This window comes from Leptinotarsa decemlineata, unplaced genomic scaffold (assembly GCF_025532065.1).
Source record: "Leptinotarsa decemlineata unplaced genomic scaffold, Ldec_3_MD MMD2_P_RNA_scaffold_2, whole genome shotgun sequence".
In the NCBI taxonomy this organism is placed as follows: domain Eukaryota; kingdom Metazoa; phylum Arthropoda; class Insecta; order Coleoptera; family Chrysomelidae; genus Leptinotarsa; species Leptinotarsa decemlineata.
The window spans coordinates 19,714,769-19,778,285 of NW_027412529.1; the positions used below are offsets into that span (position 1 = coordinate 19,714,769).

At 34.9% G+C, this 63,517-nt stretch overlaps 2 protein-coding genes across 3 annotated transcripts; one reads left to right on the forward strand and one right to left on the reverse strand.

Moving 5' to 3' along the window:
* Positions 1–303: 303 nt before the first annotated feature.
* On the reverse strand, positions 304–46,841 carry LOC111509615 (trypsin-2). Of its 2 annotated transcripts, XM_074185127.1 has the most exons (7): positions 46,698–46,839; positions 46,552–46,613; positions 18,457–18,548; positions 14,525–14,660; positions 13,994–14,107; positions 5,667–5,828; positions 304–531 (listed from the first exon to the last, which is right to left on the reverse strand). In XM_074185127.1, the coding sequence occupies exons 1-7, from the start codon at positions 46,747–46,749 to the stop codon at positions 490–492; spliced, it is 660 nt and encodes a 219-aa protein (XP_074041228.1). In that variant the 5' UTR covers positions 46,750–46,839; the 3' UTR covers positions 304–489. The 2 variants fall into 2 exon arrangements, with proteins under 2 accessions (XP_074041228.1, XP_074041231.1); XM_074185130.1 differs by lacking the exon at positions 5,667–5,828 and having other exon boundaries at positions 46,698–46,841.
* Positions 30,623–31,801, forward strand: LOC141486683 (uncharacterized). Its single transcript, XM_074185126.1, has 2 exons — positions 30,623–30,877; positions 30,941–31,801. Exons 1-2 carry the CDS (start codon positions 30,726–30,728, stop codon positions 31,650–31,652), a joined length of 864 nt encoding a protein of 287 aa, XP_074041227.1. The 5' UTR covers positions 30,623–30,725; the 3' UTR covers positions 31,653–31,801.
* Positions 46,842–63,517: the final 16,676 nt, after the last annotated feature.

Below are 63,517 nucleotides of genomic sequence, written 5' to 3' on the forward strand. Positions count from 1 at the left end.
AGGCTTTTTATTCCAGTTCGTGCCTGAAAAATACTTTCTCGCATGATCTACACATCTTTGTAGATATTTCTTTTCGAAATCGATTGCTTCCTTCTTTCCTTTGAAAAATTTCCACATTTTGTTTTACAAAGATAGAGAAGTAGATAAGATATAGGCATAACGATGGAAAGATGTTCTGGAACTTGTGCCCATTTTGAACTCAATTTCTTCCTCCATTTTATCGATAGTTTTCCGCATTTGTCATGAACATGAAAAAGTTGAAGGCCAAATGCTTTTCATCTCATTGTTTCACTCATTCGCAAGAATTTTTTAATTTTTTCAATTCAACAATAGTACAGAACTATTATAATCATATATGCAAGTCAAGATTATATCTCTGCCATTCCATTCTCTTTATCTATGTTTTTGGATCCAGTCGAGATATCCTGAAACTTTGGTGAGTACTCCGGGATATCCTTTTTCAGCACATCCTTTGGCATATGATACAATTTATTGAACGCCGTCAATAACGAGGGGTCCTCCTGAATCGCTCTGAAATGAGTACATGTATGAGCGTTATTTTTGAGACTATTACGAAAATTCCAGATATCTTATTGAAAAATATATGATTATGATTATATAATGTGTTGAAAAACCTCTTTACATTTATTGCACCTTGACTTTCAATTTCTATGTTATATGGTGGGTAGATGTTCTCACCAAAATCAGACAATTGGAAATAATGACTTCCAATATTTCGAGTCAGCAGAATTACCTCCGTTTATTATCATTTCAGCTCTAGTTACTGTCATTTCGTCGTTATATTACGTTTTGCATTTTTGTATTATGGAAATAAATTAAGATCTGTAGAATCTGACATTGTTGCTAGAAAAAAACTCTAACTGGGAGCTCAATAACCATTGAGGATTCATCACTAGAGAAAGCAGTGGAAGTGATATTTGTTGAAACCCCTGACTGGACGACTTCGAAAACACAACTAATCGAAATGTAGACTTCACAACTGTATTTTGATAATTGAATCATCCCCAATAATTTTATGATTTATTTGAAGATTACTTCATCAATTGCAGCAAACATATCAATAATCATACAGAGTAATTATTGAAATTATTTTTGATTACTGCTTGATAGTTCATGGTTGGATATTTCGAATCAATCATTATCAGTCATCAAAATATCTCCAAAACGAACCACACTTGGGTACACAAATATGTTCTCACTACAGAAGAGAAACGAGCGCAATCCACTACAATCGAAACAATTGCATTGAACACAGTTTCAATTGGACTCGAACCGCGAATAGATGGAGTATTTCGCGCCTTAATTCTGAAATCCGTATCAGAATTAGAAGGAAGACACAGCTTTCATATTTTAAGCATTAAAAAATGGAAGACCCTCAATAGACAATTAGAAGAAACCATCCGAAACCTCAAAGCTGCGATCTTACGGGTCACATTTCCACAGAAAGTTGATTGAGATATCGAGAAGTTTCAAATAGTCCCTGATATCCCAACTGACTTTTTGTTAGACAAGCAAACCATCAGAAAAACCAGAACATTTCAGAACGAATTTTTCAGTCAAATGTTCATAACAATAGATCCCAGACGAACTGAAATCAAGTTCGACCCTGATTTCAGAATAAGCAAAATCAATTCCAACTATCGGTAATTCCAAAAACTCGAGTTACTCTAACAATTTCAATGAAAATCGATAAGTTGATTTCATGACATATGAAAAGCAAAATTATCATACAGGTGACATTTAGGACCAACGTCACCTGTATGATAGCTCTAACTGTGAAACTGATTACTATACTACCACTATTCAACAACGATAATATGACCAATTCTACCCGTGGGTTGGGCTATCTATCGGGCGCGTATCCAGGTGGCGGCCAGGTGACTGGAGGCCCTGTCCGGGAAGCTAATGTGGCCTTATGGACGGGGTCGCCGGACTCTTGATCAGTGTCAGAAATAAGTAGGGTGTGGGGAACTAAAACTCCCCAAAAACCTTTGCAAAACATGCCTCCGTGGACCAGCCTACCCAAGCTAAGGTGAAAGGAATCGTGCTGACAGTTGAATGGCCGCAGGGTGAAATGCGGTTACGAACGATCCCCTTGGGAAATGGGCGAAACCTCATTGCAGTCAGCCTACCTCTGGCCTACCTCTGTCAGAGGTGATCAACTCTTCCCTTGCTACTCATGGGAACACACATGAATGAAACAAACACAGAAACCACTAAAACCAATCCCGAAGCTGGACAGAAGTGCTCACCTCCATCTAAGGCGGTGGCTGAGGATGAACAGAAATGTCTACCCCAATCTACCGCTTGGAATGAGGCTGGGCATATCAGATCACCTCGTTCTGTAATACAAATGCCAAAGTGTGAGCGCATTTGCGGCGCCGAGGCCAAAAGGAAAAAGAGAGCGAAGAAGACAGTGGCAGCAACTTTAAGTGCACCTTCCTTCTCCCTCACTCCACCTCCAACAGCAAGGGCACTTCCTGCGACGGGCGCCAAGAGCTTCGCCTTGAATAAAGACAAGGGAACGGCTGTTTCTGCAGGGAAATTCTCTCACTTGTGCACCTCCACAGAGGAAACCCCAAGATGATTGAAGAAGCCGCGCAACGACAGTAATGTCGCTGCACCTTCCAAAACCTTCGCGGAGGACACCACCTTCCTGGAAAGGACAGGATGGACGATGACCTAGGAGGACAATTCCTCGGGAGGATGTACAATGGGTCACATGTGGCCTAAGTGCTGTGGGTCTACACTCACCCTCCCTACTCTACAGATACAGATGACCAATTCTATGAATCTCAAATATCGGAATATCCCTAATATATCAGCGTTATTTGTCACTCTCAAATACAAATGACCCACTGATTCAATCTCAGACAGATAAAAACCAATCAATCGATCCTTTATCGAAAATTCAATATCAGATTCAATCCATGAAAGTCCGAGACTTCGTCCCGAACGTGAATATCGCAGAAGATACTTTCGTGTAAGCCCTCAAATAATAATCACTACATCAGAGATTCCAATAATACTTTGGAAATGATCATCGATGCAGGTGACGAAATGTTCACTTACAAACTAAAAACTTGTAAATAATATCCCAACAGATTTCCCGGAAATATAACTATACAAGGCATCACTGACCAGAGATTTGTGGGAACGAATCCACTTCTATGAATTTCAAACAAGTAGATCCACACAAAGTCTTCATCTACAACTCAGATATTGACTTTGCCGATTTAGTCGGTTTAGATTTTCTAGTGCATCATAACTATATGATGAACATGGAAAAATGATCAACTTACAACAAATTTCAAAACAGTTCCTTCAAAATGTCACAAACAACTCCGTTATTACTAAAAAACCAAACCAAATTGAAGTACAACCCCGAACGATGCGATGAAAATATTAAAATTCCATTGTAACTTCTAGATTACTGATGCTACATTGATAGCTGAAGAAAAAGAGAAAATGAGGCTTTCCGGCGTAATAGTTGAATTTGATGAAAATCGCATGTTTTATACTTCCATCATGAACTGAACACAAATGCAATTCCAGTTCGGAAATAAAACTTGAACCCCTTTCATCACAAAAAACAATTTTGAATTTCAATGAAAATCAATCATTTCTGGTACTTTCTGATTGAAAAGCACATTCACATGCCACCAAAATTGCCACTGTGTACTTTTTTTTACAAACGGTTTATAAAATCGAATTACTTCCGCTAATATTGATTTGCCGTCACCAAGAATAAAATGCAGCATGTGAGAAGAACCAGCTGACATTGATTTTAGAGGTCGTTTAATGCAGAATATTTTGTCAGTTTTATTCGACTAGCGTCCCAATAACTTTATACCTAAAAACGTCATGTAATATAGGTCAATGGAAAAAAAATTAAGACGAGGACCCACGTAAACTATTGCTTCAAAGTTTATTAATGATCAAAATCCGTCGATTTGACTGGAGTACCGTGTTCATATACACTCAAATCACTGGCTCAAAACTCCTTCGAAATTCAACCTTTATAATCAATGAAAAAAGTTTCTTAGCCGAAACATCCCCACAGATATCTAAACAATACGTGAGAAATCCTATCTTCACTTTTATAGAAATCTATAGCTTCAAAAGTAATCCGACTCTGCTGCAATACCATCACTCCTAGAACTAAGTGTTTCTGAACAGACATTTTTATAGGGGTAACATAGAAGCAAAAATACGTTAAAACTCTTGCAATTGACACCAAATCATTTTATAGAAGACGCCATTTTGAAACTATAGCAACTCGGAATATTGACATTAAAAGAGTTGAAAATATGAAATACTGCACATATAGTGATATTTACAGAAGAAAAGTACATATATATTATAAGAATATAACATTGAGAACAAACTGAGTTAATTTGCGACCAGAATATTAGTATATCAACAGAGTAAATTACTGTATAATTAATAATTTTTTTTAATTGTTTTCATAAAAGAGTGGTGCGCTTAAATTTTATTAATAATGCGTTATATATTTGTCAATAAAATTTAAAATATCGAAATAGTTGAAATATCGATCTTCGAAACACAAACAATGTCTTTAACAGTGTTATGAATACAAAAGTGAAATTATTTAGAATGCCCCAACCTTTCTATTTGTTAGTTTTTAGTTGGTGACATATCTATTATATTTTCCTAGCGTCCAATACAAAATTACTTATTGTGCCTCAAGGAGAATATTTTGAACTCTTCTTTATTTTATCGAGTTCTAGGTTGCATTATATTTTATAACGCTTACTTGGAATTACTGAAAAACTCTTATAAAATTGTATTTCAATTATTTCACAAGATTCTTTACGAAACTACTTTTTAAGAGAGTTAGAAAAATATTATAGTAACTGTCGAAATATTTATAAAACTGTTTTGTAGTGTTTGTGAAATGCCCCACAAAATATTAATAAAGACTATAAGGTTTTATGAAACGGTGCCAATTTCCTATTTATAGCTCTTTTATAAATACATTGGAAACGTTTCTGGGAGAAATCATTTGTTTCTTCGAAACGTTTTCACAACCATTATGAAATATAAAATTGCTAGTTGCGCTGTTTCAATCCCATTTTGGTCGCAAAGTTACTAATTATCATTTTTGCTAGTCGCCAATCCATACAACGATAATTCGGCAACCAGTTATCCAAATTCTAGCAGTGAAGGTCGTTGTATAGAGAATGAAACATTTTCCGAGCGGAGATACACAAGACGACCCGCTTTCTATTTGGAAAAACAGTTGATAGCGGCCTTTTTACTATGAGTGATAACACACCGTTGGCTTTTTTATGTATTCAAAGTATTCATAATGGTTTCTTTTCTTACAAATTTTGTCCGAATTTGATATCTTGTCCCATTCAGTATGTGTCTGCATAAAGCACAATACTTTCATATGAAAAAAAAAAATTAAACGCGGCCTCTTTGCTACAAGTGATAACACACCGTTGGGTTTTTCACGTGAAAGTACCTCTAGTGATACCTTTTCATATAAATTTTGTCCGACATTGATACCTTGCCCCATTCAGTATATACCTGCATGAATAAAATCTTATTTTTTGTATATGAATGATAAACGGTCAAACTCGTTTGTATATTTGATAGTATTTTCACTGGATACTAACATGGCACTGCCCCTTTCCACCTTCTGGATCTCCGGCACATAGTTCAGTCTCAGGATTAAGTCCACCTCCATCGACATTTTGGTAACTGTCTACGCACTCTTCATCGGAGAAAATGGTGAGGTTCACCGCATAGAGATTTTCTGGATAAGTGTACGAATGTATCTGCGAAAAAAGGCATTAAGATATATTTATGATTGTACTTATATTTATTATTTCAAAGAAGTGAATTTCAAATGATTTCTGCATATTGGAAAATTTTTCAGAAAGTTAGTCATCGATATTTGATGAAAATCCATAGGAAACGTATTTGAATGATATTTCATTGGGATACCTAACAGTTACAAAACCATGACACGTGGAGAGTGAATATAATGTCTTTTTCATAGGTGTTCAATATTGTACTGAATATACCTGCTGAATACACAGCTAATGTATAATAATAAACGTGTTGCGGTCATACAAACCTTCGAGGTGTTCATAGAACGTTCAATACTGTGAAAAGTTGAATACTATGGATTCAACTGAAATAAAAATACTAGCAACTGAAAAATGAAAAGTAGCTAGCTACCTGAAATATTCAATTGTGAGTTGATTGAGAAAACAGTGGTTCAAAGTTAGTTCTGGATGAGCATGAAAAAAAAGGCAAAACGTTCGTGATCACTACTGCAAATATTAACAATTTAAATTCATGAAGTACATAAAGAATGCGTGGTTAACCTATTGAATTTCATGTCCTTCAATATAACGACTTTTGCAGTTAAGTTATTATTATTATTATTAAGTTATTATTAAAAACCACTAAGATCTAAAATGAAGTAAATAGGAAATCTCAGAGTCTGGAAAATTTCAATGTTGTCATGTCATATTGAGTTTCAGTGGAAAACCAAGAACATGAATAATATAGGAAGTTTTTACATTCCTGCTGATGTGTATCGACCGCTCAAGTTATATTAAATGATGATCTAACAAAATTTGCCAAAATAATCGAAGCATCAGGTTTTAGACATTGACTGGAACTCACACACAACTCAATCTCATTTCATAGATTTGGAAATCTTTAAGGGACATGTGCCATATCTGTATTGAATAAATTGAAAGAGTATATTTTTAGGAGAGATTAAGTTTTGGGAAAGAGAGGTTTTATAATAATAATAATAATATTTATTTTCCTTTTGACATCTAGAATGTATGGGAAAAGTCATTATTGAAATACAATGAAATAAAGTGGTTACAAATCGAAACAAAATATCACAAACATTGGATGTCACAGTAAAAGTGCATGAAAATACATTAAACAAGCACACAAGTTAATATCAAAAATTTTCTTTAAAATACTCATCTAGTGAGTTAAAACATTTCGCCGAAAGAAAGTCATTTAAAGCTTTTTTGAAGCAAAATAATGTCTTTGTTGCTTTTATAATTTCAGGAAGATGGTTATATATCCTAGGTCCAATACAATTAGGAGAATTTGAAGAAATATTGAGTCTCGCATATGGAACGTGAATATCATTTTTTTGCCTTGTGTTCAATGTATGAATGTTGGAATTTTTATAAAATTTGTCAATATTCATAAATATATAGACGCATACTTCAAGAATATATAAGCTTGCCAGAGGTAAAATTTTATAAGGAGGGAAAATATTTTTACATGAACGATCATAGGAAACTCCTGCCATTAGTCTCAAAATTTTCTTTTGGCTAATGAAAACATCCCGTGCATGGATAGTATTATTAACATTAGTAGATTGATTCTGTTTATTGTTTAATTCAGAAATGACTTGCCAACTTGCTTTTGACTGATTTCCAGAGTTAACAATTTTTTTTATAGTAATATTTTTTTGTTTTTTTCACTAATTTATTATGTTCTCTCTTTTTTTGGTTATAAATAGAGATAATTTTGGCACATTTCTTTTTTAGGACAAAAAGGTGTTTCAATTTTTGACCAGATATTTTCACTTTCTCGGAAACCCAATTCTTGGAGGGACATTTATTACTTTTATATTTAGTTTTGAGAAAATTCAAATCGTAATGATATAGAAATATAGTGTAGAAATATTCAAAACTAGCATTAGAATTTGAAATTTTGCGAAGGTCTTTCCAATCCTCTTTCACCAATGTATTTTTAAAATTACCAATGTTTTATTCGCTAAAGTGTCTTCTTGTGTCTGAATAGTTTATTTTATTTTTTGTGTTTTGGAGAAAGTCAAAAAGTACAGTTCTGTTGTCAGAGTATACATTGTCTATTACACAACATGTTCCACAATTCACATCTGAAAATATTTGATCAATTGAGGTAGAGGATGTATCTGTGACACGTGTAGGCCACACTATCTTTGGTGCAAGGTTATATGACGACAAAATTAATGACAAATTGTTGAAGTTCGTATTTTTAAATCTACGGAAATTGAAATCCCCACATAAAAGGAAATTGTAATTTGGTTTATATGAAAAATTCAACACATCTGCTATTTTTGTAAAGAATATGTTCTCGTCAGCTGAAGGTGACCTATAGCAATTCAAAATACAAAAAGTTGTTCCTCCACATACATAGATACATGCACATATTTCAAAATGTTGCTCTAGACAAAAATCTGACAAGTTAATACTATCAATTACTGAGTCTGAATGAGCCCAAATTCCTACACCTCCACATCGTAACGCAGATCTACAATAAGAACTGACAAGTTTGAACCCATAAATATAAACATCATTCACAACATTCTGTTTAATGCCTATTTCTACTGAGCAAAGAAATTTCATATTTTCAAGTTCCATAATATCAGTCAGTAAATTACTGATTTTGTGATTATTTATAGTGTTTATATTATTCAGCAGTATATCAGGTTTAAACGTTACCGTATCACTTGTTCCCGCTCCTTCCTCTGAAAATATCGACTGATGCCCGCTCCATAGGGCCAAACATCAGGATCCATGGCTTTTCGAAAGTTATCCTCAAAAATGCTGACTTTGAATGATGAATAACTGCTGGAATACTTAGGGTTCAAAGATTCACATTTGACTTCTGGAAAGTGTGTTTCCAGCAATTTTTGCATGTTTTCTATAGTAGTCTTTGGGTCCACTCTACTGACATGAAGATTTGCTATTTTGGGAACGCCTTTCACCTCACTTCCAACATTTTTTCCTATGATAACAGATCTTCTTTTTCTGGTGACTTTATTCCACCAATCATTTTCATTTTCTTTTGTGAGTTCGGTGTTTTCAGTATCTTGGATGTGGATGTATTTATTCATAGTAGGTACACTTTCCGCTTGCTTACGAGGGCTTGTCCCTTCTGAATGACTGACTTCTTTGATTTTGGATGATTCACCTTTATTTAGGTAGAAGTTCCCTTCAACATTGGGTTTTTGTTGCAGCGTACTCTTTTCTGTGGAGATATTGGTTTTTGTTCGTATAGGTTTTTCGTTTGCTTTTTGCCGTATTTGCCATCTCGCTATTCGGTCCCGACATCTGTTTCCACTCATTAAGGATATCAATATGTTTATTCAATAGTTTAATTTTTTCTTGCAGGTCTTTCTGTTTAATAATATATTGGAAAATATTGATATCGATGCTCTTACTTGATTCACACAGTTCATTCATTGCTTTCTACTTCTCCATATTGACAAAAAAAATTTGGGAAATAAATTCTCTCGAGAAAAATACTTTCGAAACAAATACTTTTATATGAACGCTGAATTATAACAAAAACACTTTTCTCTATCCCATTTGTACTCCTAACATTCGTAGAATCCAATCAGGTATCATTCACAGGATTCCTACAGGTCATAATTAATGAAAGAAGTAAAATTTCACTCACATTGACACTTGCCTCATCGGTTTTTCAATAGCAATTACGGATTTTTATTACTCGATTCCTTCATAAACTTACTACTTTTTTGTCACGGAATGGGTTGAATCCACCCACGTCATCAATGACAGTACGTAAATAACATTCATTTGCTTATTTCATTAAATCCTAGCAATAGGAATCTCGTTTAAATTTGCACCTCATTTTCTATTTCAAAATCATTTCGCAATCATCGTTACAGTTATACGAAAGGGCAGAAAGAACATATCGATTATCTAATATATAAAATTCACGTGTCACAGTGTTTGTCACCAAACTCCTCCAAAATGGCTGAACCGATTTTATGAAATGTTGTATATTCATTGTGAATAATGATGTGATAATGAAATAGTGTGGATTGTGAATGAGGTCAGGTTAAAATAAAATGTGTTTTTTTGATACTCGTCAAGAGTTCAAGTCGGAATATCCCAATTATATTCCAGCCAAATCTGTGAAGTACGATAATTGTATAGAGAAACATTTTGAAATTAGTATTGCTGTGTTAGATGTTTTGAATGGTCAATCTGAACTATTTATCATAACTGCATATAGAACACCAAACAGTGATAGTAACATTTTTATAGATGCAGTGTATGATTTGATGAACAACATTTATCGTAAGGAATATTATTATATATAGATTTTCTAAAACATAGCAGAGAAACAGTTGAATAATAATAATAATATAATAAATTTATTCAACGAGTTTGGTATGACTAATCATATTGATAAAGCCACACGAATCACACAAACCACAGTTTCAGGGATTGACGTGATTTTTTCTAATACAAAAGCATTATCGGTACTCATTGAAGATACTCATTTATCAGATCATACATTGCAGCAATGTTGTTTTGAAATACAAAAAGTTAGAGGTAAAGCTGAGTATATAAGGAAACGGAATTTTTCATCAAAAATTTAAATACTTTTAGAAATATTTTGAGTTCAGAAAATTGGGCTGAAGTTTACGACTCTGATTTACTGGATCAAGAATTTGATGCTTTTTATGAATTAGTGTTGTATTATTTCAATATAGCATTTCCTGTTACTATAGTTCGATCTAGGAAAGATGACAAGCCATGGTTCTCAAATGAATTGAAGCAAATGCATCAAATGTTAGTTGATATGACAAAATTATACAAAATAACTAAAAACGAGGTGATTAACAATAGATATAAACAATTGAAACAAACATATAAGCAGATGGTGGAACACTCTAAAACTAATTATAATAATGAAAGAATTTGTAGAACAGGCAACGTATCGAAAGAAAGTTGGAAAATCATAAACGAGATGAGAAGCAGTGGATCCAGAGATGAAATTAGTAAAATTGTTATAGACAGTCAGATCATCACAAATCAAACAGTAATATGTGACGAATTTCTGAAAGTTTTCATGAATATACAAAGTATTGACCCCAATTTCAATAAGGTAAAATTAGAACATTTCTCAAGCATTACTTTCTTGATGACTCCAACAACTCCACTTTAGATAAAAGAGACAATACATAAAGTGTGTAGTACCGATATATAAGAGGAAAGGTTCCAAGGAAGACATCAACAACTACAGGAATGTATGCTTACAAAGTCAACTAGCAAAAATAATCGATTATTGCTTCAATTTCTGTCTAAGAAATTTCTGGGAAAATATTAATTTATTGAAAGGATGTCAACATGAATTTCAGCTATGAACGAATTATGTAATATGATTTATTCTAGCTTGAATACTAAGGAATATCCTATTGCACTATATTTTGATCTCAGTAGAGCATTCGATACTGTTAATCATGAACTTCTATTTCAAAATTTAAATCGTATTGGAGTTCGTGGAGTAGCGAATAGATAGGTTTCTTCCTATTTACAAATTAGAAGTCAGATTGTCATGATGAATTCATTCAAATCAAAGTCAACCAATGTTTCCATTGGTGTACCACAAGGCTCAATACTTGGTCCACTGCTTTTTATCATATTTATTAATGACATGATTTTATCATGTAGTTCCCCGCAAAAAACCATAATTTATGCCGACGATACAAATCATATGATATCACAAGATAATCTGGACAAAAGCATTCATCTGAGCAATGTATGCGCTGAGGAATTCTTTCAATGGTGCCTGAATAATGGATTGATTTTAAATGCTTCCAAAACATTCTTCATGGTTTTTCGACAAAAAAATATCAGCAGTGACGCATGCCCTCTTGTTAAAATGAATCATAAGTCAATTGAGCAAGTATCAAACATAAAATTTCTGGGTGTAACAATTGATGAGAAACTCATATCGAAAATCTGGTAGGGAAATTGAGTAGTATCAATTTTATTATCAGACAACTGAAGGACACTGTATCTCAGAATGGCATATCATAGTCTAGTGTCGTCGGCACTCACATATGGCTTGATCTTCTGGGGTAATTCAACACATATTGATAAAGTATTCATTGCTCAGAAAAAAATCATAAGATGCATGATGGGAGTTCGAAATAATGTATCTTGTAAAGCTTATTTCAAGTCACTGTCAATTCTAACTTTACCATCACTTCATATTTATCTTCTAATTATGAATATTAAAAAAGAGCAAGATACCTACATGAAAAGTAGTGAAATTCACCAACACCAAACAAGAGAATAAAAATGACATTCGCTTACCATTCTCTAGGCTTAGTGTGGGACAGAATTCTCCATAATACCAAGAAATTCTATGGAATAACCGTTTCAATAGGATCTTTGGTGGGATACAAAATTTTAATACCTTCAAAACAACATTATTCAATTACCTTAATGAAAATACTTTTTACACAATAGATGATTACCTCACTGTTTGATGCACTGTCTGTGAGTTTTTCATATTTTCTTGTGAGCTCTATAATGTTTTTATAAGTTGTAATACTATAATATGTTTTGACTAGTCTGATAAGTTTTGTACCATTGTGTAAAAAACTTCAATGATGAATAAATTATCTGTATCTGTATCATTCAGCTTTTCGACCAATAACATATTATTCCTGCATATCATCAATTGATTCCCATGTCAGTCACAATAATTTCTTTTCTGTATTAAAGATAGTATGACTTGACAGTACAGATCCCATTGTTTATCCCTTATCGTCTTCCAGAAATCCGAATATTCCAGCTTTAGAGTCTTTACTATTTCATTTATTTATCGATTTTAAAATCAAAAGTATGTGTATGTATTCTTTCCAATATAAGGGAAGTCCAAACTTCTATCATTCAATAAGAAACATTGCAAATGTGGAATCGTATGGTTTCAAAACCATTTTAGTATTTTGCTACACTAGCGCCATTCTAATTTATTGTTTGGAGAAGTTTTTTCACTAAATATCGTAAAAATGACCTTCAACGGAATGGTTAGTACTTCCCTACATCAGAGGATTGTCGGAAAGGATAAGAAGAATTGGGTCCAAGTATAACATCAGAACCTGCTTCAGATCTGGGAATACTATCCTTAAGAGCCTCACAAAAACCAGGCCATCAAACGTGGAGTGCTATTCCAAGAATTGCATTTACCGGATACCCTGCGAGTGCAGAGAATCATACATCGGTGAAACTAAGAGGTCATTGAAAGTTCGAATTGCCGAGTGCAAGAAACACACACAGTGACGAAAAATCAGCAAATTAGGAATAGCAGAGCATGTTTGGACTCATCAACATAACATCAAGTGGTCACAAGCTGAAATCATCCACAAGGAGAACCACTGGTTTAGGAGAAAGTCCAGTTATAACACGGAGACGATTGTGGATACTAACAATCAAAACGTCGTGAAGTAACTAAGCTTGGAATCTTTAAAATTGTTTAATTTTCATTTCTTGGTAATAATTTTCAATTTTGATCTCGTGTTATTGATTCAATTTTTTTGGGAAAGAAAGTTTTTGGTTTTCTACTACTCCATCTTGATGCAAAAAAATGTGGCATTCTTCCAAAGAAAAGAAGGAAGTAATCAATTTGAAAATAAGTAACGCTATACATGGATGTGTAGATCATACAAAGAAGTAACTTTCAGACACAAACATGAAGAAAAAGCCCTCCTGAAACAGCTATTTTGATGTAAATATTGAATTAACGAAAGAAACAATTCTTTTGAAACAAATACTTTTATATGAACACTGAATTATACGGAAGACACTTTTCTCTACTCAGTTTGTATTCCAAACATTCGTTATGAAACAAAATCAGATATCATTCACAGGAGATCTACTTTAAATGACTGGTAACAAATTGCACTTTGATTGCTTGTATTTCATTTCATTGTAATTTCAGTTTTTTTGGTCGATATAATTGTTTTCTTCAGCTAATCTTTTTATTTTTCATAGATTCTTTCAGGGAATTCAAATTAATTTATATCATATTATACAATGGAAGTTCGAACTAAAGAAATATATTTCTTTATTGTTGGTTTAATATTATCAATGACTTGATGTTTGTGTACTCTGAATAGATTGAGAACTAAAAATGAAATACTCACATCGTTTATGCCCCAACCTGCTAATGAAGCTATTTTGTTGGCTGGTGTGCTCTCGTGTGGTTTGGGTAGCTTCACGGGCTGAGCAGTCTCTCCGAATGAAATTGGTTCAGTGAGCTGTGGAAACACAGATATAACCTAATTCAGTTGATATCCTCATACATTCAAAATACTAGGTTATCAATAAATATTTTGTTATTTCACGAGTTGGTTTGATACAATGAATTACAATTTTGTGAAAGTATTCAGCATGTTGATCAAATGGTTCAAGAGTAGACACTCAAGTTGGAAAAATTAATTCGTATATATCAGGTGAACAGAATGAAACTAAACCTGACTAACAGGTTTCATTCAGTTCAAAATATGTGACATCGAAGGAAATTTCAATATCTTCATCATTTTTAAAGTTATAAAAAATAGTGTAGCCCAAATTTTCCCAACCATATTGAAAAAATACTTTGGAGTTTTTGTAAAAATTCCAAACTTTTTGAAGAATGAATACTGATATGAATCAATTAGTGAAATATTTCTTACCTTAATTATTGCTATGTCGTATGTCCAGGGTGGTTGGTAAATGAATTTTTCATGATATATCATTCTGGATACCTGAATTTTATTACCTAAATTGACATTTGTGTTTCCATATAAGATGAAATAATAAGGTGGTTCCCTATAAATCAAAAAGTTCTATTTATTTTCATCGATCTTTTACCTAGCTGAAATGATAATCATATTGATGAGTGCGTGCCAATGATGATACAAGATATTTTTTTTTGGTTTGTTGGCTGTTGGATATTTTCATACCTGACATTTCATCTTCGAATGTGGTAGAGATCATTGAAGGCGGTAAAGCATTATTTGATGTGAGAACAACTAGATCACTTATTTGGTGAATAGGGTTATTATAATAATAATAATTAATATGTCTTTATTCATCACAATAATAAGTACAAATTGAATAAAATTCAAAGAAATGATGAATAGGCGGAGTTCAGCTATGAGAGCTGCTTTTAAACCCAACCTCGATTGGTATATATTTTATCATTTCGTATAATATTCGGATATGTGAGAAATTTCCAAAATCTGTTGCATATGTCGTGCCCTATCACTGTCGTGTGAGAAACATGTCTTTCAACCTTTTCTTAAAGTTTCTCAATGAACTTTCTTTAAAGTCTGTAGGGATGGTGTTATACAACTTTGCCGCATTGTAGGAGAAACTTGGAGTAAATATTGCTGTGGAATGCCTGGGAATGAGCAAAGTATGTCTATTACGAGAAGTGCCACTGTGTGATAGTGCAACTAGTCTTTCACGTAACAAAGGCGGATATCCCGAAACAAGAATTCTATGCGTGAAACTAAGCAAATGGATTGCTCTTAGATATTTGAGTGACAGCCAGCCAGAATCTCGGAAGGACGGACTTTTGTGATCATACTTTCGGATACCGTAGGAAAATCTGACACAACTATTTTGTATTCGCTGGAGTCGCATCACATCTAATTGTTGTAAGGCGGGTCCGTAGATACAATCACAGTAAGTTAATCTTGAAAAAATAAGTGTTTCACAGAGATTCAAATTCAGACTTTTCGATAAAAGGTGTCTACTTGGATAAAGTTGTCTTGATACATTGAATGACGTTTTACACAGATGACTTACATGCGTCGTTAATCTCATGTCTGTATCTAGCCACAAGCCCAGATTTTTACAATCAATCACAGAAGGTATTATGTTATTGTTGAGACGGATCGACAATGACTCACACACAATATTTCTTTTACTTTTGGGACCAAATAACATGATCTGGGATTTCTTTGGATTGATAGTGAGATTATGTACTCAGGATACATCATATAGAGTTTTGAGGTTTCTGTTAATATTTTCATTAGCAGGTGTAATATCTTTGAAGCTGAATGAAGTATACAATTGAGTATCATCGGCGTAGTGATGTGATTTACCAAAACTAACAAATTCATGAAAGTCACTAATATAAATTGCAAAAAGACTGAACCTTGCGGTACAACAAATTTTTTTGATATTATTGTTGATTGGTTACCATCAAGGTAAGTTGATTGGGTCATTCCGGAGAGATAGCTATTCATAAGTGACACTGCATTATCGGTGAAACCAAAGCACTTGAGTTTCATGGACAATAAAGAGAGCAGCTTATTATAATCTATTTGAAGTACAAGTTTGGATTATATGAACAGGAAGTTTCGATATAGTGGGTTGTCTTCAAATGGTATCTAGAGTATAGTACTTGGATTTTTGGTTACAGGGTGTTTATTAATCATGTGGGACTATTCCTTGGACTATTCTGAGGATATTTTGTCTTTTGATGATTTTTGATAGTGCGCCTTGTTTCAAAGGGAATATTGAAAATAACAATTTTTGTTAATTTTAAAATTATCAACCTAGCTGAAATAAAAGTGCTGAAATAAAAGTAAAGCCTAGCGACTAATGAAAAATCTAACAATTTCGTTGGTACCTATCAACAACACTCCGATTACTATAAACGGCTGCAGACATTCAATTTGAATAGTATGTCTCGTAAGTAATCTTTTGTATGTGTCGAATAGGTTGAAACTAATTAATTTTGTCTATTTGACGTGAATTTTCTGTGTTTTATATTTAAAGCCTTGTTAGTGAAGTCATCTATCATCAATAGCTATAGTAACGCAGAGATGGGTGACATACATTTCATTTATGTATTTTCTGATGGCAAAAGCTAGGGAGTTGTACAGTGAACGATTTCCTAATCGTAATGTGCCTAATAGTAAAACCTTTCAAAATATACATCAACGACTTCGTGAAGCAGGGGCATTGAAGCGAAATGGAGGACCAGGGAGGCCAATGACAGTAAGAACATTAGAAGTAGGAGAGAATGTACTGGCCATGAAAGAAGAAGGTCTAAGTACTCCTACTCGAAAAATTGCAAATACTTTAAATGTGAGTAATGGAACGCTTTGAAATATTCTTAGAGACTATTTGTTGTACACATACCACATAAAACGAGTTTAGGCACTTCTTCCTGCAGATTTTTTTCCACGTATTGCTTTTGCGCACATTGGGTCAAATACCTCAACTACTGACGCTTATTCTTTTTACCGATGAAGCCAGTTTCTCAAGAAATGCCATTGGGAATATTCACAATAACCATGTTTGGGCTGAAGAAAATCCACATGAGGTGCTTGAAGATCGCTTTCAACATCAGTTCTCGTTAAACGTTTGGGTGATAATTGTAGGTGACTTTCTAATTGGACCGGTATTTCTGCCAGGAAGAATTACCGGCGAGGTATACCTCAATTTTTTGGAACAAACGCTTCCTCAATTTCAGGAGGATGTACCATTGGTTACAAGAAATACAATGTGGTTTATGCACGAAGGTGCACCAGTGCATTTCAGCATGTTGGGTCGAGAGGTTTCAACAGTAACATACGAAGATCGCTGGATTAGTCGAGGTGGACCTCTCTTATGGCCAACTCGATAACCGGACTTAAACCTCCTGGATTATTTTCTATGAGACCACCTGAAGTCATTAGTTTATTTTACTCCAGTGGAAGATATGGAAGATTTGAGAAATCGGATGATTGCTGGTGTTTTTGAAAGAGGTCAGGAGTCGATGAGGAGAAGATTGTATTCTTGCGGGGGTAGTAATCTGAGTAGGAGTAGTAATTTTCAACAGTTGTTGTAGATTGAAAAACATTACATGTGATTTTTGGCAATAACTTGTTAATGTCGAAATTATTTTCGCTCTGTATCTTCGAAACACAGACTCCTATCAAAAATCATCAAAGGACCAAATATCCTCTGAATAGTCTAAGGAATGGTACCTCAAATTTTTTTTCTCATGTTTAATGAACTCCCTGTATAGATAACAATGAATTTGGATTTTTTTTTAAATCGTCCAGAGCTTCATGTTGATATGCTTCATCAGCTCATTTCGATACCACAGAATTAAAATCAAAATTGAAATTAGTTTTTCTGTTAATCATCTGTAGCCCCCTCTTAAACAACTTTCCACTCACGGCATTAGGGTTAGAATCAGTATTCATTTTCTCTAATAAAAAGCTACTAGAAAGAGGACTCAGTGCAGTGCCGAAAGATAAATAGTATCTGAGACTCATTAGACTCATATCTGTATTCTTGAGTTCATACTTCGATCATTGGCAGAGATTCGTCTCAGCCCTAATCCACTATTTTTCTGAGTATCAGTCCAATCGCAGATCTATGAATGAGTTCAGCTACAGGAAAATGAATGATTCAGCAATAGCCACCCTTGTCTTCACAAGAGATGATGTTGGAAACTGGGATTAGTTCAAATATCAAGCACAGTTTTCAAAACTAGTTGAATCGAAGAGATCGAAGTGAATAGTTATAGTCGAAATGATCTTTGTACTTCATTTTTCAATCATTGTGCTACATGAATTGAGTACAGATGAATATGCCAACAGGTTTGTATATCACTTACAAATCAATAACACAATGTGCTGCAGTAAGAATGGTGTATTCATCCAAAATAGACCCGCCACACAATAATTCATATTCGTCATGGAAGCTCACCTGGAAGAGATGTAGAATATATTAGTCGAAACGATTTTAGGTAATCACCAAAAAAAAAAGTAAATACTGAAACGAAAATAAAATTTGTCATTTATTGATCATTCAATAAATTCACGATACCTCATCGTGGAGTGTTTGATTCATTATCAATATTGTAATAGAGCTAAAATCAAAGTCACGATCGTTCACGGATTATTCATGTAATATGTTCCTTTATTTCTGGACATTTGTGTAAATTACAGATTTTATGAATAACAAGGATCCAAAACAAGTACCTACCTTTCGAAACACCAGAATCTTCAGGAGATCAAGAGAACTATTTTATTCTTCTCCTGAAGACGTCAACTTGGTTAATGAAACCCGCATCGAGAAAAGTACTGCATTTCTGATAATTGGTTTTATTTTACGCCAGAGGTTTCAGTTTCACCTCTTATTTCAATTTATTGTATGATATGTATTTTTGTATTGCTTTCTAGTCGGCTCATACCGGTTCCATGAATGGAAAAATGTCCATTACATTTCATGAATATTAATAGTGACAGTGTGAACCAGAGTTGCGCAATGGAATTTGAAAAATAGTATGTTAAGCGGAGTTGTGGAAATCCAGCAATCATCGAATACCTGTATTTGAAAGAGTTAAGAAGTGATCATTTCAATACCCTCGACTGTTAATGTCCTTCATATGCGACCATGGAAAATATGATTGCAAACTTCATTAAAGATGAAGACCTATCAGGAAAGTCATTTTCTGTATCTTTCCCTGTGTAAATCAATGCAGTTTGTCGATTCGGGTTGAAATGATTATCTGAAGCATCCATTTCATACTTAACATCGATTCAAAATGTAAAAAATATCCTCAGAATGGATTACCAAATGTCTCGAAGTTGATCAGAAACATACAAGAATGAAAGCATCGCTTTCAATATGTACTTGCTCTGAAAAAAAAATCAAAAGTGAGCAGCCGTCTTGAGACGATGAATGAAACTTGTGTACATTTCTACCACACAGAAATGGAATAGAAGTCGATGGAATGAAGATATTTTGGTTTTCCATGTCCAAAAAAATTCCATGCGACCCAATTTTCGGATTTTTCAGATTCAACGTGTTTTTGTCGAAGCGAGTCATCTTTTATTCTTCATGATTTTATGTGAGATCAATGGGCAAGTTTATTCGGTCAGCATCAAAATGAAAAATAGGTACAGTTCTCTCAATGAAGGTTCAACTTTGTTATTTGAAGCGATTTAGAGATCTCGTGTTAGTCTGAACTTTTGGAATATTCTTATTGGTTATTATACTCAAAGGGTTTCAAAAATGAATAATTGTCTAGCAATATCCAAACTTATGGAGGTAAAAACCTATTAGATATCACACGTTTCATTCAATGCATGTAATGCATATTACTTAGTGATAGTTATATTGAATGAATGACAGTTTATTGTTTGATGAATATTGAATTAAATTCATACAGCGTGACTCACGATCGATGGTGGGTTAGACGTTTCTGGAAAACGCAAAGCAAGATTTTTCTGAAAATTTCACCTCTCACATTTCAGCATTGCGGCGTTGCCACTTCCATCAAAAAGTCCTAGCAACTTTATTTTTTCAAATGTAACACCCCGTATATTATTAGATTTTTGGAGTTGCTCTGGTATTTTAATACTTTTTTGTTGATAATGTCCTATACTTATCTCTATCTGTTTTCGAGATAAAAAATAAATTGTGCTAAATATGAACCAAAACATAGCCTTAATTGAAATTAAGTACATCAGTACTCTCAATTCATGAAGAGTTGATATTCTGATGATAGTTTGGACAAACTCAAAATATTCAAATAACATCAAGAAATCGACTCCATATCATACAGGGCGTGCTAAAATTACTATTATTTCCATTGTGCATAAAAGTAGTCGAAAGTTCATTTTTTCAAATGAACCTCCTGTATTTTACTCGGTAAATTGAAATATGGTGAAAAATGCTTCAAGATGATATATCATGTCCCTATACCTAAATCGTCAAGTTTTTTCAAGTCAATAAAAAAGCTAATTTTATTGTTCTTTAGAATACAGAAAACATTCAGGTCAAATTTTTCTTGAAAACCCATTTCTTTTGTAACATGAAGATTATGATCAGCTCAAAAATGTTTATTCCTTCTATTGACAATACCATCCCTCGTAAATTTTGTCGTCGCTCCAAATTATTTTTGACAAAAATTCCCGATCTTCCTGTGTATGAATCAAAAGGGATTCACAAAAATGCATTCTACGTTCGAAGTCTTCTGCTTTTAGAGCTTGAACTTTGGTAAATTTATACGGATGCATTCCGTGATTTTTCATAATTCGTTGTACTGAAGCATGTGATATATCTAAATCTTTTTTTGCACTGCGAATGGAAGCTTCTGGATATGCATAAAAATATGCCAAAATGTTAACAGTATTGTCCTCATGTGAAGTAACAGGTTTTGGTAATGATGAAGGCGCTTTTAACATGGAGCCATAGTTAAGGAAATTATTTTGTAATATTACAAACTTTCTCTCATTCATTGGCGTTAATTCAGGATACATTTGTTTGAATTTTCTACAAGTTCTGGCAGTGATTTGATCACACTGTCCGTGTATAATAAATAGTTTCATAAGAACTTCGTTTGAATAATCAATATTTGCATTCATTTTTGGCGATTTTTTGAAACACCGTCAATAACCATTTATCAATTACTTATAAAAGGCACGAAACTGTCATAAGCTTGATATTTCCACGGCTACCTAGAAATAAAATTCTTTAAAAAAATGTTTTTGTACAACTGTTATTGAAAATCTCTTTGATAGAAATACTTCAATCAGAACACCTACAAAAAATCATTTAGGAAAGTTCACACATGCAGTTCGTGCTATTGGTAATATTAAATCCCTGTGAAGTTACTGACGATGACGAAGTAGTATTCAGTCCAACTGTAGAAAGTCCTTCATGACTAACCAATAATCCTCCTTAAAACAACGTGAGTTGGCGTATGTAGTTGTAACATATGCCTTATAATCCAAAGATCGTGTGTTCAAATCCTATGTACCCTATAATTTTTTTTATTATCAGCAGTAACGTTATACAAAAAAAATTGTATGATACATTTGTTGGAAGTGATTTTATTTTGCTCGTTTTGCAATAATCCCCACTCACAAAATAAAATGCCACTTTCAACACTTGTAGGTAAAACGTGAATAACTATTTTTCCACAAAAACGGCTTTATTAAGAAAACTTGACGATTCAGGTATAGGGACATGTATATCATCTTGAAGCATTTTTCACCATCTTTCAATTTATAGAGTAATATACAGGGGGTTTCATTTGAAAAAATGAACTTTCGACTATGCACAATGGAAATAATAGTAATTTTAGCAAGTCCTGTATGATATGGAGTCGATTTTTTGGTGTTATTTGAATATTTTGAGTTTGTCCAAACTATCATCAGAATATCAACTCTTCATGAATTGAGAGTACTGATGTACTTAATTTCAATTAAGGCTATTTTTTGGACCATATTTAGCACAATTTATTTTTTATCTCGAAAACAGATAGAGATAGGTATAGGACATCATCGACAAAAAAGTAATAAAATACTAGAGCGATTCCAAAAATGTATTAATATACGAGGTGTTCTATTTAAAAAAATATAATTGCAAGGACTTTTTGATAGAAATGGCAACGCCGCAATGCTGAAAAGATTTTAGATCAATAGAACAGATGAGTAAATGTGAGAGGTGAAATTTTCATGCTTTGCGTTTTCCAGAAACGTCTAACCTACCATCGACCGTGAGTCACCCTGTATAAACTTGAGAATATTCAATTAAATATTCACTTAGCGACCAAGATACTCACATAAATATAACACTAGAATCTTTCGAGAAAATATAATGAAGATATTTCACAGACATGTCAAATATGGTAACGCGGTAGCTAATTTGAAATATTCCCAGAAGCATTGGATATTCAACAAGCTTACAGCTACTTCATCTCGTAGACAAGGATGAGAAAGTCTATAACAGAGGTCATTGCATAATTGATGACTTGCTCAGAGTAGTGTAATAGACTCGGGAGGAGCTTTACTTACTCGACGTGAAGACCAGAGAAATGCTTCATCTAGAGAATGTGCATTCTAAATCATCCTTTCGACGATTGTACTACCCTCGATAACAGGGAGACCATGGAATTTTAGTTTGTAGACAAAACGGTACTCGATGAAGTCGGTAAAGTCATTAGTAGTTCGTATTCCTTCATCTGTATGGCCCTCGACCATAAGTAGCATATAAACTTGATTTAGATTTCGACACTGAACATAGTGATCATGACTCTGTGACCGAATTGATACCCCTTTAGTAACAGGCCCACATGGAAGCCGCACAGAACACTGCACTCCTGCGGCAACACAAGGATGAGCCGATGTGTATATGGTCTTCTTTAACAATTCAATTCAGGTATGAGACAAATACATATTCGTCTATGATAGAAGAACATTTTTATTATATAGATACATTTAGATTGAAGATCACATACTCCTAGGAGAAATAATGGAAGTTAAGGCTAATTAAGCAAGATTGTATTGTAGCCAATAACTTATAATTTTTTCACTATGCGTGAGCCTGCATCGTGAAAAATTCATGGATTCAACTGAACTGTTACTAGTATTGAAAGCATGCTGTACAAATGTAATTGAGGAATTATCAGTCCATGATAAACTATGAAAAATGTGAATTTTTTCAGCTCCAAATAATGCAATTCCATCATATAATGACTGACCGCGGCCTTTTCCCGGCAACAAAGAAGCCGTGGACTCAATTTGGAGTGTCTACATGAAAAATTTTCTGAATATCGTTGCAAGCACATAGTTAACAGTATCATTATACACTACATTAAAAAAAAACAGTTGTGAAAAAAAATGTAACGAAATAATAAATCGTAGAAAAAGAACATCATAACGGAATGCCTCACGTTACATTCTTTTAAGTTACCATTTCACGATAAGGACATCAAATTTGAAATTATATTCATGGATATTTCTTGCATTTCCAAACAACGAGAAATCGATTTGTGTTTGAACTAATAATTGACGTTCCCGTATTCAATTCACATTTCTGGTTTAGCATAAAACATATTTTAAGGCTAGATTGATGTTTTGCGAACTTTTATAAATTTTCATCCTTTTAAAATTTCATTAAATTGTTCGGTATTCATTTTCAATTGTCGCTTCCAAAATTTATCCAAAGGTACATCTGCAAACCGTGTTGTTTCCTGGTGAGTTATACAATGTGTCAATTACAATGGGCTGTATCTCACGAACGCTGATCTCAAAAAATGTTTGAAACCGTTTCTAGGATTGTAAGGAGGAACTGAAGTGACATAAAAGAGAACTCACCCCCATTAACCCCCTAGGCCCCACCCACCAAAACGTTAAATTGCAAACCTCTACTTGTGACACATCATTGAAAATACTATAAAAATGCTATCCAATGGTATAAATAATAATTGTACAGGGTGAAGCAATGATTGTGAAACTTTGGCTTGAATGGAATATTTAATGAGGTTTTTGTAACTACAAATTTATTAAAAATGTCAATTAGGTAAATGTTCAAAGTGGGTTCCGTTGTTTTGTAAACAATAATACAGCCTATTGTCAAAGTCTGCACGAAATTTAATATCAGCCGGCTTTTTATTTGTAATGCTACCTCCCGGACTATTATTTTAAATGATCCATACGTCGATACTTTTTTTGTTAAATAAAAACTTAATTTGCCGTTTTTGCAAAACGAGTTGGAAAGATCTGTTTTTTGGATTTTGTCAGAGTCAATAGTTTTTGGTTTGTTTGAGACTTTTAAATGTGATTAGTTTTCATCATTTGTACATCAAGTATCAAACCGTCAAATAACTGCAGTGACAGGACTTTTACATGAGTCGGTTAGAAAGGTGTTAAAATTACATTAGTTTCACCCGTACAAAACACAAATTCTTCAAGAACTAGGCGATGATGATTCAGACCGTTTTGTGAACTCATAACTGAAAGAATTTGCGTTGAACCGAGAAAGTTAAAAAATATTTGTTTCAGTGATGAATCTACTAGTAGTTGTTTACAGCTGATTCTCGGCCTCCCCCCACCACTATGACGTATTAATTGCTTTTTTTATTGGTTGTTGTTTGGTGAAGTTTTTTTGTTGTGCAGTGAAGTCAAGGCGTTGTGACCTTGAAGTGTCTGGTGCATGGATCGTTCAGATTTTTTTTTTCATATGAGATTTTGTGTGTTTATGTGTGTGTGTAGGAGAATGCACGGTACAGGGTTTCATCATGTGCTTGTTTGTCTATGTACAAACATACGTCTGCATACTTCGAAGATCCTCCAAGTAATAAATGCTCCATCGGTGTTAGGGCACCAAGTTAGTAGTGGAGTGACGTCACAGCAATAACCGTTCAACGGCTAGAGAGCGACATGTTCACTCCACGACGTGTGGCAGAGTAATGCGTATTCATCGGTCTGCCCTCACCTTTCCCGAAGCGATGAAGGTTCGCTCTAGCCCCGCTATCGATGGTGACACAACGGCAGCCGAGGACCGTTTGCCTAGCGTCTACCCTCTCCGAGACCGCAACGACCACTGCTTGCTCGTATATCGACATCTGTTATCGCATTCAGTTGGGAGGTAATCTTGGCGCATGTAGTTGAGAAGTGGGGTTGGCTATGACGTCTTGACGGGTCCTATCAGAGTGTATTTAAGAAGCGTACGAGTGTTGGCTATGTCAGTTTACATCAAGTGAGTTAGTGAGAACTATTATATAAAATGTATTCCTGTGACTGTGGTAAATCTTTCACTCGTAGTGATAATCTTCGTCGGCATCAGCTCCAGAGTTGCCAAGGAGGGCCTGCAGTGAAACGGGTGAGAGTGGATAATGCAACACCTATGTATACGTGCAATTGTTGTAATGTGACAATTCCTATGACCCAAGTGAATTCTCACCGAAGAACCATGAGTCATAAAAATAATGCATGTGTTCAATTGTCTGACGGTGTTCAAATTATAACGAATGCATTCAATTGCCGCATTGCTACATACAGGGTGGAGAGTTCGATTGTAACCAGTGACTACATGTCATTTTTCAATAAGATTAGGCAGAAGGTCATTGAATTACTGGAATCAGCCATCAGGATCCATAAAAGCATCAAGGTGAATATGGAAGTTTTTGGGAATTATATTCTTCAGACTGATGATTCGAGGGACACGAAGTCATTTAATTCCCAAAATAAAATAGTGGACCAATCTTCAGATTTGAATGCTGTTTTTGATGGATTCCGTGATGTAATTGTGGCTCAAACGACTGAGTTCCAGGATCGTGACTCAGGTATTTATTTTTTAAAAATTTCAATAAGATTGAATAGTAATATTTTTTTTTTTATAATTCAGGTTGGACTTGTGAAAAAATATTGTTTCTCGAGGTCAACATTAATAAATACAGTCCACTGGAAGGACGTTCATATGTGAAGCTGCCTCAATGTATTCAATGGAAGAAAGCTGTTGTGAATGTTCGTAATGAAGATCAATATTGTTTTGCTTGGGCTATAACATCAGCATTATATCCTGCAGATAGTCGAGTGTCCGAACTTACGTCATATCCACATTTTTCCACTGTTTTAGATGTCACAGGTATGGATTTTCCGGTTAAAGTTAATAATAAGAGTATCGAAATATTCGAAGATAGGAATGATATTTCAATTAATGTTTACGGTTTAGAGAGTACATTTGAGAAGGGTAAAATGAAGTATGAAGTGATTGGTCCATTGCGATACTCACAGAGAAGACTCCGGAGACATGTCAATTTGTTGTTTATAACTGATGACTCCGGTAATGGTCACTATTGTTGGATCAAAGATCTTTCAAGATTAGTTTCTAATCAACTATCAGCTCATAGACAGAAAAAATATTTTTGTGACGGATGTTTGATATATTTTTCTGATGAGAGATTGCTTTTACGTCATAATATGTATGATTGTAATCACATTAGTACCACAACACCAACTACTAATTTAAAGATCAATAAATATGGTAGAATGGTTGCGGAAAATAAACTAATGTTTGAAAACTTTGAGAGGCAAATGAGGGTGCCATTTGTAGTGTATGCTGATTTTGAATCAGTGCTTAAACCGATTCATGTGAATGAGCCAAATCCTGGAAGTTCATACACGATTAAAACATTCAAACATGCCCCATATTCATTTGCTTATTTGATAAAGTGTTCATATAATGATGATTTGACAAAATTTGTTACATATAGGGGTGTAGATGCAGCTCAGAAATTTGTGAGTAGCATTGAAGATGATTTGAAAGAGATACATGAAAATCATCTCAGAAACCCTAAACCAATGGATACACAAACTGCCGAAGAAGAAGAACAGTTTGTTGCAGCCAGAACTTGTGGTATATGTAATAAAGCATTTACTGATGGTGACGTCAAAGTAAGAGATCATTGTCATGTCACAGGAAAGAAAAGATCACATGCCGCTCACTCGAAATGTAATTTAAATTTCAAAATACCAAACTTCATACCTATCATTTTTCATAATTTAAGTGGTTATGATTGTCATTTATTCATGAAAGAATTGTATAGGAATAAAGAGAAAGTTGATGTTATCCCGCAAACTAAAGAGAAATATATATCTTTCACGAAGCATCTCTTTACACACAGCTATACCGATAAAGATGGTGTGGTTAGGAAGAATTATCTCAAAATGAGATTTATCGATAGTTATAAATTTATGACTAATTCGTTGGAGAAGTTGGGTGCAAACTTGACCTCCGATCAATGTTTGGAGATGCACAAACATTTCCCACAAATTGAGAAATTCAATTTGATGAGACAGAAAGGTGTATTTCCATATAGTTTTGTTGATGACATTGACAAATTGAATTATCCATTACTTCCGACAAAAAATCAGTTTTATGACACACTCAATTGTGAACATATATCGGAAACTGATTATGATAGGGCTAGAAAAGTTTGGAATTTATTCGAGTGTCAGAATTTGGGGGAATACTCTGATTTGTATTTGAAGTCGGATGTATTGCTACTATGTGATATTTTTGAAAACTTCCGCACCACAAGTTTAGAGATATATAACTTAGATCCGGCACAATATTACACTGCACCTGGATTATCATGGGATGCCATGTTGAAGTTCACTAATGTTGAATTGGAATTACTAACTGACATTGATATGATTCACTTTTTTCAAAAAGGTATACGAGGTGGAATTAGTCAATGTAGCGAGAGGAAACATATAGCAAATAATAGATTTTTACCCAATTATAATCCCAACGAACCTTCCACATTCATTACATATTTAGATGCAACAAATCTATACGGTCACAGTATGTCACAACCTCTACCAACAAGTGAATTTACATGGTTGACACCAAATGAAATTCTTAATCTCGATGTGATGGATGTGAGTACTGATAGTCCGTATGGGTATGTATTTGAAGTGGACATTCATTATCCACAAGAGTTGCATGATAAACATTCTGACCTTCCATTTTTAGTCGAAAAAATAATACCACCTCGTACACAATCGAAAATTCCCAAATTAATTCCAAATTTGAATGATAAAAGAAAATATATTGTTCATTATAGGAATCTACAGCAAGCTGTCAAAAATGGATTGATTGTAATGAATACACATAGAGTATTGAAATTCAAACAATCATGCTGGATGAAACCCTATATAGATCTTAATACTGAAATGCGTAATAGGTCTAACAACAAATCTGTTAAAGATTTCTATAAACTAATGAATAATGCGGTGTATGGAAAGACAATGGAGAATGTAGATAATCGAATTGATGTTAGACTCGTTACACATTGGGAAAATATAAAGAAAAATATAGGTGCCAGCACTCTCATAGCCAAACCAAATTTCAAAAATTGTTCAATTTTCACTGATAATTTCGTTGCCATTCAATTGGGTAGAGTGAAGGTTCATTACGATAAACCATTATATTTGGGATTTTCCATATTAGAATTATCTAAAACAGTCATGTATGACTTTTTCTATGGATGCATCAAACAACACTTTGATGAAAATGTCTCTTTACTTTACACAGATACCGACTCGCTCATTCTTAAAGTAAACACAGAAAATTTTTATGAATTCATAAAAACTAACATAAGTAGATTTGATACATCCAATTACAGTATAGTTAACCAATTCAATATTCCAGTAACAAGTTCAGTCTTGGGTAACTTCAAAGATGAATTTCCAAATGATCCAATCATGAGTTTTTATGGTACAGGTGCTAAAGCATATTATGTGAAATCTGTTGATGGTGAATTTAAGAAAGCCAAAGGGGTTAAACGATCTGTAATAAAGAATGAATTGACATGCGAAGATTATCAAAAAATCGTCGAACAAGGTGGTATGATATTCAGAAAGATGAATTCATTTAGAAGCGTGTTACATGATATGTATACTGAATTAAAAAATAAAGTTGCATTATCATATCACGACGATAAACGATTTATCATTCCGAATACTACCCACACTCTTCCTTGGGGTCATAATGATATTGAATTTTATGAAAACGATCCAAATGAGAACATTCGTTGGATAAGTAATATTATTCAACAATCACAATCTCAGGAGACTCCATTGGATCAATTGATTAATTTATTATCTGCCGAGATCAATGATTGAAATATCATTCAATATCTTCAAAACCGGAAAATTCAATATTGATATTTATGTAGCCATTTATAATTAATAATATATGATAGAAGTAATGTGATATTAATGTATTATGTATGTATGTATATGTATTACTGTAATGAATATAAAATGATTAAAATTTTATTTGTATTATTTCTATTTCCCTAATCAATTACTGCAATATATAGTATAATGTAAATGACAGAAATATCAGTGTGAAGAGAATCATCGTAGAGTGCACAATGTCTAAAACAATCGATAAGTTTGGTAGAAAAAGAAAATGGGGTGGTAATGTCATTCGAGGTCCTCCTGGGAATGGTTTTAAATTAACAAAAGATGGTCATTATGACATGCAAAGGAAAATATTGAAAAATACAAGTGAACCAATTGACAAGAGTGATTGTGTAACTGTATCATATCTTGAGGGGGAAATTAATGGAGCAAAGGAAGTTATACTTCTAGCCCTACAAGCTGCAATACAATCCACAATAGGCAATATTGCTCGGGACGCCCGGCAAGCATTTGACGATAAAATTGCAGAGGCTCGGATAACTTTCACTCGTAAATTTGACAAACTTACAAGTGATGTAGACATAAAAATGTCTGACATAACAGCGTCTACAAATAAAAAATTTGATGCTATGTCAAACATAACAGGGACTACAATGAAAAAGTATGATGTACTGGAACAGAGAGTTGAAGTATTGGAGAAAAACCATAAAGAAGTTTTGGAGAGAAACTATAAAGTCAGGCCATCATCATCAGGTGGACTGGGATATCCAGGACTGAACATTAATCCAAATCATAGAATAATACAACCAAAACCAAAACCAACTGATGATGTATTAATGGAACCAACATGGTGAATGTATTCCCTCGTTAGGTTAGGTTAATAGTTACGTTAGGTTAGCTGCATAGTTACGTTAGGTTAGGTGTTAGGTTAGTATTCCCTCGTTAGGTTAGGTTAGGTTAATAGTTACTGTAGGTTAGGTTAGGTTAGGTTAGGTTAGGTTAGGTTAGGTTAGGTTAGGTGTTCGGTTGCATAGCGGTAGGTTAGCGTACTAGGTTAGGTTACGTTAATACATACGATAGGTTAGGTGTTCGGTTGCATAGCGGTAGGTTAGCGTACTAGGTTAGGTTACGTTAATACGTTAGGTTAGGTGTTCGGTTGCATATTATGTTACGAACGCGCGCGCGAAGAGGGCGTAGATGTCTCTCCAGATGTCCCGCCTACCTGGGGCCGGAGGCCCCACCCACCTGGGCGGAGCCCAGGCAGTGGGCGTGGCCCAAACGGGCCACGCCCCCCCCCCCCGTCGCCACCAACTTTTCGGATACCCCGCCCCTTTCCGAAGCCCCGCCCCCTTTCCGAAGCCCCGCCCCTCCCCTCCCCGAAGCCCCGCCCCCGACTCCCAACATTTGCGCATGTACACCCCTACCCTCATCGCGCATGTGCGCTCCCACCATTTTCCCACCGCTCACGCATCGAAGTCGATACCCTCCGGAGAGCACTCCACAACATTCAGTTCGAGAAGTCATCTCATCGAGAGCAGTCCACTCCACAACAAGGCAGTACGTTCCAACGACCAACTTGATATTTGAGTAAGTACATTAGGAATGTTATTTTTTATATCAACTAACTTTGTATTATTTCTTCTTTTTCAGAATGGCAACCAATACACAGGAGGTGAATAATGCTGTGGCGTCTATTCTGCCGGTGTCCGCTGACCAGGAGGAGGCAGCATCTTCGAGAGCGGTGACGGTTGACCAGCCAACCACTTCGCGTTCGCGAGTTAGGTGCAGATCTTCTAGCCCTGACTTATTCGAGGAGGAGGAGGAAGTCAGGGCTGTGAAGAAGGTTTGCCAACGACCTGCAGCAAAGGTTGGTCCTATTTCAAAGTACCGAGCTACTTGCAATAGGACTAATCCTTATGCAGGTAGTTTTTCGACCTCTCGTAAGAGGGCCTCCACACCAGCAGCAGCACCAGCAGCAGTGGAAATTCCGAGGAGTCCTTCTCCGGAGTTGGTGATATTGTCGCCGTTGGTGACGCGACTACCACCGCTGCCAGCGACACCGGCGGATCCTGAGGTGTTGGTGCCACAGCCTATCGGAGAGGTTAGTGAAAAGATGAGTGTTTTTCTGCAGAGATGCAAGAAAGCAGAACGAGCTGCCCGATCTAGCGAGGCCGCGTTGGTTACCATGAAGCGACAAATGGCTGAAATGGATAACCGACGGAGGGAAATCCAAAAGGAAATGTCCGAAATAGATCGGAATTATGCATCTCTGCAGGAAAGGTGTAAAGCAGAGACCTCTTCGATAAAGCTGTACAAAAAAATAGTGACAGTTATGGACACTCTTTTTGTAGATGAAGTGTAAATATAAGATTAGTTTTAGGTTAGTTAGGAGTATTTAATTATGGTAGTTTTAAGTTTATATTTGTTAAGTTTATATTGAATAAAGGAAAAGGAAGTGAAATAAAGGGTGTACACTGTTTTTTGGTTTGGTACACATTGAACAATGCGATGGTTGGAGCATTTTTCTTCACTTCCTCTTATTATTATTATTATTTTTTTTATTTCAATTCCAAGTTCTTCTAGACAAATACCTCACATCAATTTTTGTGTTCTCTAATCACTTGTAAATAATTTCATGTGAAGAAAATTTAAAAAATAAAAAATAGACATGTTTCATAGTGAAATCGACAAGTATATTTCATTTGTATTTTATCCATTCAAGTATCTCTTTCATTGAATATGTCTTATGTCACTTTGCAATTTACCCCTACTCATTGAATATGTCTTATGTCACACTACAATTTACCCCTACTCAATGTTCCACTCCTCTCCCACTCCCTCTCGAAAGTATAAAAGTAGAAATCATCTGATGAAACATTCAGTTGATCAGCTAGCATCGAGATGGAACCCGATTCAACCTCCGAACCCTATAGCTGCCCGGATCAGGGGTACAACTTCAATTACTGGGATAACAGCCAGGTACAGGTAGTCTCTTCCACCACGGAACCCCACAGTCCGCCATACGAATACCGGGATCACGACATCAGGATGCAAGTTCAACATGTCACTGGCAGTGACGAAGGACACTTGGATGACTCGGAATATCCAGATCCTGACGGATGGTGGGACCCTGCTTATGATGACATTGTCCCAATGAGTAGCGACGACGACGATGATGACGACGACGACTCTGGTGATGATGCTGATGACGAGCTTGACGTTAGACGTCCTCCACCATCCCCTATCCTCATCGAGGATAGTCCTCCGCCATCCCCAATCCTAATCGATGATGATGTCCTCAATTCCGATGATGACATATAATCATCTACTCGTCCATCATTTCCTTTCCTTTCCTTCCACGGAGTACACACTTTTTGGTTGGTGTACACGAGGCACTGCGAGGCTGGGGCAGTGTCTTCCTCCCTTCCTCTCCCTCTTATTAGTTTTTTTTTTTTTTTTCATAATAATCACTAGAATTTCTCCTAATAATCGCTCAGAGTTTCATTCTTGATGTTTTCGAATCTCAAACACTGTTCTACATTTCACCCCCTCCATTTCATTTCTTCCAATATAAATATAGCAACAATCCCAGTTCTATATCATTCTTCCACAATGTCGAGTACAGGACCCATCCAAGTACATGAAATAGATTCAACGTCTGATCATTTGAGTACAACCTTCGCTCAATTTCTGCAGCGAATCTATGATCTTCCTGATGATTTCGCAGAACGAGTGGAACAAGGTATTCAGGACGACATAGATGCTGTTGACGATAATAATGCGGATGATGTGATTAGTATATCATCTGATTCAGCTGATTATGACGACGACGACATCATGAGTATATCATCTGATTCAGATGACTACTATGAGGATGATATCATTAGTATATCATCTGATTCAGATGACGATACCATAATTATTGTTTCTGATGATGAGGAGCGTTAGTCCATATCATTGCATGGATTAATAAAAAAATAACAGCCCTTTTCAGGGCTACAATTAAAGACTGAAACAATAAAAAAAATAGCTCTTTTCAGAGCTACCATTATACTTTCAAACAGAAACAGATTCATACCATTGTTAACATTATGTTAACATTATAATCTCAAACGAAATATATGTATGTGAAAGTATTCATCATTATATGCATATGAATGATTGACAAATGCCAACTTCAACTTTCATTTAAAGTAGTACTCATCATATGCATAGATATTCAATGACTATCAAATTCCAAATTTCGACTTTTCAGTCAAAGTAGTAATTTATTTGTCATATAATGTATAGATATTCAAAGACTAACAAATAGTAATTTATTTGTCATATAATGTATAGATATTCAAAGACTAACAAATTTCCAACTTAGACTTTTATTAGTCAAAGTATTCATTTGTCACATAATCTATGAATACTAATACAACTAACTACTGTTTGTGTGAATAATGTAGCCCTGAAAAGGGCTGTTGTTTTTTTTTTGACCAGTAGGTCCACGGTTATTGTGCCACAGGTTGGACATTATTACATATAATACATGTAGATACTCGGGTGAAGTTTGTTAGTGGCCTCTCGCAAGCTTCACACCAATTCTGTCCCATTTCCATAATTGAGACAGTGTTGTGGGTGTTGACATGGGCATACCACCCTCCATTATTGTTTCTATGCGAATAAAACCGAAAGCAGCACCAACATAGTTTTTTGTTCTCTCCATCTATTGTGCTGATCAATACGTATGCATCCAATGCACAATACAAAGCCAAGGGATCTTCCAGTGTCTCACTGACATTGAGTGTTCGCATACCGATCCTCATAGCACCATCACCTTCAGTTGTGTCAGCTTCTATCCCTTCATCATCTCCTTCTTCATCCATGACCCTCTCAAACTCCATCACGTCATCATCTTCGTCGCTTTGGTTGGCCTCGTTTTCAACTTCGTCTATCTCATCTTCATCGACTCCAACATCTTCTGCTTCAACTATTACTTCCTCTAGCGGAACATTGACATCCTCATCATCTGATTCGTCTATCCAATTGTTTTCATCAACAGCAGCTATTCTATTTAATGCAGCATTTATTTTTGCAGAATTCATCTTGTTGTTGTTTGCTCACAGTTGTAGAGAGTGAATGAATGAACTCTAGGTTTGCAAGTCAACTTATATAGGAGGTGATGCGACTCCCACTTGACTCGTTTAGAGTGGAATAGTAGGAGAAGTTATCCCACTATACTTCCACATGATGTTGATTTGTATAAATAGAGATCGTAGGTATAGGAGAGAGCATTCAGAGTTTCTGTAAGTCATCTCTTAATATTTCTAATCGAATTAGTAAAATGCCGTTTCCAAAAGAGTGGAATGAAAAACCAAAAGTGTGTGTCTACCCAATGATGATTGCAGGGGCTATTGTGTGCTACTTTTGTCAAATAAGTAGACCTAAGGATTCAATCAATCCATGTACTGGTATGTGTAGTGATTGCGTGTTGCGGATTCAACTATCGCCTCCTTCTCATCCACCGAAGCGAACAAAATCGGATTATCGTCAACAACAGTTACAGTGTCTGAAGTGTTCCGAACCTATAATATTTAACAATATAGGTATCTGTAGAAATATTTGTGGTACCTGTGCTGCCGTTCCAACTCCACTGCAACGTTGTTTGCGTTGTGATACATATTCCATGAATTGTTGGAATCATGTATGCAATGCATGTAGAAGTACTTGGGATCTGTGTGAGAAGGTTGGTCAACTCTACCCCAATAGGAGAATCCATTTTTTTCAATGTTGGTGTTTGACGCACGAGCAACAACTATTGAGGAATAGAGTCAAAGAACGTTCCACATCCACAGAGACATATTAACATTTTTCATTTTTTATTATCGTTATTGTCCTCTATTATTAATAAATATATATATATTTTGAATTTATTTGTATTATTTTCTAACATTTAAAAATACATGCATGCAACACAAAGTTTTCCTCTTAAATGACAAAGATTGTTACATGCGTGAATAGTTTAGTGAGAGAGCGCATGTGCCAGTTGATGAAAGAGCGCATGCGCTAGTTTATTTTCTTCTATAAATGGTGAGGTCTCAGTAACATCATCACCTTTCCTATCCACATTCTATTGCTATCACATATCATTCCTCAGACCTTAATAATCATGAGCTCTATGCCGCTATTGATTGCTGAAGATGGTTCACCACTTGTTGATATCGATCAGACTGATTTTGAAAATATTCCAGTATTACATTTATCGAGTCAAGATTCGATAAATGATTTTGATATTAACGACTTCGTTAACTTTGCAGATGTGCCAGAATCAAATGAGCAAATTATTATTGAAAATCCGATCGTTTCGCAATTATCATCACTCAAACACTCTTCATCTACCCTTCCTCTTGGTGTTGATAAGAAATCTAGAACAATCAAGAGGAAGGTTACTAAGGCATCTTCATCGATTGTCACTGACTTTAAAGAAAAGAAAGAATCCAAAAGTGTTGTGCGACAGAAAAAACCCGCAACGAAAAGTGACAGATCGAAGAGGAAGCCAAAAGGTACTCCTAAAGAAATGAAGAGTGATTTGAAAGCTGAACCGCTATCTTCTTTCAGTCCCCTCCATCGGTTTGGGGAAATGAAAAGGAAAGCAAAATGCCGTCTTGTAAAGGCACAGATGACTATTGCTGAACTTGAAAAGAGTGAGCGAGCTATTAATGCTAATAATGAAACTCTTGAAGCATTAGATGCCAAGATTGCATTAGCGAAGGTTGAATTGGCTAGAATGTCTAAAGATGCTGATGAACTCCGTTCAAAAATTGGTAAAGATAAGCAATTCCATCAACGTTCGAGAATGCAAGCTCAGACTGAGCTTGAGGAGTCGACTAAGCTTTATGAGACAGCATTATCAGTGAGAGATAATTGGCAAAAAGAGTTGGATACTGCATTTCAAAGTGACGGCGATTAGTTTTGGGAATGATAATGTGTTTTCAATATCGTGAGTTGAAAAATATAAGCGGGAATGGAGTATACAATTAATTTGGTTTGGTATACACAGAACATTGCGAATGGCTGGGGCAATGTTTACCGCTGCAATATTTTTCAGTTCACATACTTATAATTGAAATGAAAACAATAATGAACTTTAATATTACTTTATTCATAAAAGTCACTATTATATACATTTAATCCATATTTGATTCATCAATCCAAGAATTTTGTTCGCTAGGAAGGCCTAACCACTTTACATATACTTTATTTTTTCTTCTCTTCAACACCTTCTCAATCAGATATACATCAGGATTCTCGGTTCGTAATAACTCTTCTTCGTAAAAACATCCTCTAATCGGCTGTTCATTCATATCTTCAAGATTATAAGTCGTTGGGATGGTTTTATTAATTTTAACAATCTTGAATAGCTCCGTGGTAAAATTCGCAGTGTAAGACTTTTCAAAAATATGTTTGTATTTACTTATACGTACAATATCATTTAATTGGAATTTGGGTTTACTTTGTCTTCCTCCAATTCCATTGATACCCTTGAATTTTAATTTTGTTGTTGAATCAACATTGATGGGTGCCATACCTATTGTACGATGAACTTTATTATTATATCTACTAGTTATAATTGGAAGAATATCAAGCCATTTGTGGTGACCTCTCATCGAAAATTCCTTGTAGAGCCATGCCTTTATTGTACGAATCACTCTTTCTGCTATAGCTGCCTTCTTTGTGCTAAATGTTGAATAATGATTGATATTATATTCTCGCATGAGAGATGAGAAGCTTTTATTGAAAAATTCTTTCCCTTGATCGCTTTGTATGTGTTTGGGGGAGTATTTGGCTTCTTTCAGTACATGTTTCATTGCATTAGTTACTGTACTACCTGTTTTATCTTTAACTGCTACAGTCCACAGATATTTGGAGTAACAATCTATCACTACAAGTATATATCGGTATCCTTCATTACTTTTTGCATAAGGTTGCAGTTCAGCTAAATCTATTTGCCATAGATCTGCAAAACCTTTGATGGTGGTTATTCTTCTACGAAAATTACGTCTTGCAGGTTTATGTAATTCATTAACAACTTGTCGTTTGACATCACTTATTTCATTAGTCATTCTATTTCAATATGATTAAAGAGAAAAGGTGATAATGTTACTGCATTGAATGATGATGTGACAGTGTTCATTACATGTGAATATGTTAATATATTATACCTTCTTCACGTAATTCTTCAATTATTGAAATTATTTCATTATCATGTCCGGTATGTCCGGCTGACTTTGAAGCTACCAATAGTCGTAGGCGAGCAACTAACTCTTTCGGTGAATTCTAGTACACATAATTCACAGGTTTAGAATTATATATTTTCTCCATTTTCACTCGTTTGAGTGCTCCACCAATTTTACTTCTACTTCTTATTGGATATTGTCGTGAGTCTAATAGAGGTTTGATAACTTCACGAAATTTTTTAGAATTTGTATTTTTAAAACCATTCTTCAGATGATATTGTTTATATGGAGCATTCGTTATTTTCAATATTTTGGAATATACTTGACGAGTTTCTTCATTATCAACATCTTGTGGATTCTTCAAAAAAATCATATCATACAATTCTGGACTACCTGCGCATTCATATTTTTTCACTTTATTAGCATCCCAAAATGAAATGTTTCCATCTTTGAAATTTACCACTAGACTTCCCATTTTCAGCTTTTGTGTAATTGGATCCATACGTACGCCAAATGTTCCATCATATGCTGGATTTCTAGATTTTATATTATTCAAATGTTTCATCAAAACATCTTCACCACTTTCATTCATACCAGGTGAGATGTCAGGATCCGAGGAATCGATGTGGGACGATGATGGTGTTTCGAATAGAGTTGTTCTCATATCGTCTTGAAGTGTGCTCGTGTCACTATTCACAGATGATACACTACCAAAAGATTGTTTTCTTCCTATTGGAGTACTCATGGGATAATTTGAAGTAGATTGAACAGTTCCATGATTTGGTGATAACACTGGTGATTTAGAAGTAGCGTTTGATGATAAAACATTCAATGGTTTCATTATGGGCTCATACAATCTTTCAAGTGTCGTACGATTTTCAATATTATCATTCTTGATAGAGTTGAATTTCTGCCTGACAGCTTCTGTTGTCTCTACTAGTTGACGTTTCAAATTTATTTCATTGTTTTTATTTTCAGGATCTTTTTTTGTATTCATAATGCCCTTTTTTTGAATTAAAGCTTAATTCGTTGGTGAAGTGACCACTACAATATTCAGTGATCGAATAAGTTCCAAAAACAAGATCATGGGTATATAAAACTATCGAATCCTTTGCGATATCTACCTTCATCTATTTTTCTATCCTTATCAATGACTAGAAATCCATATTGGTCCTCCCAGCATTTAACACACATCAATTGGAATTGTTTGAATGTTACATCGGGTGAAACATGATCTGAATAAATGTGATGTAAATTCGTCTCATCTTGTTTGAACATTATAATGAAATTGGTATTGTCACGCACTAACTGTTTGGGTACCCGTGAATATGTCTGTGCTAGATAAAAACAATCAACATCCTTATGACGTCCCATACAGAAATATGATCTAATAATATCTTGCTTTTCACATATCACATCATCGAAAATGAAAACAGAATTAGGCTTAGCGTCGGAGGGTTCCACTATTTCTGCATTATTGCTGAATGTATAAAAACCTAATCCTTTTATAGGTTCCAAAACACTTCGCAAGTACTGATATTTAGGTTGATTGAGTGATTTCGAATAGAGATACACATTTCTAAATCTCAGTCCTTGTGGATGTGTTAATAGTGATATCATTGCATTCGTCTTTCCACAATTTGAAGGTCCTATAATGAGTCCTCGAACTGATGATGGAAGTAGTGGACCATGTCTGAATACCCTTTGTCCATTCAATCCACAACCAAATTTCTCATCTAGATTATCTACAGCAAACTTTTCTTTCTGTTTTACAATGCGCATCGTGCCGTGGTTGGAGACTATATAAATGTTATTAGCTTATTCATTTCAATGTGTACCATCAAACGATACGGACGTATTGAAAGTGATCGTAAAATTAAAAGAGGTTGTGGTTTTGTTAATGATTTAATAAACAAACTTCCTTTCGAATTACATCTACCCGGAGGTTATCAATACTGTGGACCGGGTACAAAATTGAAACAACGTTTAGCTCGTAACGACCCTGGAATCAATAAATTAGATATTGAATGCAAATAACACGATATTCAATATTCTAAGCATCCATCCGATCTTGCAGCAAGACATTTAGCCGACAAAGAACTTGAATACAGCGCTTGGGATAGGGTTAAATCGAAGGACGCGAGTATTGGGGAAAGAGCAGCTGCATTACTTGTCACCAACATTATGAAAGCGAAAAGACATATGGGCATGGGTTGTAGTACCAATAAGAAAAAATGTAAGAGGAAACAAACGAAGAAAAGTAAAATTAAAAAAGTTGCATTTGGTGCTGGGATAGTCCATAAAGTGCGAAATGTATTGAAGAAAGCTGGTGGGAATCAATTTGTGACGAATAATAGCAAAAAAGCTATCACTGTGGCATTGCAGGCGGCACGTAAATACCTTAAAGCTGCCGGTGGAAAGAAGAAAATCCGCACACCACGCATAATTCCTGTTCCCAAGATCGGTGGACTTTTACCATTGATACCAATTTTTGCTGGACTATCCGCACTAGGAAGTTTGGCGGGAGCCGCTGCTGGTATTACCAAGGCCGTGAATTCGGCAAAAGCCAGCAGAGCGGCTTTAATGGAAGCCAATCGTCACAATAAAACCATGGAGGCTGTAGCATTAGGCAAACGCGGAAGTGGAATATATCTCAAACCATACCGTAAAGGTTTAGGACTATATTTAAAACCATACAAAGCCACAAACAAAACAAAAAACTAATTGAACCCCTACCTCAGAGGCCTCTTACTGATCTCGATCTCAGTTATTATGCACAAAAAATGAAAATTCCACATTTTCGTGGTGTTTTTATGCGTGATAGATTACCATCTTCAGGTCCAAAACAAAACGAGACAGCTATTGTTAATTTAGATGGAATGAGTGGACCAGGAACACATTGGGTGGCATATAAAAAATGTGGGAAAGAAGTCACATATTTCGATAGTTTTGGAGATCTATCCCCACCATTGGAATTGACTCGATTCTTTCGAAAATGTTCGAATGTAAAAATCAAATATAACTATGATCGACAACAGAAATTTAATACAGTTCTCTGTGGTCACTTGTGCTTGCAGTTTCTCTCTAAATAATTTTCCAAATAAAAATGGATTCAACACCAAAACTGGATCGGGAGGCTATCAAGGGAATGGGGTTTTCACTTAGAATGTTTTCAAAATATGGTACCTTGAAAAAAATGGATAAAGTGATGCTTGCAAATATGCCTAAGGAAGTGATACTTGCATGTGTTGCACATGAGATTGCATATGTTTGGGAAAAGTTGCCTAAGCATCTGCAAGATGACATCGATATAATGAAACATAGATATTGTTATGAGCACCACCACCACGATCAAAATTCAGAATCGGATGTTAATGACGGTCCTATACCTCGGAAATCTATGTGTTGTATTTGTAATATAGAGGATGTGAATATTGGTATCAATAAAAATGATACTTATTACAATACAACACCTTCCAAAAAGTGTAAATTGTCTCAAATGTGCTGTTGCTGTGTACAATAATAAATTGAAATGTGTTTCAAAATATTCATCAGTCATGTCACGAAAGTTCGAGCTACAAGCTGTCGGGACAAGTGTCTTGAGTGCGGATTTTTTTCCACCAATTGAATTGGATAGGAACAGTCGTTATGGATTAGGACTTTTGGGATTCTATGGGTGCAATACAATCAATAATATAACTGAAGCTAATAACTTAGTTAGTTTTAGAATCAGTAATGACAACTCATCGATACCCCAAAAGTTGACAATTGAAATTCCATGTGGTGCTTATGAAATAGAAGAGATCAATGCCGTCATACAGAAACATATCATGTTCAGATTGTTTCATGATAAAAAACCAAATGATGTCGTTGCAGATGATATTTTCTATCTACACGCCAATAATAATACATTCAAATGTGAAATGCGATCCAAATATGAAATTGATCTGACACATCCAAATTCAATAGCAGAAATGATGGGGTTCGCTCATGAAATATTTCCACCAAATCAGATACATGAATCATCATTACCAATAAACATTACAACTGTGAGACTTATCCGCTTAGATTGCAATATAATATCTGGTTCATATATAAATGGTGAAGAATCCCACATTCTTTTCTCATTCGATATTGATGTTGAACCTGGCTACAATCTCACTAAAGAACCACACAGTATTATATATATGCCTGTCAGTCCAGAAGGTCGTCAATTGATTCACAACATTACAGTGCGTATTTTGGATGAAAAAAATAACCTTATCGATTTTGGAAGTGAAGAAGAGATTTTCATTATTTTGGAATTGAAGAAAATCGAATAACTGTTGTTATGGGTTTCATTTATAATAGACAAAATCGCATTGAACAATCCCAAACGAGTTGCACTATCAAAAAGAAAGGTGTGCATAAAAAGAAGCTCATTCCACAAGTGTATGCTAAACAGTTAGCACATAACGCTCTGTCTGTGAGTGATCTTAAATTTTTGAAATCGATTGGATTGAAAGTGAGAAAATAACAATGGTGCTCGAAACAAACAATGAAAAGTTGAATATATTCAATGAACCAGTGCTCGATCATTCTCTCATAAGTTTACATGAGCACACATATAAGCCCTATGGATCACCGCTATTCAGGAATTCGGATGAAATCAGAATTGCAATCAATAATCAAGATGTTATACTAGATATTGCCGAGAGCTTCATTTACATAGAAGGTAAATTCACCCCCAAAGATGTAGCGAAAACATGCTATCTCTCGAATAATGCAATTGCATTTCTCTTTGACGAAATTCGTTATGAAATGGGTGGTGAACAAGTGGCTGTTGTTAGAAAACCTGGGATAACATCTACAATGAAAACCATGATATCATTTGGACAATCTCATGCTAACACATTATTGACATCTGGTTGGGGACTTTCACAATTGAAGCAAGATATCTTGGATACAAACAGTCATGTTTTTAGTGGAAAACTACCACTGAAATATTTGATGGGTTTTGCTGAAGATTACAACAAAAGTATCTTGAATGCCAAACAGGAATTGATTTTGATTATCGCTCGATCATTCAAAAACTCATATATAGGTGAGGTTGATGCTGATTTGGAAATAAATAAAATCGAATGGAAAATAAGGCATATTGTACCAGATGATAAACACAAGCTCAAACTTTTGAGTAGAATAAACAAAAGCGGTCTGAATGCCAAAATCAAGTTGGCGTATCGTATGTGGGACCTCTATGAACTACCATCATTACGTGGGACTTCTTCAGACATATGGGCCATCAAAACAACTAACGCATTGGAAACTCCTCGTTTTGTCATCATCGCATTCCAAAGTACTACCACATCTGAAGATAGAACACAAGATATTACAAAATTCACAACTGCTGATATCAATAGTATTCGAGTATACTTGAATTCTGAAGTTTATCCATATGAGCGTTGGAATTTGAATTTCGATAAAAAACTTGATGCTCCTGCTTATTATGCTTTTGAGAGTTTCCAGCGAAGTTATTATGATAAAGATATGAGTGAACCTCTGATGGACATTGGACAATTTAGAGAGAATCCACTATTCGTCATCGATTGTTCCCATCAACCGAATGCAACAAAATCATCAACTATTGATATAAAGATTGAGTTTGAGACGAGGAAGACCAAGTTTCCAGACAACACTAAAGTATATGCATTAATTTTGCATGATACAGTTTTAACATACAATGCATTGGATGGTTCAGTTCATAGCAGATATTGACACTTTTTTTTCACTCTATCATGTACTGTTTTATGATCTTTTTTTTTTTTTATTTGTAACTGACTTATATCATGTATTGTATTTTATATCATATTTATTGTTTTGTAATCATTTTCTATTGTATTTCATCAGATTCAAATAAATATAACATGAAAATAATACAAAGTTTTTTATTTGACATTATTTATGATTTACAGGAACATACAGACTATCTAAAATAACTTCTTCCTCATAATCATCATTTTCGCGACCATCTTCAATTTCCTCTCGATTTTCATCATTCAATTCAAAGTGATGAATAATCCATTCTGGCAAGTATGGTTGGAGGCTATACAGGAATCTTCTTAGGTTCAGTTCAATCATAACCTCACAAAGTTGCCACAATTCCAATTCATTATCCAAAAATTTGTTGCAAACTTCTGCACCACTCCAATAGTTCTCAGCATCACGAAGGCATAATTCGATTTGTTTTTCATCATAGCATACACTCATATCATAAACGCTTGCATGTTCGGCTCCATCACCCAACACCTTCAATTTAGACGACAAATGTTGAACCGATGATTTGAGATCTACAATATCGACCCAATCTTGACTTGCGTACTGCATCCACATCTTTAAATGGTGGAACTGAAATCGAATAAAAAAAACAATAAGCAACCTCCAATTTTTCAGTGATATAATACTCACATTCCCATTTTACTTGTAGTTACAAAGTGAGTGTATTCAACTAAGTTAGTAATGTTTATATTTCCATATAATTATCATCTAATATATGAATATTAATAAAACAATAAGAAATTCATTATAATTACTATTATTATTCAATCATATTGAATTTGACTAGAGTTATCGTTTTCACACCAAAAAAACTTTGTAAGCTATGACCTAAAGAAATTCACTATAAATTATTACTATTATTCAATCATATTGAATTTGACTAGAGATCGCGTTTTCATGCCAGCAAAACTTTGTTGGCTCTGTCCTAAATACATCATCGTATATTTACCACCTGATGAGTTGATACAAGATATATCGTCATCACTGAATTGCAACGAAATACGTTTTGGTAGCCATGTTTTAAATAATTTATCATTGCTCACATCTTGCAAAGTTAATAAAATTGATTTACCAAATCGTGTAGAATAAGTTGACATATTTTTAATTATGTACACTTCATCAATTGGCAATGATGATAAGGCCTTTTGCTCTAGTATTTCAACCTCCTGGACAATCAAATTATTAATTTTATTCAAGTCTACTTTTGAAACGGACATGATGAAAATATATATGAAAATATAAACAATTTCCAACAGACAAATACACTCACCGTCTTCCTTCTATTACGAACTGAATAACACTCTACCAATTGCTAACTGCTGCAGATATATTCGTCTACTGATTTCATAGTGTGCCAAGCATTTCTTTTATATTAAACAGTGCGAGTCACCCCCACCATGAAACCGTGAAAGGTTCACATTGATAGTTGCTATCCACTAGAGATGCCTGATGTCACAGCCAAGCCCATCTCCCAACTTGATGTGATAACAGTTGCCGGTACGAGCAAGCAGTGGTCGTTGCGGTCTCAGAGAGGATAGACGTTAGATAGACGGTCCTCGGCTGCCGTTGTGTCACCATCGATAGCGGGGCTAGAGCGAAGCGGCGCTTCGGGAGAGGTGAGGGCAGGCCGATGAATACGCATTACTCTGCCACACGTCGTGGAGTGAACATGTCGCTCTCTAGCCGTTGAACGGTTATTGCTGTGACGTCACTCCACTACTAAGTTGGTACCCTCACACCGATGGAGCATTTATTACTTGGAGGATCTTCGAAGTATGCAGACGTATGTTTGTACATAGACAAACAAGCACATGATGAAACCCTGTACCGTGCATTCTCCTACACACACACACACACACACATAAACACACAAAATCTCATATGAAAAAAAAATCTGAACGATCCATGCACCAGACACTTCAAGGTCACAACGCCTTGACTTCACTGCACAACAAAAAAAGCAAATAACACGTCATATTGGTGGGGGGAGAATTAGAACCGGGAAAAAATTTCTGAACGATCCATACACCACACCCTTCAAGGTCACATCACCTTGACTTCACCAAACAACAACCAATAAAAAAAGCAATTAATACGTCATAGTGGTGGGGGGAGGCCGAGAATCAGCTGTAAACAACTACTTCTACTTTTTGCTGAATGGTAATGTAAATAAACAGAACTGTCGGTACGGGAGTGATGCGAACCCGCATCGATTCAGAGAAGGTCACACTCAATATCCTGAAAAACTGAATGTTTGGGCAGGAATATTAGGCGATGCTTTAATTGGTCCCTTGTTCATACCAGGCAGACATTCATCTCGATATGCTGGAAAACATCATCGAACCTTTAATTGCGCATGAATTAGAGAACCAAAGGGACGACCAAGGCAACTTAGCTATAGACGAAGATTTGCTGCACTTGCAACAAGATGGAGCACCTCCTCACTATGCAGCTCTAGTTAGTCACTGGTTGGATACTAATTATCCGAAAAAATGGTTTGGAAGGAGAAGTCCCATTGAATGGCTACCCTGGTCACCAGACTTGGCGCTACCTGACTTTTTTCTGAGGGGTCACCTCGAGTCAGTTGTTTATAAAACTCAGCCTGCGTCATTTGGGGAATTGCGAGAAGGAATTACGCAAATACGTAGCGCCATTACTAGAATTTGAAAATAGGCTGTATTATTATTCACAAAGCAACAGAACCCACTTTGAACATTTACTTAATTGACATTTTTAATAAATTTGCAGTTCAACAAAAACCCCATTGAATATTCCATTCAAGCTAAAGTTTCACAATTATTGCTTCACCCTGTACAATTATTATTTATACCATTGGACAGTATTTTGTATAGTCTTTTCAATGATGTATCACAGGTAGGGGTTCGCAATTTGAACTTTTTTTTGTCATTTTCTTCTTATATCAATGATGTTTATTCATTGAACGTCTTATGAAAACCTGTTCGGAAATCCTTACAAAAACATTTTAGAAATGAATACAAAAAAGTTGCTACTTTGTTGATATGGGTTAGTATATGACGAAGAAAACATCTAGTCACTATTCAATTTCATTTACCTTCTAGATCTAGATGATAGTATTTAAGTGCTATGGGGCTCGTTATGAAAATTATTCGAAATCACACATATATCTTGGGGATCACTGAAATATTTAGAACGGGTATATACATTCAGAGAGATAAAAAAGTAGAATAAAATATAATTACTCACTATGTATGGATAGTCTTTTATATCTGCCGGTTCGCCCCCAATGATTCTCAAATTTGAAGCAGCTGAAAAATAAAACGATTTCAGTGCCAAACCTTGATATCACACAAATGGTGTGTTTGAAATGAAAAGCTGGAAAAAGATCTTACTGTTAACTGAAACAAATGAGATCAAGACAATACAACCTAGTTTGAAGTACATTTTGATGAAAATGATTTGTGATTGATTGGTGATTGGGTTAATATTACCAAAATATTATCAGTGAAGTTATTTTATCTCAAATTCCAAACTGATAAACATTCATGTCATATAGAAATGATAAGACAAATATCATAAGAAATTATTTTGAGTTTTCAAGATAGGATCTTGGATGGAAACAATTTGAAAAACAACTACGACTTACATCTTCAATTCGTATATCCGTTGAATCACGATTTATATTTGTTTGAGAGTATAGAATCCGAATTAGTTTCTAAAAGAGTTTGAGCCCCTACTCTGAAACGAAAAACGGTTATTCATCGCCAAATGTATTGATTTCGAGAAGCTTTCGTTACTTAAGCATGACCATTTCATCTGTGATGTCTACTAATAGTTTCATGTATGAAAAAAGTATGCCCGTTGAATTAACTTTTGGAATTTGTCTCCAGTTCAATATGATCATTAGTGGGCGTGGCTTCGTTTCTCTCAGTTGGATTCAATGATTCTGTTTCTGTACAGTTAAGGGCAGGTAGCCAGATTTCATTAATGTTCATTGCCTCTTCTCTCGATTGAAATTTTCCCTGTGTTTCTGAATCTCTATTGCCTCCCTATATAGTCTTGGGTTGTGATCCTGAGTTTTATTGAGTATTTGGGTATCTACTGATGTGATAATGTGAGCGTTTTCTTTGAGAGCATGTTCAGCTCAGCTGATTTGTTAGTTTGCCCGAAACGACAATTCATTTTGTGTTGCTGACTGTCCCTGATAGTTTTCGTTACCATAAATATTTCATGTGAATTTTGACGTGAGAGAGAAAATCGTTCAGTATCTCTTCACTATCCCGTTATTCTACGAACTCTACTCAACATAGCCAACAATATAGTTTCACGGCCGCTCTGAGGCTCGTCATCCAAAATTATTCATTGAAAAGTTCGCCTCCACCGCATCTAATGGACTACCTATTACCGTACCATCCGTTTGTTCTTAAAAAATACCATTCCACTGGAAATACGTTGATGATGAACCGGTTAGTGAACCAGATTCAAATACTTGTAGTTTCTGTGTGGATAACAACTCGAGACCGTTAACTTATCGCAACTGATAATTTTTTCATAACCTACACCTTATAATTTGATCTCCACAAGCTTTATTTTTGAAAAATATCACGACATGTTTCACTAATACAGTAGCTTTTTCGTAGTTAATTATGTGCTAAACGTTCATTCTCACTCTGATATTTACACAGGGTGTTAATTTGAAAACTTCCCACGTTTAATATATCCTTTCCAGTAAATGATATATGGAAAGTAGGAGATTTGAGCCGGTTCTAAGCTTCCCCCCCACCGCTATGACGTCATGTGGGGTGAATGATCTGAACCGACCCGACTTTAAAAAATATGTCTGGTGCATGCGATCTTGAAAAATATGTCTGGTGTATATGACCTTGAAAAATATGTCTGGTGCATAGGTACCATACCGCACCCGAAAATCCCCCCTATCCCCCACACTCCCCCCAAACTTCCTTTCACCCCCACACTCTCCCCCATCCCCACACACTTTCCCCACACTTCCCTCATCCCCCCACGTTTCCCCCACACTTCCCCACTCCTCTTTCCGACCCCATACCCTCACAATAGTATGACGTCTATGCAAACTAGTTTACATAGTGTACATACCCCCAACCCGAGCACAACACACCTGCGCAACACAAACTTCAAGACACGAATGCCCGCACTGGTACAAACTAGTTTGCATAGAGTACATACACCATCCAACCCGAGAACAATACATCTTCACTCCGCAAAGTTCGGGACACGAATGCCCGCACTGCTGTCACCTTAACGCATCGGTAATGGAGTCGTCTGTGACGCCACCTCTCGAGAGATGTTACACGCGTCCAATACAATCTACCCAACCCGAGCACACACATCTTCACTGCACAAAGTTCGAGACACGAATGCCCGCACAACTTTCACCTTAACGCATCGTTAAATATAGTGTTTTTTGCATTCAATATCTATTCATTGATTCCGGGACCGTTGCGAGCTAAACGTTGTTTCGATTTTGTACCCGGTCCTCCGATGCTAAGCCTGATTCTGTTTTCATTTTCGATGATATAATATGTGAAAATCAGGATATTATCAGATCATATTTCTGTATGGGACGTCATAAGGATTCGATAGTTTTATATATCCGTGATCCCGTTATTCGAATTCATTTGATCCTTGAATATTGTAAAGGTCACTTCAGCGAATTGAGCTAAAATTTAAAAAAGACAATATGAATACAAAACATGATTCTGAAAATAAAAACAATGAAATGAATTTGAAACGTCAGCTAGTTGAGACAACAGAAACTGTCAGGCAGAAATTCAACTCTATCAAGAATGATAATATCAAAAATCGTTCGACACTCGAAAAATTGTATGAGCCCATAACGAAACCATTAACTCATTCAGCAGCGTGTTGCATGATATGTATACTGAATTGGAGAATTAAGTTGCATTATCATACTACGACGATGAACGATTTATCATTCCGAATATTACCCACACTCTTCCTTGGGTTCATAATGATATTGAATTTTATCAAAACGATCCGAATGATAACATTCGTTGAATAAATAATATTATTCAACAATCACATCCTCAAGAGAGTCCACTGGATCAATTAATTAATTTACTGTCTGCCGAGTTCAATGATTGAAGTACCATTTAATGTCGTTAAAACCAGAAAATTCAAAATTGATGTTCATGTAGGTATTTATGAATGAATAATAATGTGTAGCAAACTGAAATATGATATTAGTATATTGTGTACGTATATGTATTACTTTTACAGAATTACTTTGATGAATATGAAAATGATAAAAAAAAAATTCATTTGTTTCATTTATATTTTCCTAACCAATCACTTAAAAGTATACAGGGCTTTTGATGATGAGCGTTAATCAGCCGTTTCTGACAAACTATTCAACGGATCAACCTGAAAATTCCACAGTATGCATAAATCGATATGACCTACACGCCTGAAATATTTCAGACGAACCGGCGTTGTCGCTTCTACTATAAAGTTGCGGCTTCTTTGATTTGTCGAATGGAACACCCCGTATATAATATCATATTATGATCCATTATCACTTTGTCAACAAATTCATATACTATTTTCCTATACTTAACTCTTAACGTTTAGAAGATATAAATTAATTTCGATATTTTTTTTACCAAACATGCTGATAATCTTGAACTCTCTTGCACTAAAACGATCAAATTTGAAATGGAGTGGAGTGATACTATGAGGATCTTCACTCCGAGTCATATTTCCATTTGCCTCATACAGGGTCTTCATAAAATGCAGATACTTTGATCTCGTGAAAAAATGAGTGGAACTCAATTTTTTTAAATGGAACACCCTGTATATTTCAGCATTTTTGAGCTCTACATTCAATTTAAGATTAACTTTGTTCAGATAAAACTATTTCTATTTCGAACCGTTTTCGAGATAAACTGTTTCAAACGGAAACTGACGTGGTTTTCTTGCTCGTGTTTTTGAATTCATCACTTATTTTGGATATTCAACATTTTTTTTTTTATACTTAGTAATTTTTTTTTTTAATCCAGTTTTTCAACTGTCTCAGATCAGTCATTTCGAAATTGGTATGTACCTACCTTAGAAAAAGTTACAATTTGTATACATTGAGGTATTGGTCTCTAACGTACAACAGTACACATTAATATTTTTCAATAGTGTGCTTTGGAAAAATAAATAAACCAATTATTTAACATCAGACTTTCGTTGGTAGTTTTGACTGATTGTGATAGCTACCAATTATAATAGAACAATGTCAAGATTACGTTACAGTAATGAAGATTTCTTGAATTTATTAATAATTTATGGTGAGTGCAATAGAATTGCAAGTAGAACATGCCGAGTATTTCATGAAAGATATCCAGAACTTCCGAAGCCGAATAATAATGTGATAAATCGACTACTAAAAAACTGTAGGTTGAATGGAACCTTCCGTCCAAAAACCATTCGTGAGAAGACTAAAGTGGATGATGATAACAATGGTATAACAGTTTTGGGATACTTTCATGCATTTCCAAATGCTTCTCTGCACGAGGCTGAAATGGAGATAGGTATACCCTACGTGACAATTTGTCGAATTCCTAATAAGGATAAATGGTATCCCTATAAGTTTTACTATGTCCGACATTTGAAAGAGACTGATTTACCTCGTAGAGTGGAATTCTTTGAATGGTTACTTGTCAAGACTCAAGAGGATGAACATTTCCCTGACAATATCATATGGACAGATGAGGCCAAGTTCACAAAAAATGGGGTTTTCAATAGACACAACAGTCATTATTGGGCGCCAGAAAATCCCCATGTTGTCCGCCAAAGGGATTTTCAAAAAAGATGGCAATTCAATGTATATTGTGCCATAAAGAATGAGTCAATTTTTTATATCGAGTTTTATGATGATAATTTCAATGGATCAAAATATGAAGATTCACTGAGGAACGGAATTCAAATGATTTTAAATAATAGACCAGGAAGAGAACGTGTATGGTACCAAATGGATGGTGCTCCACCCCATAATTCTCATTCAGTCAGTGAAGCTTTAACCGAAATCTTCGAAGACAGATGGATTGGTAATAATACCTTTTCGTTGGCCTTCTAGAACACCAGATGGTAATCCATTAGATTATTTCGTGTGGAGTTTCATCAGAAATATGGTTTACTCTACTCCAATAACAACAATGGAAGATATGAAATCGGGAGTTACAACTGCTTTCAATAGTTTGACTCCAGACTTGATCAGAAGCACTACACATGACAATCTTTTGAAGAGATTACATGTTTGTTTAATTAGAGGTGGTGATGTGTTTGAGCATATTCTGAAATACACTGACGATTAAATTAACTCATTAATTTATGGGTTTATTATTTTCAGTTCGTGTTTCGGCGTTAATAAAACTATTGTTTGAAGAGAAGTTTCATTCGATGGTTGAGGTGTATTTCAATAATTATCTTTCCATTGTATTATCTGTGACTAATTGAGAAACATCAAATGAAATCTGTTTTACAAAAATGAGTGATGAAAAAGGAAACCATGTCAATTTCCGTTTGAAACAGTTTATCTAGAAAACGGTTCAAAATAGAAATAATATTATCTGAACAAAGGTAATCTAAAATTGGATGTAGAGTTCGAAAATGTTGAAATATACAGGGTGTTCTATTTGAAAAAATTGAGTTCCACTCATTTTTTCATGAGATCAAGGTATCTGCATTTTTTGAAGACCCTGTATGAGACAAATGAAAATATGACTCGGAGTGAAGATCCTCATAGTATCACTCCACTCCATTTCAAATTTGATCGTTTTAGTGCAAGAGAGTACAAGATTATCAGCATTTATGAAAGTTCATGTTTGGTAAAAAAAATATCGAAATTAATTTATAACTTCTAAAAGGTAATAGATAGGTATAGGGAAATAATATATGAATTTGTTGACAAAGTATTAAGAAATCATAATATGATATTATATACGGGGTGTTCCATTTGAAAAATAAAAGAAGCCGCTACTTTATAGTAGAAGCGACAACGCCGCTTCGTCTAAAATATTTTAGGCGTGTAGGTCATTTTGACTTATGCATACTGTGGAATTTTCAGGTTGATCCGTTGAATAGTTTGCCAGAAACGGCTAATTAACGCTCATCATGAAAAGCCCTGTATAATGCATGATGCAAATGCAAGGAATATCAGTTTGAAAAGAATCGTCGTGGGTGCACAATGTCTAAAACAATAGATACATTTGATAGAAAAAGAAAATGGGGTGGTAATGTCATTTGAGGTCCTTCCGGTAATGGATTTAAATTAGCAAAAGATGGTAATTATGACATGCAAAGAAAAATATTGAAAAATACAAGCGAACTAATTGGCAAGAGCGATTGTGTAACTGTTTTATATCTTGAGGAAGAAATTAATGGAAAAAAACATAGTGAGTTATTTTATTTTTGATCAATTTTTTCGTCTTTCTAAATGTATTTTGAATTATTCTCATCATTAACGAGATATATGTTAAAAAAATTGCTCATAATGATAACCTAGATGTTCAATAGAACACTTTGAATGACTGTGATTTCGAACAATCTTCTAATAATGAGCACTAAAACATTTTCGTTGAAGAGGTAAATGAAATTGAAAAGTAATAAGATGATTATTTTATTATATGCTGACTCAGATCAACATATGAGCCAATTTGTTGTATTGAATTCGAACATTTTTTTTGTAAGGAATTCCCCAACAGGTTTTTATTAGACGTTCAATGACTCAACATCAGTGATATATGAAGAAAATTAGTTGTTGCCCGCGGTTACGCCTGCGTAGAATTTGATTTGTCACATTAAGTTTCGTGACAGACCATCTTGAACAAATAGTAATATTTTTTTATTAACACAATACTTCAGGTTTCCAACTTCAAAACCGACGAAATTCAATACAATCTTTGAACCCCTATTTTCCCCCTTAGGGATGGAAATTCCTGATTCCTTTTATTGATGCTTATTTCCGCAATGCGAAGAACCTACCTGCATACTTCAAGATTCTATTTTCAGTAGCTTCGGTTGTACGTTAATATAAATAAGAACGGGCAACAGCTAGTAATTTATATTTTTACTTTGAAAATACAGTAACTGAAAAAATATGCTAACTGTATTAAGCGATGATTACCTATAAAGAAATTCGCAAAACTAGCACAATCGTCAACGACGTCTGCCCTCACGCGTCTGCCCGCGTTCGGATCGTGTTCTCGGCGATGACACTCCATTGCTTAGATCTCTCCTCTACCACCGCGCATCGTCCCGAGTCGTCTCACAGTAGACGCGATACGTAATGGCTTACTGCGTTGCATCAAGCTAATCTTATCATGATAAATTTTTAACGATTCGTTCAAATCATTTAGTGTAGGAGATAAAGTTCATCTATATTGAATTTTTAAACGACAATTATATAAATTTTTATAAGAATTTGACAGATATTCTTAAATGTGCATTGTAAAAAAAGTTTCCATTTCAATTGTATGTATGGCTCAGTATCTTGCATATAGTAGCTACCACATAAGAGGTGAAAATATGATATCGCGGACTTTTATTTCGAACTATTCAAGATAAACCGTCTTACGGTACATTATCTGCAAGTAACTTCAACGGTATAGGCAGCGTCAAAGTATTTTTCTGACCAACTCAATACATATCGTTATATTATGATCAGAATTACATAAAACCTTTGTAAATTGTAGCATATATGTTATGGTCTGGTTCACATGTACTCGATTCAGCTCTTTTTGGTGACATTTTTCAGCCCTGTCCAAAAATTACGACCAAGGGGTCATTCAATTCCTATTTTTGCCTAGAAAGTTTAAAGGAAGGTCCGGAAACGCGCCGACAAAAATCACAAAAGTTATAAACAATTAAGTGAAAAAAAATGGGGGCTTTAGTTTTTTCTTGATATCTCGGAAAATTTTCAAAATTTTGGAAATTTGAAAAAAGATTTGAAAAGATCAATGAATTTGCGTAAAAAAAGTTCCGACTCCCGAAACTTTATCTCGATTATTTATAATTTTTACAGAGCCCTGAAAATAGAGCCAAAAGTGGGTAGTCTGGCTTCCGCGCGCCTTTCGTCACTCTGACATTAAAACAAAAAAAAATATTTAAACATATCAAATGTAAATATTGAGGAATGAAAAAATTCATGTAATGTTGGGATACATCAATGAACAATAATTTGCAGTCAAAAAATTTTTATCCTAATTTTAAGGTCAATTATAAATTTATTAATTAATAACTTTTTCTGAATTAAAAGTTAATATAAAAATCCCTATAATTATTAAACTGAAACCCTGGCATTTTTTTCCTTTGGTGAAGTTATCCTTAATAGGCAAAAAATAGATTACCGTTGTCAAAATAAAAAAATTGTTGTTTTCTATTTTTTTATTGACAATTGAAAATTATGATTTTATAAAAAATACATTACAATTTTTTTTTATTTTTCATTGTTTTAATGTCTCATGGCTAAAAACTGATTAATAATATTTTTTTTAATTTTTTACAGCTATTGTTGATAAATTTATTATAAACAAATACATTGTTCACAAGCAATTCGAATTTTTTTTTGGCATTATGTTAATTGAAAACAATCATGATTTTTAGAAAAGAAATGGTTTCTTGAAAAAATTTCTTTGTTGCTAAAAAATGCGTTTGTTAATTAACAATCGTTTTTTGCAACTGAATATTAAAATTGAGGAACCATTTTTTTCAAATCATAAATCCTATTGCTCTTTACGGTTTTGAAAAAACTTTTTTTTATTTTTTTTTAATTGTTTATTTAAACAATTCAAGCCTTTTACTGAAGTTGTAGTCAATTGTCAATGAAAAAATAGACAATAACAATTTTTTTATTTTGACAATGGTAATCTATTTTTTTGCCTATTGAGGATAACTTCACTATAGGAAAAAAATGCCGGGGTTTTAGTTTGATGATTATAGGGATCTTTATATTAAGTTTCAATTCAGAAAAAGTTATTAATTAACAAATTTATAATTAACGTTAAAATTGGGATAAACATTTTTTGATTGCGGATTATTGTTTACTGATGTATCCCAACAATACCTGAATTTTTTCATTCCTCAATATTGACATTTAATATGTTTAAATATTTTTTTTTTGTTTTTATGTCAGAGTGACGAAAGGCGCGCGGACCTTTCCTTGAACTTCACAGGCAAAAATACGAATCGAATGACACCTTGGTCGTAATTTTTGGACAGGGCTGAAAAATGTTACAATAAAAAGTACATGTGAACTAGACTATTATTCTGATGTATAAGCTGTACTTACGTGAAGTTTCATCCAAATCTGTTTGGTCGTTTAGTCGTGAATGAGTAACAAACTTACATACAAATATCCATCCTCACAAACTTCCACATTTATATTAGTAATAGTGTAGATGGTATGGATGACAAAAAATGCTCAAAGCGTACCTAACATTGAAATCTAGTAATTCACAGCAAAACTCTTGAATTGAAAGTTTTCCACAATTCTTGTTTAATGGTGTTTAATGAATTCTTTTCGATGCCAAAATAGGCCTCTGGAAATATAAGCCTTTAAATTTAATATTGAGCTTGTCCGTATTACACTTTTTATAAGTCATGAATGATAAACTGCACTACATTATACATCAGATATTGTTGTGAAGAGTTGAACGCTCTACAAATAAAGTCCGATGTTAGTTATTCGATGGATCATCCCAGTCAAAAGTTATTCGAGAACAAAGTTGAATTCATTTTCAATTTAGCGGTTTTCTCAATTTCAATTGAAGGTTTTTGAAAAAACTGATAGTTTATTTCTGAGCTATCAGAGTTTGGAAAATGATACTATCATGTTTTATCCTCAAATATTGCACTCATTTAATTTAAAAAATATTCTCAAATAAATTGCGCTCAAAATCAGCTGATAAGCTTTTATACATGGCTTGAAGAGTTATTAGTGTTCGTAAATTTTCATGATCCAGACCAACAGTAGTTTTATTCAACACATATGTATTCATGACTTATAAACATTATAAATTATTCACTTATGACATATAACAAATTAAAAATATATTACTTGTGATAAATTCAAATTTTTCTCTTCTAAAAATGATTTTCTCATATGTACAGGAAATTGATCTTACCGAAAGTTGTCTTATTGTAGTTGGGATATCACTGCCGCGAACTAGTTGCAGAGAGTACGAGTAATGCAGTTGTTTCTCATCCTTTGTGGGGTAATAGCTGTGTTCCTCAATCAAAGCGACCCATCATTGTATCTTCCAATGTACCTATTGAAATATATCGAACATTCCTTATATGAATCATTTGTGCACCATGTTAAAACATCATCCTTCAGAAAGCCGCATGACAAATCAAAATTTTTGAACAGCTCTAGCGAATTTACGGAGACAAAGTCAGTCAAATCTTCTTGCAATAAAGTTTCAAGATATTGTTCTGTAATTCCATACCGTCGACGCATTATGTTTAAAATATGTTTCTTCCGTTAACCAGCTATCGCACCCCTACGAAAGACAACCCTTAAAAGTCGAATCTTGTGCGAGCTAAGGACTAACAAGGTTTAACCATTTAACGTGTGATTCCTAACACGGTATAGAACTTTATCGATTTTAAATTGCCGCAACAAAACTTTTCTTCACATCAACCGTGTTAGGAATCACACGTTAATAGGTAAGACCTCGTTAATCCTTAGCTTGCACAAGTTTCGACTTCTGAGGGTTGTCGTTCGTAGGGGTGCGACAGTTGGTTAACGGAAAAACAGATTTTAAACAGATTTTTAAACTGATACGTTATTGTCAATATCACTCTTTACATTCTTTATATTTTTCCACACATCAACTATTACGTTATTGTCAAATAATAAAATTGTGGCTGACTCTCCATTTGGAATGCCACAAGGGCTCAATCATTTTCTGACAAGCTATAGTTATAGGTAAACCGGCTGATCTGTGTTTTCAGACTGAATCAAGTCCTTGATTTTAAGTCATTAAATAGCGCTTAGATAACTGAAGTTGAATTATACCATACTTTGATATAATATAAAATCACAAAACTACAAATTCAATGTAAATTTTCCTTCTCTTGAGCTGAAACATTAAATTGACCACAAAATAAAAATAATTTCAAGCTATAGATGGCCTTTGTATGATGCATAGCACCAGGTCCTGCGAAAAAAAATGATTCTTCAGAGAAACAATGAAGGAATACAAAACATGCAAGTAAAAGCTCTCGATAATCATTTTGAAGCTGTGACATCTAGAAAAAAAAACTCGACTATCAAAATTGAGAGATTGAAAAGTCCTTTGAGCAATTGTTGATGAGAGTAACAATTTCAGCTTTTTTTTCTGCCAAAGTATTTGCTACAGTTCCATCTTCTATTCAACTTTTATAATTATATATTATATATTTTATTCTAAAGAATATTGGAACATTAGGACCAGATGTCGTTTTCAAAGAAACTTCGAAAACTCCTTCGAACGTCATCTCCATTAGATATATATATATATGATGGCGGCATGGAAGCCAAACTAATTTTCTGTCAAGTGCTTTTTTGAAAAAAGCACAAGTTTTTTTTGTGAATACCTCAATCACAAAAATCAAAAAAAGATAAATTCAAACATAAATGCTTTATAAAAATAATGAAAATTCAATGACCCATATACAAGTATTTACAGGTGGCGTATCAAAACATATGCTCTCATATATGGAGCATCTTCCCACCGATTCAGAGTGTATAACAACTGAAGCTTTTCCGTTGACAGTTTTTGGAACTCTGAGAAGTTGATCAACCACAGAAACTAATAAAAAACTACAATACGGTACCCAGTTTTCGTACCTCTGATATCAATGAGAATTCTCGCATCCTCAATGTTCCTCAATTTGGGTTATTACAGCAAATGCAAGTTTGAACAAAATAAAGTTGAGTTTAATTCATGAGTTTTTCAATTTCACTTCGAAAAGTATTCAAATTGATGTTTCAAATGTTGGGTTTTGATTTTTAAAGGGATTCGTTTCTGATTCACATATTGGCAACAGCACCTATATCAAGTTGAAATAATTTATACCTACCTAAATATTCTACTTTGAAAAAGAAAAATTATGTTTATAAATCAACAATTAAGGCAAAATATAAATTAAAGTTCGATACCACATCCACAAGCCACACAAACAACAGTTGTTTTATTATTTATTTATATAGAGGAAGATATGTTAGGTGCACAAAATGTCATATGTCACAGAGTGTCTCGGAACTCGGAACATAAGTAAACAGAACAGCACGCCTCTGAAATATGTCATCTTTGTTTGTTTCATACAGGTAACACATTCATTGTTCCTTATTAGCTATAACCGATGTTGCCAAATGGTGAAATAGAAACGAATCCCTTTAAATGTTGAATGCATTATTCGATTCCTCTTTCTTAAGTATTTGAATAATTTTTTAAAGAAAAAGGTTGACATGATGAGTTTAAAATGCTTCGTTTTAGAGCTCTTTTATGAAAACTACTTGATTTCCGTCAGGAGGAACATTCCCTATTCTGATTTCAGATCCTTAGCGATATTTGACCTGAATTCAATTCGCGCTCGGAAATTGTACTGTAACTCAGATTGAGAGTTAACCGAACAACTCATGTCATGTATCTAGATATATGAAAGATTTCCTCCACCTAGATACATCAGATCTCCTCCATCAATGTTCATCTCACAGGGTGATTCTTTCATGTATCTAGGCACATTATCAGAAAATCAATTTGTCATCATATAATATAAAACTCATTATGATAACTCATCTCACAATTTCTCAATTATTGATGTAATTTACACAAGTCACTTGTTGAATGTGTCATGTGTCATTCAGTTGAAATCATGAATGTTTCACGATGTAGGCTCACGCATAATAAAAAAATTATAACGTTTCTTGGACCTATACTTTATAACACTCTACCTGAATCATTGAAAAGCATGAGTAATGAACTCAAATTCCAAAAGGAGTTGAAAAAGCTGATGACATATATTATGATATGCTTCTACTGGTACTTGAGTTAGAATTAACCACTATTAGAGGTGGCTTCCAGAGCGCATCACAAACAGACCTTCCTCTCTTTTGTCGTCTCTGTCTCTCTCCACCTTGTAAAATTAGTATGTCTTGTTACATAGGATGAAAATTAATGATTTGTTTACTGGCTACAATACAAGCTTGCTCAGGTAGCCGCAATTTTCATTAGTTCTCTTAGGATTATGTGATCTCTGAATTGTATGTACCTATATAAAATGATTTTCTCCTGAATTTCACTAGTTCGGACTTCCATTGTCTACTATATAAAATGATTTGAAATCCCTGAAACAACTAAAAAAGAAGAATTAAAAATGAATAGCTGAAAATAAGAATTATATTAACCAAAATGAACGTGAACTGAAATAATAGTGAAATAAAATACAAGTAAAAATAGAAAGAAAATTAAAATAAAAAGTGGAGCAATTCCAAGTCACGTTAGTTCACAACGTTTCGATTGTTAGTATCTACAATCGTCTTCGCGTGATGACTGGACTGATTCCTCCGAGAGATGACTATTTATAGGTCGTTCGAGTACTTTCACTTATCCCCGCTTTCCATTTTCCGCTTCACTGGTTCCGTGGGAAATGACCGTTTTGGTGGGAATTGGCCATTTTTCGCTTGATGATGGGTTTCCATATGTTGCGTATTTCTACGCTGGCTTCGCTGAATACGTTGTTGGACAACATGTATGCGGCTTCCTTGGATTTTCTCCTAAACCAATGTTCCTCTCTGTGCAAGATCTCAGCTTGGGACCACTCGATGTTGTGTTGATGGGTCCAAACATGGTCTGCTATTTCTGATTTACTGGTTTCCCCTCGCTGTGAGTGTTTCTTGTGCTCGGCAATGCGAACATTCAATGGCCTCTTAGTTTCACCAATATAGGATTTTCCGCACTCACAGGGTATCCGGTAAAAGCAATTCTTGGAATCGCAGTCCGCGTTTGGTGGCCTGGTTTTCGTGAGGCTGCTACGGATAGTGTTACCGGATCTGAAGCAGGTTCTGATGTTGTACTTGAAACCAATTCTTCTCATCCTCTCCGATAATCCTCTGATGTAGGGAAGTGCAAGCACTGGTTGTGACGGCTTCTCTTCCTTGCGAGGTTCCTGCTGTCTTCTAGCCAAAGTCTTTTCTACCATCGCTTTGGAGTAGCCATTCCGTTGAAGATCATTTTTGATGATGTCTAGTTCTTTCTCGAGACCTTCCTTCGTATTACAAAGCCCAAAAGCACGGTCTAATAGATTCTTGATGATTCCTCTTTTAGTCGATTGATGGTGGTTGGATTTGTGGTTCAGATACTATCCCGTATGAGTGGTATACAGTATACAGATGTTTCCCACTTAGTGTCGGTCCTCTTCACCAAAATGTCTAAGAATGGCAATTCGTTGTGGATTTTCTTCTTCATTGTGAAATTGATGGAAGGTCTCACGCTGTTGATGTGTTTCAGGAAGGCGACGCCTTCCTGGAACACCTTCCATCAATTTCACAATGGAGAAGAAAATCCACAACGAATTGCCATTCTTAGACGTTTTGGTGAAGAGGACTGACACTTAGTGGGAAACATCTGTATACCGAAAACCCACTCATACGGGATAGTATCTGAACCACGAATCCAACCACCATCAATCGACTAAAAGAGGAATCATCAAGGCTCTATTAGACCGTGCTTTTGGGCTTTGTAATACGAAGGAAGGTCTCGAGAAGGAACTAGACATCATCAAAAATGATCTTCAACGGAATGGCTACTCCAAAGCGATGGTAGAAAAGACTTTGGCTAGAAGACAGCAGGAACCTCGCAAGGAAGAGAAGCCGTCACAACCAGTGCTTGCACTTCCCTACATCAGAGGATTATCGGAGAGGATGAGAAGTATTGGTTTCAAGTACAACATCAGAACCTGCTTCAGATCCGGTAACACTATCCGCAGCAGCCTCACGAAAACCAGGCCACCAAACGCGGACTGCGATTCCAAGAATTGCATTTACCGGATACCCTGTGAGTGCGGAAAATCCTATATTGGTGAAACTAAAAGGCCATTGAATGTTCGCATTGCCGAGCACAAGAAACACACACAGCGAGGGGAAACCAGCAAATTAGAAATAGCAGACCATGTTTGGACCCATCAACACAACATCGAGTAGTCCCAAGCCGAGATCTTGCACAGAGAGGAACATTGGTTTAGGAGAAAATTCAAGGAAGCCGCATACATGTTGTCCAGCAACGTATTCAGCCAAGCCAGCGTAGAAATACGCAACATATGGAAACTCATCATCAAGCGAAAAATGGCCAACTCCCGCCAAAACGGTTATTTCCCACGGAACCAGTGAAGCGGAAAATGGAAAGCGGGGATAAATGAAAGTACTCGAACAATCTATAAATAGTCATCTCTCGGAGGAATCAGTCCAGTCATCACCCGAAGACGATTGTAGATACTAACAATCGAAACGTCGTGAGCTAACGTGACTTGGAATCTCTCCACTTTTTATTTTTATTTTCTTTTTTTTTTCATTATTTTTATTTATCCAATCGTTCTATTTTTACTTGTATTTTATTTCACTATTATTTCATTTCAGGTTTATTTTGGTTAATATAATTCTTATTTTCAGCTATTCATTTTTAATTCTTCTTTTTTAGTTGTTTCAGGTATTTCAAATCATTTTATATAGTAGACAACGGAAGTCCTAACTAATGAAATTCATCATGAAACATTGTCAATCACCTTCAAACAAACGTTGATTTTCTCCTGTCATAGACGAATATGTATTTATCCAATACCTGAATTGAATTGTGTTGCCGCAGGAGTGAAGTGATCTATGCAGCTTCTATGTGGGCCTATTACTGAAGGGGTTTCAATTCGGTGACACTATTGTGTTAATTACGTTACGTGTCAAAATCTAAATCAAGTCCATCTGCCACTTATGATCGAAGACCATGCAGAGGAAGAAATACGAGCTACTGTTGACTCCACAGACTCCATCGAGTAATATTTCGTCATGTAGATTCTACAAACTCAAAAGTTCAGGTGATTTAGAATGCACACTTCTTCAGATGCATCATTTCTCTGGTCTTCTTTTCGAGTGAGCACAGCTTCTCCCGAGTCTACTTCACCACTCCAAGCAAGTCACCAATTGTACAATGACCTCTGTTAATACTAGTCATATTTGGACGTAGCTGTAATATAACTTCACCTTATGAATTTTTCAAATATCATAGAACCTGTCGATAGTACCATTGTGATTTCTATGTTCGCTATTCTGCTCAATTAGAATTTTTTCGAAAGATTGCTGGCTGATTGGGCAACATGAGTAAATGATCAAGACAATAGATTTTTCTTCAGATTTTTTCAGCTGTCAGTCGATCAATAAATTTCTCCCATTCTTGCTCAGTACGATCAAGGACAATCTGATGATATTTTGGTTAGATGATGTTCAATTCCACGTACCTTTTCGAAAATATTATATTATGCCATTATACTGAGTTATTCGTACGGTGGAATTGAAGAGGTTTTTCAAATTTCCGGAATTCATAACATGCTACTCCAATTCACTATCGAAAAAGAAGAAAAGAACTTCATCGTTCCATTTTGTCGATACTAAAATGATAACGAAACAAGAACCACTCATATGAATCTATTGTATACCAAACCCTGATCTTCTGGAAGTTTTCTTCATTATCAGTCTTTCCACGATTATAAACGAAAAATAAAATTAATTTCAGGCACAAAAAGTTGAGTTACTTTTGCTTACTATTATTGAGTTATTTAAAATAAAGAAAACCTTCTCAAAATATTACAATTTCATTTGAATATTTTTTCTTACTATTGACAACAACAAAGATAGTACTGAAGTGTTGAAAATATCTCCCATAAGTTATGCGTTTTCATGAGCAGACTGCTATCATATTCACATAGTTTGAACCAGCGGACTTCTCGAAAACATGCTCAAAAACTGCTCATGAAAAATATATCAAAAATGATGAAGAGAGTGATTACAAGGACAACCCCCAACTCAGACGCTGGTGCAGCTATAGCAACCTGAGTGACATTCGGGATTGAAATGGAGCAAAAATAAAGTATGGATACTGAGTGATACCGTATTAATCAATGAATATGAACTATCTGA

Bases quoted from the DNA above. Each gene is read 5' to 3' on its own strand.
- LOC141486683 (XM_074185126.1), top strand. From the start codon at position 30,726: ATGTGCGCTCCCACCATTTTCCCACCGCTCACGCATCGAAGTCGATAC. The intron at 30,878-30,940 runs GTAAGTACATTA...CTTCTTTTTCAG, and splicing joins ACGACCAACTTGATATTTGA to AATGGCAACCAATACACAGG.
- LOC111509615 (XM_074185127.1), bottom strand. From the start codon at position 46,749: ATGTACTTCAAACTAGGTTGTATTGTCTTGATCTCATTTGTTTCAGTT. The intron at 46,614-46,697 runs GTAAGATCTTTT...TTTATTTTTCAG, and splicing joins CTCATTTGTTTCAGTTAACA to CTGCTTCAAATTTGAGAATC. The intron at 14,661-18,456 runs GTAAGTGATATA...TTTGATTTATAG, and splicing joins GCACATTGTGTTATTGATTT to GGAACCACCTTATTATTTCA.